Below are 65,726 nucleotides of genomic sequence, written 5' to 3' on the forward strand. Positions count from 1 at the left end.
AAATGTGATAACAGTATGAAGCCTATATATTTCCCTGACAGTGTAGTTCTTATTAACATTTCAAGGCTGCAAAAGGATCTTCCACAGGGACATTACACTAAAGTCATGACTCACCGTCATCTACACATAACCACCTTGGCCATCTTGGTCACTACTAAATATGTTGTGAGTGGTGGATGAAAGTATGGGGTCAATGGGGGTCATCGACTCGTCTATCCGACCTGATATTTACCAGGCTAAAAACCATTAGACAGATTACATCAAACTTCATTTAAAATGCATTTAAAAATGTAACACACAGTAACAGAAAACAGCAGTCCCAGATTTATGTAAACAATTTATTCTCAACAATGTACAGCAGTGATTACCATTCACATCCATCACATCTTCATACAAATATCATTACAAAATCACTACAGTACAATAGATTCTTCGCAAAATATCTGGTGGCCCCCAAACTTATTCTTATTATTTTACCTTAAAATTCAGCAGTTTATAAAAACAATTTAAACCATATTCACTATTTCAAAATGAAGAAGTTTCTCTCACATCATTCAGCGAAAAGGGTGAAGGCAGACTTGGAGAAATTCTAGTTAATTTTTTTCCTCATGGCTACATGAAAGTCACAGGCTATTGTTAGAGGGGTTCTTTAAAGGGGGGCTGAAATTCCTGATTTGGACAAATTTTTCGGTTTGGTAATTAAGAAATGCAGTGGCCATGACTGAAGCCAAACTAGTTGTCTTGGAGGGGGTGGTTTAATGTGGGTGTCTCGTGTGTGTTCGCACGTGGCAAGCGTTTGTACATTCACTCTGTCAAAACAGTACACAGTCATTCACCCTTCTAGATACCTTGAAACAGCCTAACCAGGTCTTGTGTCTTGAAGTCGCCTAGGCTAGCTAGCACTAGCCAACTTCTTTCGCCAATTAGCTTCAGCAGGCTAGTGTGTGACCGTGGCAAAGTTGGTTTAAATTACAATGTAAATGGGAAAATATTATAATGTTCCACATATTTTAGTTGTCTCATTAAATGCTTTCTATATTTGTATATGAATTTCTACAATGAATAGTTGTTTGAGGTTAAGTAATTGAAATGTGGAGCTATTGACCTTTTAAATATTTTCTGATTTACATTGTGTAATTTACTGATGTACCCTAACTAGCCTCATAGGGATATCGAATGTCAAACCAAATTGACCAAGGGCATTACGATTGGGTCAGTGCAGCTGCGCTGTGAATTGATGATTACTTGGGTGCTGCCTGCTGTGGACAGAATTGAAATAAACCAAACCCAACTGAAAACTTATGGTACCCTTCAATCCATGACACATTTTTTTCCATATCATCTCGCAAATCTCTGTTTTGGACGAGACTGACTTTTAGACCAAAATTATCCTATTTACACTTTGTAGTCAATTTTAATGAACACTAGAATAAATGTTTTGGTCTGATAGATGCCAAATAGGCAGTTTTTGAAACGAGAAGTTGCTTTTTAGGGGCAGTCGCTCTTTAAAAGTAGACATTCTACTGCAGTTGGTTGGTGCTGTATAAAGAGACTATGATTGACAAAATATTTCCCCCCCCCTCTTCTTCAAAATGAAAGACTTCAAACATGCAAACATAGCTGTAAGAAGCCATGAGCATATTTTCTTTTGGCTTAATGTGCAAGGTCTCTTTTTTTCCATTATTGAAAATTACCAGCCATTACGAATCCCCAGCAAAATCATCCAGTTATCAAGGCATCATGTACATATTACATTTTAACAATATCTAGACATTTCTCACAATCACTTTGCCACAGTTGCATTAATTATGTGCAAGTTAACTCTTCCTAATTTTATATTCTTATTCCTCCAAATTGTAGCTAAATTTGAATGCATGTGTATATCTAGTTACAATTATTATTTCACACTGACCCTGGGTGTGTGTACATCTCAGTGCCTTATTGGTGAGCTAGTACACATATCAAACAGTGAACTGTACACCCATAGACAGGTAAATCCTCTGTAGTTTAGGGTTAAAGCAGGAGAGGCTTACTAACCTCTTATCGGTAAAGGGAGATGGAAAAAGGCATACATTTGGAAAATAATAACGGTAAACACAGACCTCCTGAGGTTACTACAAACAAATATTCAAGTAGAGAAGCTACATTATAGCAGTGGCTATGTCGTTAAGACAGCACACAAACTGCGATTGTTTTATGTATTTTTTTCATACTTTCTTGGGGCGGTTTGCTGGACACAAATTAAGCTTAGCACTAGGTTTAAAATGTGTCTGGGAAACGGGCCCTATATATTTTGTTTTCATTTTTAATTCAGTGTGATAAATCGCAGTAGGACAGAACCTATCAAGCCATGCTTCTTCCAATTTTTGACATACCAAACTGCTGGAATGTGACAAAGACAATAATTTCAACTTCAGGACAACAGACGTGGCACAAAAACAACAACTACAGAAACAAGCGCCTCCATATATCCCATTATGTCTTATTTGTGCTACTTGATATTAGCCTGGTGAAGAAAAAAACAAAGGATCAATTCAGTTTGGAGCCAGGCTAACGTGACATACCCCATAATGTTGTTACAAGTGTTCAAATGTCTAATTAAGTACAGGTTAGCAATGTTCAAAACACACATTCACATTTTTTTCAATAATAAACACACAGTATAATAAAGATTCAAGGAGACTAAAATATATTGTATTTTAATGACTTATTCATCTAAGTTAAAGTTTGATGGTTTTGGAAAGGTTTTGTGGCAATACATGCGCATCTGCAGTATTTCATCTCCAGGCTTAGTTTACATCAATTATCTTTTAGAGAATTTCTGATATTGGGAATTGTATCATTAAAAACAAGTCTAATACACCCACACATAAATTGAAAGAAAAGGACTACACAATATTGAATACTCAGTGAAGTAATACATTTGAGGTGTTTAGTGGTATAAGTCTCCTGTAAACAAATACTATATCAGTATGCGATTGTGTGAGTCTACTACAGTTTAAATTATTAGTTTTCTGTCTGAACAAGTGCTTCTAATATGCCCTGCGAGGGGGACAAAATACTGCAACAATTACTCTGACCTGCAGAGTGAATCTGATTGGTTGGGCATAAAACTGTATTCCCCCCCACCATGGGATACATTCAGGCAATCAACGACCAAGACTTTTGCACTTTACGGAGTCAAAATAATAACAAGCCAAAACAAAAAGGAACAAAAAAATGTATTTTTTTCTTTAAGTTCTAACTTCACAGTATTTAACAAACAAACAAACAATATATTTGGATGTGGGCTATAGGTTAAGGGGAAAATGCTCCTGCATGTACGTATGAGAAAAGTTGAACTTTCAAAATAAAAGTCTGATATTGTATGTCAGCTAAATGCGGTAGTGAAGAAATAAGAATTTCCTTAACGTTTGATTTCAATTGAAATGCACCTCCCCCTGTCTAGTTTGGGATGTAAAAGGGCCACCAACATGCAAGGAATCAAGCATTCCATTACCCTGCATTCAAAACAGTCATTACAATCACCCTCAAAGATCATGCTTTTCACACAAAAAGCAAACTATAGACGATAACGAAAAAAACACAGTACATAAAAAAAAAATATACAGTGGGGAAAAAAAGTATTTAGTCAGCCACCAATTGTGCAAGTTCTCCCACTTAAAAAGATGAGGCCTGTAATTTTCATCATAGGTACACGTCAACTATGACAGACAAATTGAGATTTTTTTTCTCCAGAAAATCACATTGTAGGATTTTTAATGAATTTATTTGCAAATTATGGTGGAAAATAAGTATTTGGTCAATAACAAAAGTTTCTCAATACTTTGTTATATACCCTTTGTTGGCAATGACACAGGTCAAACGTTTTCTGTAAGTCTTCACAAGGTTTTCACACACTGTTGCTGGTATTTTGGCCCATTCCTCCATGCAGATCTCCTCTAGAGCAGTGATGTTTTGGGGCTGTCACTGGGCAACACGGACTTTCAACTCCCTCCAAAGATTTTCTATGGGGTTGAGATCTGGAGACTGGCTAGGCCACTCCAGGACCTTGAAATGCTTCTTACGAAGCCACTCCTTCGTTGCCCGGGCGGTGTGTTTGGGATCATTGTCATGCTGAAAGACCCAGCCACGTTTCATCTTCAATGCCCTTGCTGATGGAAGGAGGTTTTCACTCAAAATCTCACGATACATGGCCCCATTCATTATTTCCTTTACACGGATCAGTCGTCCTGGTCCCTTTGCAGAAAAACAGCCCCAAAGCATGATGTTTCCACCCCCATGCTTCACAGTAGGTATGGTGTTCTTTGGATGCAACTCAGCATTCTTTGTCCTCCAAACACGACGAGTTGAGTTTTTACCAAAAAGTTATATTTTGGTTTCATCTGACATTCTCCCAATCCTCTTCTGGATCATCCAAATGCACTCTAGCAAACTTCAGACAGGCCTGGACATGTACTGGCTTAAGCAGGGGGACACGTCTGGCACTGCAGGATTTGAGTCCCTGGCGGCGTACTGTGTTACTGATGGTAGGCTTTGTTACTTTGGTCCCAGCTCTCTGCAGGTCATTCACTAGGTCCCCCTGTGTGGTTCTGGGATTTTTGCTCACCGTTCTTGTGATCATTTTGACCCCACAGGGTGAGATCTTGCGTGGAGCCCCAGATCGAGGGAGATTATCAGTGGTCTTGTATGTCTTCCATTTCCTAATAATTGCTCCCACAGTTGATTTCTTCAAACCAAGCTGCTTACCTATTGCAGATTCAGTCTTCCCAGCCTGGTGCAGGTCTACAATTTTGTTTCTGGTGTCCTTTGACAGCTCTTTGGTCTTGGCCATAGTGGAGTTTGGAGTGTGACTGTTTGAGGTTGTGGACAGGGGTCTTTTATACTGATAACAAGTTCAAACAGGTGCCATTAATACAGGTAACGAGTGGAGGACAGAGGAGCCTCTTAAAGAAGAAGTTACAGGTCTGTGAGAGCCAGAAATCTTGCTTGTTTGTAGGTGACCAAATACTTATTTTCCACCATAATTTGCTAATAAATTAATGAAAAATCCTACAATGTGATTTTCTGGATTTTTTTTTCTCAATTTGTCTGTCATAGTTGACGTGTACCTATGATGAAAATTACAGGCCTCTCTCATATTTTTAAGTGGGTGAACTTGCACAATTGGTGGCTGACTAAATACTTTTTTCCCCCACTGTATTTGAAACGATTGCTTGCTGTTGAGTTTTGGATTGACAACCAACCAAGGTCACAGACAGACACACTATCAAGACAGGAGGACTTGTGTTACAGTCCTAATAATAATACTTCAGGAACAAAAAGGGTGAACACTTTCAGCTAAAGCCCTGTATGCCGTTTCTCTACCCCCTCCCTCCCTCCCTCCGTCTGACACTGTTAAACAATATAGTCTTACGTTTCACAATCGAGTCCAAGTACTGTTTTCACAAATGTGAGAAAGACAGAATTTGAGATTTGAAACAATATGGGGTCAGGTAAGCTGATATTATGGCAGCTAGTAAAACATCCATGCACACAGAAAACACGTCACTTCCACAGCACAGAACAGAGACAGCCTGAGAGAGTTTACCTCAGAGTTTTAACATGTAGCAGTGTTCAAGGTCTCTTTTCAGAATCAGAACCAAAACCCTGCTACAGTATATGGATTCAACTAGATGAGAATATCAAGATGGTTTCCAGACTTGTATGTTTATATATTGTATGTATGTAAACCCAGTTCATGCTAGACACTGACTGGAAAGCCTCTGGTAAACATAGGGGTGGACAAACTACATGGTAAAAGGACAAACTACATGGTTGTTTAAGAATCCTTATCACAAGGCTATGCAAGAAATACCACAACTATCCGATGATGCAACACACAGATCACTCTACTGATGTACACCCTCCCTACCCTCTTCCCACTTTGATGCAAGCGTTCTACTTTGTTTTCCCCCATTTTTAAGACAAGTCACTATCAACCACAACAAATACAAATCATATGCACTCTGTCTGTGACGTGTTTGAATGAATGGTTTATTCAACACAGCTTCTGACCTGCCATAAAAATACTGTTTATTACTCTATTACTTTAAAATATGCCACTACCAATTTTTCTTTCATTAACTCAACGCAATTACTTTGATTGATGACTACAAGAAAAGACAGGCTATTGTTATTCAAAGATATGCGAAGGCAGTGTCCCCCCCAAGAAATTGCTGGTTAGATTCTTCTTATAAATATGAATTTCCTTTACTCTATTACCCTCTGTAGCGGTTGCTTGGCTAGCAGCTGTCCTGGCAGTTGAGGACAGCTGCTATGTTGTTTTCTTCCAGACTTGTAATGTCATTTCCATGCAATTTTCTTATTTTATAACCACCCCCACATAAATTCTATGGTTGGTATAATTCCATCTAGTTCTACACTCCCTCACTCCCCCTACACTTATCTCTGAGTTGCACTTTCCGGTTGATACGTATAGATTTAAAAGCTCTTCTTAACTGAAAGCTGATCCTCAATCTGTACTACCCCCGCGGTAAGTATAAACCCATGATTTTACCACAACTAAACGACAGAAGCATTTATGAAGTTTTGCATTGGTTTTTTTCCTGTGTTTTGTTTCAAATGTCCACTCAGTAGCAGCGTCACTGGAGAGCTCGGATGAAAATAAAAAAAATAAAAGAGACAACAATGGCTACGCTGACGTCGTCTTTTCCTTTCTGATTGAGATGTTGAAATGATTAAATAAATGTTTCCTCCCTTGATTAAGTTGGCCCACCGGTTCCCCTGTGTCCCCCTCGCCTGTTGCTTGGGGGGCGTTGACTGCCTCTGCTGGCTAACACCTCCCTCCCACCCCGCCCGTCAAGAAGGTTGAGGAGGGTCCCGGTCCGCACCCCCCTCCCTCCCCAGCTGGCAGACCCTACCCCCAGAAAACGGTAACATGTTCCCTGGGTATAAGAGGTTCCCCGTCTGTCGTCTCCCATAGTGAATGACCTGGTAAGACAGAGCGAGGGAGACCAATGTTATTAAGTAAGCAAGATTAGGAATAAACTTGAGTTAATAATGCTCAAATAAGGTGGCTGAAAAACTGAGACACTAAAGTGCTTTAGATAGAATATCTCTGTTCTATAATTAGATTTGACCATGAATGTGCAACTTACCCCCTTGAACAGGCCTGTTCCTATGGAAAGCGTTACACCCCGTAGAAGGCTGCCAGCCGTTCCTTCAGAGGCAGTGGGAACTGGTCTGAGAAACGCCTCCAGTTCTCCTCGCCCACCTGGTTCTTGAACCCATGGAGGATCTGAAAATATCAAACACACTATTAGAACGTACGCACAAAGCTACGCATGCACACATTGTGGATCAGGATATTTGCTCCTTCCCCGCACACAGATAGTCTTGTAGACTCTAGGCCCTACATGGCACACAGTTATGCTCAGTTTTTACCTTGCCGAACATGTCTCGCAGATCATCCTTTGGATTTACCCATGAGGCCACTGCATCACAGAAAAATATAAAATCCTGGAGGAAATGAGAGTAAAGGTCTGGCTTGAGACAACAGTTTCCCTGCTAACATCACTCACTCATGGGACCATTTAACCAGTAATGCAGTTCCTGTTCTTTTCTTATTCCTCAACTGATGGGACCATGAGAAGATAAGTGCAGTTCCTATGTTAACCTCTAGAGGACAGCGTTGCCTGGGGCCTCACCTGTACCACTCCTCCGGGGTTGACACTGATCATAGTGCAGATGCCTCGGAAAGCCGAGTCTTTCTCCTCATTGTCTCTTATGTTCCTTAGAGAGGTGCACCTGCCAACAGGAACAGCCACGTTTTACACCAGGCCAGAGGGGCTGCCTTAAAGCACTGCATAGCATTACAATTCAATTCCCTTACAGCACTCTGAAGTTACCATTGACCGTATTCAATAATGTAATTGAACTTCCATAGGTATACAGTGGGGGAAAAAAGTATTTAGTCAGCCACCAATTGTGCATGTTCTCCCACTTAAAAAGATGAGAGAGGCCTGTAATTTTCATCACGTCAACTATGACAGACAAATTGAGACATTTTTTCTCCAGAAAATCACATTGTAGGATTTTTTATGAATTTATTTGCAAATTATGGTGGAAAATAAGTATTTGGTCACCTACAAACAAGTCACATACCTGTAACTTCTTCTTTAAGAGGCTCCTCTGTACTCCACTCACCTGTATTAATGGCACCTGTTTGAACTTGTTATCAGTATAAAAGACCCCTGTCCACAACCTCAAACAGTCACACTCCAAACTCCACTATGGCCAAGACCAAAGAGCTGTCAAATGACACCAGAAACAACATTGTAGACCTGCACCAGGCTGGGAAGACAATCTGCAATAGGTAAGCAGCTTGGTTTGAAGAAATCAACTGTGGGAGCAATTATTAGGAAATGGAAGACATACAAGACCACTGATAATCTCCCTCGATCTGGGGCTCCACGCAAGATCTCACCCCGTGGGGTCAAAATGATCACAAGAACGGTGAGCAAAAATCCCAGAACCACACGGGGGGACCTAGTGAATGACCTGCAGAGAGCTGGGACCAAAGTAACAAAGCCTACCATCATTAACACAGTACGCCGCCAGGGACTCTAATCCTGCAAATGCCCAGACGTGTCCCCCTGCTTAAGCCAGCACATGTCCAGGCCCGTCTGAAGTTTGCTAGAGTGCATTTGGATGATCCAGAAGAGGATTGGGAGAATGTCATATGGTCAGATGAAACCAAAATAGAACTTTTTGGTAAAAACTCAACTCGTCGTGTTTGGAGGACAAAGAATGCTGAGTTGCATCCAAAGAACACCATACCTACTGTGACGCATGGGGGTGGAAACATCATGCTTTGGGGCTGTTTTTCTGCAAAGGGACCAGGACGACTGATCCGTGTAAAGGAAAGAATGAATGGGGCCATGTATCGTGAGATTTTGAGTGAAAACCTCCTTCCATCAGCAAGGGCATTGAAGATGAAACGTGGCTGGGTCTTTCAGCATGACAATGATCCCAAACACACCGCCCGGGGAACGAAGGAGTGGCTTCGTAAGAAGCATTTCAAAGTCCTGGAGTGGCCTAGCCAGTCTCCAGATCTCAACCCCATAGAAAATCTTTGGAGGGAGTTGAAAGTCAGTGTTGCCCAGTGACAGCCCCAAAACATCACTGCTCTAGAGGAGATCTGCATGGAGGAATGGGCCAAAATACCAGCAACAGTGTGTGAAAACCTTGTGAAGACTTACAGAAAACGTTTGACCTGTGTCATTGCCAACAAAGGGTATATAACAAAGTATTGAGAAACTTTTGTTATTGACCAAATACTTCTTTTCCACCATAATTAGCAAATAAATTCATTAAAAATCCTATAATGTGATTTTCTGGATTTTTTCCCCCTCATTTTGTCTGTCATAGTTGACGTGTACCTATGATGAAAATTACAGGCCTCTCATCTTTTTAAGTGGGAGAACTTGCACAATTGGTGGCTGACTAAATACTTTTTTCCCCCACTGTATCATATTACTATTACCTGCTAACACAATTCAAAATCATAAATTCCACTGTGGCTAATTAGAATAACTTCCAAAATATAAAAATACTACATCTATTGCCTCAAGAGGTTTGTTGATCATATGGCAACTAAAAAAAATTAATATAACCTATAGTATATTAAAAGACAACTTGCCATTTTTACTTCATACATGTGAATTCAATCTACAACCATTTATTTTAGACCTTTAGAAGATTTGATTTTATCTGAACGACTTTTACTAAAGACTACTTCGTAAGGTACAAAACATTATTGTGGGGAGAAAATGATTTCACTCAGATAATCTAAAACAGTATCAGACTGGTGCATGCACATCAAACAAACCTGTCCTTCTGAAACTTTGTGTTAAGGCACTTAACTATTCACTTACACGTAAGTCACTAAAACTGTTTTACCACTCTTAAAGTAACTTAACTTTGGCCCATATGGCATTCCAGTTAACCTTTAATATAGCACTTTATCAATGCCAAATCCTTTTAAAAGACTAACTTTGTTCTTAAAAGGAAGTTTTAAGGAATTCTGGGATAGGCACATGCAGCTGGATGACTAGTGGACTAGTGGACGAGGGGGGGGGGGGGGGGGGGGGGGGGGGGGGGGTTGGGGGTTCTCTGGGAATGCTTTGGGAATTTTAGGAAAGCCTTTTGTTTTCCCTTTCTCTTTCTGAACCAGCAGGCATGTGACAATCTAATCCCATGCACTAATTAGTAGTTAGCGACAATTAACAATGACAAACTGTAAAATAAATAAACCAATAATGTATAAAATACATAAAGGTAATACTGAAGAAAAATACATCACAGACAGAGGACCTAAAAGAGGACAGGATTAGTCACATGGTTGGCAATGATTACAGACTGATTCAGGAGAAACAGAAAATACTTATTTCAGAAAGAAAGAGGGAGGAAGAGAGAAAGACAGAGACAGGGGAGGAAAGAGAGAGACAGGACAGGAAGAGACAGACATGGAGAAAGAGAGGAAAGAGAAGAGGAATATGAATTAAATAAAATATTGAATAATACACACCAGGGTCTTATAAACTGCTGTAGCATGGGTGCCACCTCTTGAGGACAAACGTAACCAAGACGACCAATTGTTATTGCTAAGGTAACGCAATCACGGTTATACACCACCAAACGCCAACCAAGACATGAGCAATGAGGAGAAAAAATAAAGAAAAAACAAACTCAGAAACATAAAATCAACAGAATCCATGTATGATAATAAACAGAAGAATTCACTAGGTGTTGATTATTACTGCCCCGTTAACTACTGGGGAGGAATGTAGGATAGTATGACACTAAAAACAAACAACTCGTTTAAGGGAGAACACTTTGACAACACAATATCAATCAAACAGCAACATGCCTGCTCGGACATCAGAAATATGAATGTTGAAATGGCCTCTGTTCTCTTACGACAAACTCCTCCCTGCAAAATGTTAAATGACTGTTCTTCATCTAAATTTAAAAAGTGTAAAATGTGAAGTCATTAGTTAGCCAACTGCCAGTATGGAATGTTTACAAGGTTCTTATTCTTCTCAAAGTTGGCAGCTGGGAATTGAGCTTTCAGAGGTTTCTCCCTTAAACACACAAAAAGGTTAATCTTTCCATAAGAAACAGAAAAACTTTTCATTTTTTTGGTTTGTAAAGAAATGACCAACTACATGGGAGGAGACTAGTATCCAGTACAGCAGGTTCTTATGAAGAGGCAGAGAGGAGGAGGACCTAAGTTTAAGAGACACAAAACTATGCAACATTCTCATTAAGAAACAGGCATTTATGAACAGTCCAATGAGACATGCAGAAAGCAGATGATAGGCTCATTAGAAATAAAGTTCAGTGCAGGATAGGCTGATTGGCTGCAAATGAGGATGGAGGGGAGGGGTTATAGCTATACAGTGCCTTCAGAAAGTATTCATACCCCTTGACCTTTTTCACATTTCGTTGTGTTACAGCCTGAATTCAAAATGGATTAAATTGTTTGTTTATCTCACCGATCTACACACAATACCTCATAACGACAAAGTGAAAACATGTTTTTTGAAATGTTTGCAAATGTATTGAAAATGAAATACAGAAATATCTCATTTCCATAAATATTCACACCCCTGAGTCAATACTTCGTAGAAGCACCTTTGGAAGCGACTACAGCTGTGAGTCTTTCTGGGTAAGTCTCTAAGAGCTTTCCACACCTGGATTGTGCAACATTTGCCCATTATCCTTTTTTTAAAATGTTGTCAAGTTGGTTGTTGATCATTGCTAAACAAACTTTTGCAGGTCTTGCCATAGATTATTTAAGTCAAAACTGTAACTCGGCCACTCAGGGACATTCAGTCTTCTTGGTAAGCAACTCCAGTGTAGATCTGGCCTTGTGTTTTAGGTTCTTGTCCTGCTGAAAGGTGAATTCTCTCCCAGTGTCTAGTGGAAAGCAGACTGAATCAGATTTTCCTCTAGGATTTTGCCTGTGCTTAGCTCCATTCCATTTTTTTTTTTCTGAAAAACTCCCCAGTCCTTAACGATTACAAGCATACCCATAACATGATGCAGCAACAACTATGCTTGAAAATATGGAGAGTGGTATTAAGTAATGTGTTGTATTGGATTTGCACTTTGTATTCAGGACAAAAAGTTAATTGCTTTGCCACATTTTTAGCAGTATTACTTTAGCGCCTTGTTGTAAACAGGATGCATGTTTTGGAATATTTTTATTATTTTCACTGTCAATTAGGCTGGTATTGTGGAATAAATACAATGTTGTTGATCCAGTCTCCTATCACAGCCATTAAACTCTAACTGTTTTAAAGTCACTTTTGGCCTTCCTTCCTCTCCGGCAACTGATTTGGGAAGGACGCCTTCATCTTTGTAGTGACTTGGTTTATTGATACACCATCCAAAGTGTAATTAATAACTTCACCATGCTCAAACAAATATTCAATAAAAAAAATGATCTACTAGTATCTACTTTGCGAGGCACTGGAAAACCTCCTTGGTCTTTATGGTTGAATCTGTGTTTGAAATTCACTTCTCAACTGAGGGACCTTACAGATAATTGTATGTGTGGGGTACAGAGATGAGGTAGTCATTCAAAAATCATGTTAAACACTATTATTGCCCACAGAATAAGTCCATGCAACTTATTATGTGACTTGTTAAGCAAAAAACATAACTCTATGGGGTATTGCGTGTAGGCCAGTGACCAAAGAATCTTAATTTAATCAATTAAAAATTCAGGCTGTAACAACAAAATGTGGAAAAAGTCAAGGGGTGTGAATACTTTTTGAAGGCACTGTATATGGCCTCAAACCCCATCCACTTCAATAATGTTGATGTGCCTTTATACTGTATGCGTGTGTTTTAAAATTCTTTAAATGATCAAATTGGTGCGCTATAAAGATAATCAAAATGAATATATTTTCTGAATGTTTTGATAGGTTAGGTGAAAATTAAGATTAGGACAGTTCTTGTATAAAACAGCCCAATAGAAACCAAGAGGATTAGGTTTCGATTCATCATACTAAAATAGAATGGCAGTGGTCTGAGCTCAACAGCATATCGCTATGGCTCCATCAATCAATCACGTATCCCACATCAAACGTTTGCCATCCTTTAACTAAACATTCAACATATATTGGCAGATATGCATTCACATTTAAAAAACTAACTAAAAACAACAAATAAATAAACTGACAAACAGGAACAACATCTACAAATTCCCTAGTTTTCCTGGGGGGGTGGGGGTGTGTGGGGGGGGTAAGTTAAGCAGGTTACACTTCACCCTCATTTTGGCTCAGTTTGGGTTCTAGTCGACGGCCATTTTGGATCACCCAAACACAGTCTCCAATTCGACTAGAGCTTCTAAATAAGAGCAGAGTGTAACCGAAGGTTTGTTTGATAAGTATAGGTGCTATAACATTTCTCTCAACACCACAAAAAATGTTTAGGATGGGATTAGCTCTTTCCTCAATCATCAAAGATGACTAGTTATTATCATCATCATCATCTTCTGAGTGTTCAGTAAACATTCCGTTTGTCAAATTAACCGTAAGAAAAACTCTTGAAGCATTTAGCTATACACTCCTCTGTCTCAGTTAAGGCCTCACTGTCACCTACTGATGCTCCTCAACACTTCAACTTCACTTCAAGGGAAATAAAGCTAGAAAAACCTGACAAACGGTGCAACAGAATCAATCCATTTCAGTTAATAATGCCAAGACTGTACACTTACAGGGTTCGCTGGGTTTTGACATTTCCCCAGATTCTTACTCCATGAGGAACAAATATTTTATCAGTCTCTTTTTCCTCTCCTTTATTTCCCTCTTTCCACCTCAGCTACATTTAATATATTTCAGCAGGGATCCAACAGCCCATAAACACAGCCATACATCATTGGGTCCAAATAGTTGGGATGTTTGGTTGAAACCGGCGAAACCTGTAAGGCCCAGAGCTTGGGGAGGCTTTCAGATGAAGATTAATGGCCTCCACTCCAGTCAGAGTGTGCATCCCAATAACCTCTCCTTCCTCCAGAAGTGTGCACTCGTTCACTACTCCCCAGACATTTAAAAGCATTGGATTGGTGTTGGCATGGGCTACAAGGAGTTTTCATATACCAGTCATTTCCTTTCAAATCCATTAAGGGAAGTGAACGAGTGCACACTTCGGGAGAAAGGAGATATCATTGGGACGCACCCAGAGTAGCCCTGACTGACTGTGCTATGTAACATCTCCCTGTGGCTGTGTGGATGGCAGGCTCAGCACAGCCCGCAGCGCCACCTTGTGGTGATACCTGTGTTCTCCAGCAGGGTCTTTGGAGTGTTGGGCCTGTTGATGATCTCAACCAGCTGGTGCAGCACCATGGTCACGTAGGGCTGCATCTCAGCTCCTGGGGAGAGGGGAAGGGAGGTCAGAGAGGGAGGGTGTGTGTGCGCGCACATTCATGAGAATGTATCCAAGCTGGTGTGTGACCGCTTTGTGACAATTTCCAGACACTCACCCATTTGTATAGATATCTCTCCGATTGCCCATGTTGCATTGTTGCACACTGATATCAACTCTGGGTTCAGATTAGTGCCTAGTACAGGCATGAAATCAGCTGCACAGGAGAGAAAGAGAGATAGAAGCTTAAACCATCGGTAACTGATAATCTGACATTTAGACTACTATACACATCTTGTATATCAGGCGGTGTGTTACTGCCAGTCTGGTGTAAGAGAATAGAGTATCAGGCGGTGTGTTACTGCCAGTCTGGTGTAAGAGAATAGAGTATCAGGCGGTGTGTTACTGCCAGTCTGGTGTAAGAGAATAGAGTATCAGGCGGTGTGTTACTGCCAGTCTGGTGTAAGAGAATAGAGTATCAGGCGGTGTGTTACTGCCAGTCTGGTGTAAGAGAATAGAGTATCAGGCGGTGTGTTACTGCAAGTCTGGTGTAAAAGAATAGAGTATGTACCGATGCATGGCTTTACATGCTGGAAACAAGCCTTAGTCAGGTCACCCAGCAGAGCAAAGGAGCTCTGACGCACCTCCGGCATTTTGTCCTGAGAGAGATCGAGAGAGGGGGACAGAGAGCGAGAGAGGGAGAGCGGGACAGAGAGAGAGAGGGACAGAGAGCGGGACAGAGAGAGCGAGAGAGAGGAACAGAGAGCGCAAGAGAGGGACAGAGAGCGCAAGAGAGGGACAGAGAGCGCAAGAGAGGGACAGAGAGCGCAAGAGAGGGAGAGGGACAGAGAGCGAGAGAGAGAGAGGGACAGAGAGCGAGGGACAGAGCGAGAGAGAGAGAGGGACAGAGAGCGAGGGACAGAGCGAGGGACAGAGAGCGAGAGAGCGAGGGACAGAGAGCGAGGGACAGAGAGCGAGAGAGAGCGAGGGACAGAGAGCGAGAGAGTGAGCGAGGGAGAGAGAGCGAGGGACAGAGAGCGAGAGAGAGAGAGCGAGGGACAGAGAGCGAGCGAGGGACAGAGAGCGAGAGACAGAGAGCGAGAGGGACAGAGAGCGAGAGGGATAGAGATCGAGAGAGAGAGAGGGACAGAGATCGAGAGAGAGAGAGGGACAGAGATCGAGAGAGAGAGAGGGACAGAGATCGAGAGAGAGAGGGACAGAGAGCGAGAGAGAGAGGGACAGAGAGCGAGAGCGAGAGGGACAGAGAGAGCGAGAGGGACAGAGAGAGCGAGAGGGACAGAGAGAGCGAGAGGGACAGAGAGAGCGAGAGGGACAGAGAGAGCGAGAGGGACAGAGAGAGCGAGAGGGACAGAGAGAGCGAGAGAGAGAGGGACAGAGAGAGCGAGAGAGAGAGAGTGGGACAGAGAGAGCGAGAGAGAGAGAGAGGGGGACAGAGAGAGCGAGAGAGAGAGAGAGAGAGAGGGGGACAGAGAGAGCGAGAGAGAGAGAGGGGGACAGAGAGCGAGAGAGAGGAACAGAAGGAGCGAGAGATTAGTCATGACTCACGGACCTGAGAGATGAACTATGTCAGGGTTGGTTGATCTGTAACACTGAGGTCATTGGTTGGTTGATCTGTAACACTACGAGGTCACTGGTTGGTTGATCTGTAACACTGCGAGATCACTGGTTGGTTACCTGCATGCACTGGTACATGAGCGTGAGGATGTTGCTACGGGCGACCAGCTGCTCGATGTTGCCGCCCAACCCCTCGGCCAATCCGCTGAGCAGGTCCAGAGCCACAATCATAAAGTCCTTATCAGGAGCCTCGTACTGGTCTGGCTGGGACTGGTGGAGCTGGATGGAGAGATGGAGGTAGTGTGAGAGAGTGGGAGATGGTGATGGAAAGAGGAAGGGAGAGAGAGTGTGTGGATTAGATTTGGGCAAGGAGTTATTTGAAACAATTAGATCCCACATTCCGCAAGCATGAAATCCAACCGCGAGCAGATAATCTCCAAATGTTCTCAAACACACACACACAATCTGTGCCAATAGCCTTCTCTATGGTGTGTTCAGTGCCAACTCACGCAGCCAATTGGCACAAACAAGATTATGTTTACAGGCAAGAAAGCAAGCAAAGCGCTAAACAAACTCTCCCTCACGTAACAGTGTACCCCCCTCCCTCACGTAACAGTGTCCCCCTCACACCCCCCCGTGTCCCTCACGCAACAAGGGATGTGTGTGTCTTACCATTGCCTGAGCGAGGGTCTTCTGCACCAGGTTGACACAGCGCTGGTACACAGGCTCACAGTAGGGCAGGAAACCACTCTGGAGCGCTGTGGCTACTGACGACAGGCACTGAGATGGATGGAAGGAGAGAAAGAGATTGGGGGATTCAGAGAAGAGGGAAAGGGGATGTGACAAGAGAGAGGATAAAAGAGGAAGAAAGAATATGATACTTGATAACCTCAGTTACAGGTAGTAACTTTTTATGTTTACGCATGTGTTTTTGGTGAAGAGTGGAAAACTCCCCTGGAGGCTAGTGTATTAGTGTGATTAGAGTACAGTGAGGCTCACCTCTAGTAAAGGGAACATTATTAGTGGACAGTGAGGCTCACCTCTAGTAAAGGGAACATTATTAGAGACCGGTGAGGCTCACCTCTAGTAAAGGGAACAGATCCTTGTCTTCGTCCTTCAGCTGGTTCCACTTTGCTATCAGTGGAGGCATCAGCATCTGAATGTACTCCTAAACACATGCAGTAGTGCACACGTTAGTCATCACAACCAAACACACCTGAAAAGGGAAACAAAATGCAGATGTGGCTTTGCTCGAGTCATTGCTGTGACATCATTGGGAGACAGAGAGCGTACGTAGTGTGTGTGTGTGTGTGTGTGTGTGTGTGTGTGTGTGTGTGTGTGTGTGTACCGGCTTGTTGAGGTGGTGTCCCACGGAGTCAGCGAGCGTCCCTATAGCGTCGTACAGTATGAGCAGGTTCTTGTGTTGGTACTTGTTGAAGGCAAACACCAGCGTGTCCAGGATGTAGGCCAAGTAGGGAACCAACTCTGTACACGCCTCTTCTTCCAGAGTGGCAAAGGCACTGAGGGGGGAAGGAGAGAGAGAGAGTAGAAAGAGAGAGAAGAGAGAGAAAGGAGAGAGAGAAAGAGGAGAGAAAGAGAGGGGAGAGAGGTAGAGGGGAGAGAGGTAGAGGGGAGAGAGGTAGAGGGGAGAGAGGTAGAGGGGAGAGAGGTGAGGAAGGTAGAGGGGAGAGAGGTAGAGGGGAGAGAGGTAGAGGGGAGAGAGGTGAGGCAGGTAGAGGGGAGAGAGGTGAGGAAGGTAGAGGGGAGAGAGGTGAGGAAGGTAGAGGGGAGAGAGGTGAGGAAGGTAGAGGGGAGAGAGGTGAGGGAGGTAGAGGGGAGAGAGGTGAGGAAGGTAGAGGGGAGGAAGGTAGAGGGGAGAGAGGTAGAGGGGAGAGAGGTAGAGGGGAGAGAGGTAGAGGGGAGAGAGGTAGAGGGGAGAGAGGTAGAGGGGAGAGAGGTAGAGGGGAGAGAGGTAGAGGGGAGAGAGGTGAGGCAGGTAGAGGGGAGAGAGGTGAGGAAGGTAGAGGGGAGAGAGGTGAGGAAGGTAGAGGGGAGAGAGGTGAGGAAGGTAGAGGGGAGAGAGGTGAGGAAGGTAGAGGGGAGAGAGGTGAGGGAGGTAGAGGGGAGAGAGGTGAGGAAGGTAGAGGGGAGAGATGTGAGGGAGGTAGAGGGGAGAGAGGTAGAGGGGAGAGAGGTGAGGAAGATAGAGGGGAGAGAGGTGAGGGAGGTAGGTAGAGGGGAAAGAGAGAAAGGGGTGAGGGAGATACAGGTAGAGGGGAGAGCGAGAGAGGGGAGAGAGGGGGGAGGGGGATAAGGCAGGAGAGAAAGGGGTCAGAGAAGAGGAAAAGGTAGTTTAGAACGCCACTTTGCAGTCAAGCTGTTCAACAGTTGTTGTTCAAAAAATGTTGATAGGATCAACTGATCGTCACAATGATCATCATCTTTACTTCCACACCCAAGGACCGTCGTCACTAGCTTTAGAACCCAGATTATTACTGGCCATCTATTCATCATTTACAAATAAAATCAGACATCTGGTCAAACATAACCACAGCTACCAACAGCTGACCCCAACTGAACCACAGCCGACCCCTCCCCCCACTCACCTGCAAGCGGCCTCCTGCACCCTCTTGTTGGAGTCCAGGATGCGTTTGAGCAGCTCGGTCATCAGGGGCTTCAGGTAGGTGTCAGGAGGCTGGCTGACCGCCCAGTGGGCATAGCGACTCAGGGTCCAGCAGGTGATGGAGCGCACCAGGGCCTTCTCATCACTCAGACACTGCACCAGGTGGGGGATGAGCTCTGGCAGGTAGGGGATCATACCCTGCATACAACCTGGGAAAATGACATGCGGTTAGAATATTAGGTTCTACTGGCTTTAAGATTAGTGGTGAATATGGTGAAGAGTGAGATATTCTTGTGTAGTCCTTCGTTCAGGTTGCATGGTAGAATACCCTTAAAGATAGAGTTAAGCAACTGCCTGACCACACAAGTGGATAAACAGGACTCACCCCTGTACATTCTCTTTCACCACCGTATAGGCTTTCCTTTCCAAACTCATCTTTACTCTTCCACTTCCTCCCCCTCCCAGTCTCTGCTAGTCCTTACCCTCAGCGATGGCCCCCAGGACCAGTATGCCAGACTCCTTGATGACCCACTCTGGGTGGAAGAGCAGCTCTTTGAGGAGAGGCAGGATGGGGAGGAGCAGATCATCTCTGAACACGTTAGCCAACACGTCCAACGCTGCTGCTGAACACTTACCTGGAGACAGTGAGAGGGGACACGTTAATAAACAGAGGTACACAGACACGCAAACAAAAAGGTCAACCATATTTATAAATGTGAGGTATGGCTGGAAGAGACAGAGAGACAGACACAGACAGACAGAAAGACAGAGGCCGAGACACAGACAGACAGAGACAGAGAGAGAGAGAGAGAGAGACAGAGAGAGACAGAGAGAAAAAACAAAGTAAGCGAGACAAAGCAAGAAATGAAGGAAGAGAAAAACAGATAATCAGAGGTCCACTCACGGAGGTTCCAGTCAGAGATGGTGTCATCATCGTCCAGGTCATCATCATCATCATCGTCCTCGTCCTCGATGCCATCACGGTCGCCCTCGTGTTGCTGGGCAACAGTACGGGAGCGGTGGAACCTGGGCCTGATGTCCTGCTCGTTGTCAGGGATTGCCTCATCATCATCCTCCTCCACATCACCCTGACCACACACACACACAGTTAAAGACACACTCGTAAGGGTACACACACACACACACAAAAGGTATGCAATTCGAATTATTCATACTACTTTAAGACAATGAGCTTCCTTTAGGGCTGCAGCTAGGTAGCAGTCAGTTCACCTATCAGACTGTATCTTAACAGCAGACAGAGACACATACATATTTATGCATCTATAAATACGAATTCCATTGTAACCATAGCGACAGGCCAGTGATGGCGATACTCAAACCACCTCAGGACCTACACACACACCCAGGGTTGAGACACGGCCATGCACACACACACACAAAAATGTACTTGCCTGGCCTTCCAAAACCCTCCACCCTCCCTCTCCTGCTCCACCCCCCCTCCCTCTCCCCCTCCCAGGGTTGAGGTGTGATTTGTACAGTACATAATCACAGGCTCCAGTCCAGCAGCAGGCTAGCAGCCATAGATCCATTTCCTGGCTCACACTCAGAGCAGACTGACCTTGAGCAGAATGATGTCGATCTCGGAGTACTTCATCCCGTTGACGAGCACCGGAATCAGCCTGGAACAGACAGGGAACGAGGGACAGGGAACGAGGGACAGGGAACGAGGGACAGGGAACGAGGGACAGGGAACGAGGGACAGGGAACGAGGGACAGGGAACGAGGGACAGGGAACGAGGGACAGGGAACGAGGGACAGGGAACGAGGGACAGGGGAGAGGGAACATAGGGGGATGGGGGAAACAGGGGAGACGAGGCAGGGACAGGCCACATTAATATGTAAGCAGTGTCACAGATGAGCTCTAACAGCTATGGCTCTGATCAATGGCCAGGGTACCAGGATGAGGACAGTACACCCGGGGGTGAGGTCTAGAATGACTTAGCGTAGAGTGGGAGCAAATGTTGTAGCTAAGCTTTGACACAGAGGCTGGTGTTGTACTGTGTGTGTCACACAGTTGCTCCCCAGTGGCACAGTGGTCTAAGGCACTGCATCTCAGTGCTAGAGCCGTCACTACAGACCCTGGTTCGATTCCAGGCTGTACCACAATCCGGCCGTGATTGGGAGTCCCATAGGGCAGCGCACAATTGGCCCAGCGTCGTCCAGGTTTGGCCGGGGTAGGCAGTCATTGTAAATAAGAATTTGTTCTTAACTGACTTGCCTAGTGAAATAAAAGGTGAAATAAAATAAAAAAGCTTTTGTGCTGCTATGACCAGCTTTTCTTTCCTACATCCATCTCTGACATTCTTGTAACATTGTCTTTCAGTTACTTTGTGTGTGTATTACTCACTTGGAGAGGTGGTTACACAGCACGTCCTTACAGACAGGCTGTTCAGCCAGTGTCAGCCAGAACTCACAGGCCTCCAGAGCCACGTTCTCATCCTGGTCCTGAGTCCTCTGCAGCATGTACTGAGGAGGAGAGGACCATGGGAAAATTAGTACTATTAGCATTATATTTGTAGTTCACTACCTCAATCAATATTCAGGATTCATTTCAAGGCCAGGAGCTGGGCAGCCACAATCACATGACAGATTATGGATGAACCTGTCTGGCGAATAAAGGTTTTGGATGAACCTGTCTGGAGAATAAAGGTTTTGGATGAACCTGTCTGGAGAATAAAGCTTTTGGATGAACCTGTCTGGAGAATAAAGGTTTTGGATGAACCTGTCTGGAGAATAAAGGTTTTGGATGAACCTGTCTGGAGAATAAAGGTTTTGGATGAACCTGTCTGGAGAATAAAGCTTTTGGATGAACCTGTCTGGAGAATAAAGCTTTTGGATGAACCTGTCTGGAGAATAAAGGTTTTGGATGAACCTGTCTGGAGAATAAAGGTTTTGGATGAACCTGTCTGGAGAATAAAGGTTTTGGATGAACCTGTCTGGAGAATAAAGGTTTTGGATGAACCTGTCTGGAGAATAAAGCTTTTGGATGAACCTGTCTGGAGAATAAAGCTTTTGGATGAACCTGTCTGGAGAATAAAGGTTTTGGCCACAAGGTGGCATCTTGAGCTGATTTGATGAGACCAAGAGGAATCCATTTCACTGGTTCGTTTTCCTCCCTCCTTTACTCTCCGCTCCGCCTCCGCTCCGCCTCCCGCTCCCTCTCCGCCTCCCGCTCCCTCTCCGCCTCCCTCTCCGCCTCCCGCTCCCTCTCCGCCTCCCGCTCCCTCTCCGCCTCCCGCTCCGCCTCCCGCTCTGCCTTCCCCGCTCCCTACATCTAAATGTAATTCACTCCCCCTACACCTCTCTCCCTGCAGCTTAAACCGGGTGTACACTACACCATTTTTTGTTTAAGATCGTAGACAAAATACCCATGTCGTTGCTGTCACTGACGCTTGTTTAATGTGAGCGGGTCAGAGACGCAATCTAAGGGCTACCGATCCAGTCTTAGAGCAGTCACAGACGTCCCGATATTTTCAAGCATGTTTGATTTGATCAGCGCAAAATCTGCAATGCTCTTGTATTGTGAGCTGTGCAATGACAAGTTTTGAGAACGTGATCTGCAATGGCCAATGAGAGCTGGCCAGAGAAGAAGCCAGTGAGATGATGACGTTGTATCACATCAGCCAGAACGTGTAGACTCTGGAGCAGGAGCCATGACTACTATTAGTATGTGTTTGCCTTTAACCCGTGTAAATTCTAAATGTTGGCTAGATATTTCAACTCTGTATGACAAGCGTGAATGTCTAACTGAAAATGTTTATGAGGCTGCTTTGAGCCACAGCTCATTGTAGCTACGTTACATGTAATCACATTATCACATCATTGTTTTGGCGAGACAGCGTGGTATGGAAACGACCAAGTGAAGAATCTTGTAGTGTGAATCCAGTCTGTGCCATATCGTTAGCGTGCGCAACACTACTTTGGCAAGACAAAAAAACGACAGGAAAGACAGTTGTTTAATGTGAGAGGCTCAGCTATATTAGGATTTTTTAAGTCATGTAGTATACACCAGGTATTACCGAATCCAAACCCCAGTCCTAGCCCCAGCACCCCAGTCTCACCTCTATGATGTTCTGCATGTGTGGTAGGACACAGTCCATGTCCTAGCCCCAGTACCCCAGTCCCAGTCTCACCTCTACGATGTTCTGCATGTGTGGTAGGACACAGTCCATGTCCTAGCCCCAGTACCCCAGTCCCAGTCTCACCTCTACGATGTTCTGCATGTGTGGTAGGACACAATCCATGTCCTAGCCCCAGTACCCCAGTCCCAGTCTCACCTCTACGATGTTCTGCATGTGTGGTAGGACACAGTCCATGTCCTAGCCCCAGTACCCCAGTCCCAGTCTCACCTCTATGAGGTTGTGCATGTGTGGTAGGAGACGGTCCATGCGGACCTCCAGCAGCATGACCAGAGCTCTGCAAACGTTCTTCCTCACCTCCGGCTCCTCATCAGTCGCCAGGGCAAACAGGTTCTAAAGGGAGGGAGGAGGGTCAACCATCACACATGCACACATACTAGTCCCTACCTTCATTCCTTGGAGATGCATCCTGTGTTTTTTGACATTGCATTACTAATGAAGGAAAGGAGACAGGCTTTTTTGTAAGTAATTGAGATAGAGCCTGTCTTCATGAGTTCTGACCAGGACCCGTAACCATAGAGCCTCTCAGAATAGAACATTGGTGGTAAGTGCTGAGAATAGACATTTTCATCCTACTCAAGGGTAAAAATAAAAGCTATGCATGAAGCCTCTAGTGATAAGTCACACCTAGTCAACAGATATTTAGGACACCTCATGAGCTGTCCTATCCAGTTAAGAGTTACCAGCAGGTGTCTTGATAAGAGAAAAATGCAGTGAGTCAGTGGTTCCTGTGCCACATGCAATTGCTTTGGAGTTGTTAAAATTATGTTTTGATATTTCTATATAATAAACCCGTAAATAATCAAGACCTACATACAACAGTATCGCTTGTGCCTTTGACAATGATTTCATATATATATATATTTATTTTATTTAACTAGGCAAGTCAGTTAAGAACAAATTCTTATTTACAATGACAGCCTACACCGGCCAAACCCGGACGACGCTGGGCCAATTGTGCGCTGCCCTATGGGACTCCCAATCACGGCCGGTTGTGAAACAGGCCTATTTCACATTATATGCCTAAATACTTAATCCACTAGGCTAATAAATAAACATGTTTTTCTTTTAATTATTTAATTATCTATACTGAACAAAAATATAAACGCAACATGTAAAGTGTTGGTCCCATGTTTCATGAGCTGAAATAAAAGATCCCAGAAATTGCACATAAAGCTTATTTCTCTGAAATGTTGTGCACAAATTTGTTTACATCCCTGTTAGTGAGCATTTCTCCTTTGCCAAGATAATCCATCCATCTTCCAGGTGTGGCATATCAAGAAGCTGATTAAACAGCATGATCATTATACAGGTGCAACTTGTGCTGGGGACGCTGTTTATTATCTATGCATAGTCACTTTACCCCTACCTACAAATTACCTCTACTAACCTGTACCCGCGCACATAGACTCGGTACCGGTACCCCCTGTATATAGCCTCGTTATTGTTATTTTATTGTGTTACTTTTTATTAAATTTTGTACTTTAGTTTATTAAGTAAATATTTTCTTAACTCTATTTCTTGAACTGCATTGTTGGTTAAGGGCTTGTAAGTAAGCATTTCACGGTAAGGTCTACACCGGTTGTATTCGACGCATGTGACAAATAAAAATTTATTTGACATTAAAAGGCCTCTAAAATGTGCAGTTTTGTCACACAACACAATGCCACAGATGTCAAGTTTTGAGGGAGCGTGCAATTGGCAAGCTGACGGCAGGAATGTCCACCAGAGCTGTTGCCAGAGAATTTAATGTTCATTTTTCTACCATAAGCAGCCTCGAATGTCGTTTTAGAGGATTTGGCAGTACGTCCAACCTGCCTCACAACCGCAGACCACGTGTAACCACGCCAGCCCAGGACCTCCACATCCGACTTCTTCACCTGCGGGATCGTCTGAGACCAGCCACCTGGACAGCTGATGAAACTGAGGAGTATTTCTGTCTGTAATAAAGCCCTTTCGTGGGGAAAAATTAATTGACTGGCTGGGCCTGGCTCCCCAGTTGGTGGCCCTATGCCCGCCCCACCCATGACTGTGCCCCTGCCCATTCATGTGAAATCCATAGATTAGGAACCAATTAATTAATTTCAATTGACTGATTTCCTTATACAAACTGTAACTCAGTAAAATTGTTGGAATTGTTGCATGTTGCATTTATATTTTTGTTCAGTATATATATTATGTTATTTAAAGTTAACCCTTTGGAGCGCAATACCACGTTGTTAAAAAAATATGCTTAAATTGGGCATGCCTATAAGTTGGGCAATTGAAGGCATCTAGGGCTTATGTTAACTTTGACTGTGTTAGATGAAAATGATACACCTTTCAAATGTTGCATGCAACATTATCGGCAAGTGACTTGAGGCCTATTGCGCCAAAGCCATTTAGAGCTGTTAAACAGGAGTGACAAGCGTGTTGATATGACAGTAATATTGTCAAAATATTCTGCTTTTAATAACCATCAGAATTTGTTAAAAAAGTTTATGCATGCCAACATGACAATAATTAGGTGAAGTCAAAACAGGTTTTCTAGGACCTTTTCTGAGATGCTTTGTGGATCATAAAACCAGTGGGGAAGGCCTAAGGATTTATACATTAATTGTAAAACAAAACAAATAATTGTTACGATCTTCTGATTTAATCTCTTCAATGTGTTAAAAAGAGAAGAGTTAATACTGAAGAGAAAAAAAATATCCACTCAGGATTTTTCTTCGGTGGTCTCTGGGTAGAAAAATCTAGCTAGCTTAGCCAACCATTGTCTCTAGGCCATCAGAACCTGGACAGAAAGCCTCTGCCATTCAACTGTTTTACAGCAGAATTTTGGAGTGACAGTGGAATGAACCAATCACATTTTGACTTGCAATGGGTGGGACCTAGCAGGGGTGTGCCGACATGGCCATACTCGTATCCGTAAATTGACAGTTGAGTTATTTACACCACGTAAGCACCTCACTTTTCTGACTGAAAGATGTGTGCTGGCACATGAAAATATATATTTTTTCCAATCACGGATAATTACAAAAAATACTGAGATCATAATTGCCCATATCCGTTACGATACTTGTTTTGTCCGACTACTTGGCATACCTCTAGTGTCTAGGCCTTCTCAAAGGCCTAGACACGTCACTACTGAGAGCGCAAGAGCAAATAATCAGTGGTGCAAGCCTCGATCAGACCGACAGCATCATTGCATCAATGACGCATCAATTCTGAAGTCAAACTTTTTCCATTATGTAATCCAACATTGTTACTGGATGTGTGCAACAGAACTTCAACATTTACGTTTTGCTACCATTTCTGTCAATCTATGCATACAATTAGATGCATACGTTGGATAAATCCACTGCAACTGCCTCTGCAACACAATGCTGCACAGCGTTCCATTGGAATTGAATGTACCTCTGGTGTCCCAAAATGCAATGACACTGTCGGTCTGATCGAGGCGTAAAGCTAGTAACGTTAGCTAGCTTGTGTTGTATGTAGTACTGTGACAAAGGTGACGGCGGCTGGAGCAACTTCAAGGTGGATGTTGTTGTAATTTGTTAGCGTCACCCTTTTCAAGATTAACTTTCAAACGTCTTTCAAACTTTACAAATGATCATCACGGTGAGTGGCACTGTTTTTTGTTGCAACTCGCTTGCTGTTAGCTAGCTCTTTGAAAAATAATGACTGAAACATTGCTGCATTTTAAAACCTTAGATCACCCGTTAGTGTGATGAGTGTGATAAAATATATTTGTAATGAGAAGTAATAGCTGGTTTGTTAATATAGGACATGAAATGGTGGTGCTTTTGTATTGTTCTGATTTCATGGTGCCTACTGGAATGAATGGGCAGCTTATTCTTTAACATTATTTTATGCTGTGTGTGACTGCTGTCGCCTGTGTATGAGCCATGTCTGTGTGTTTGACCAAAACGGTCTCTCCTTCAGTGCACAGGTATTACGGTCGCTGTCCTTTCAACACCACAAGCCTGTCACCTTTGATGTGACACTGTTGTTGTCGCTATTGGTCAAAGTGTAATAGTGGTGTTGGCTACCATAGGTTGTGCAGATAGTGTTTTTTGTTTTGCTGGTCGCGTTATTTTATGCTCTGTGTCACATGTGGTGTCCGTGCCGGTTCAGTCTCTGTGTGTGCCGCAGCCCAAAGCGCGTGCGACCAGGCCTGTTTGTTTAATTAATAATGTCCTCAAAAAGCATTGCTTATCCTTCACTAGAACAGTCCGACTACAGAAGATATAATGTTGGGCACATTAAGTGATGCTATGTTTTCTGTTATTGTCTTCATTTTTGAGTTTGATACAACGTATTGGAAGATTTGTGGTGCCTCTGCATAAAGCGTCTCAAGAGTAAGAGTTCTGATCTAGGATCAGTTTGGCCTTTCAGATCACTTTCTGTACCAATTAGACTACTAAGCCTCTGGTCATCTACTGACCTAATGAGTTCTACTGAGCTTCTATTGAGCAACTCAGAGCCTGCTACAACTCTGGCCTTCTGCCCGTTATCACAAAGAACTCACCAGTGAAAATAGTTTATTTCTGCAGGGCGTTTTTAAAGCTAACACTTTATTTAGAATATGCAAATTGGATTTCATGTGACCTGTGCCTCTTCCACGCAGAGTGCCCCCTCTCTCACCCCCGCAGCTAAAGACATGAGAGGGACATTAAACAGTAGCCCTTTATCTCCTATCCGCTTGCTGTATTGTCATCGTCACTGTGTGGTTACTGGATGCAGCCGTCCTGATCCAGGGACCAGCTGGCTGGAAGTTAAGCTCATCAGTGGTTAACGTGACCTAGCCCTGATCCAAATCGGTGGAATTGGGGTTGGTGTAATAAACTGCAGCTCGGGTCTATCTCTTGGTAGTGCAGTGTTGTGCTGCGTAGAGGCTCAGCTCTGACCTACTGACACACTGTACTGAGAGCTGAGGCCATATACCTGCCTGCCTGCACTGACAGCGGAGGCTAGTTGGGTGGGCTGTGTGTGTGTGTGTGTGTGTGTGTGTATGACTTGATTGCAGGAGGCTCATGGCATGTGTCTGACTTTGTGGGCATATCAGATAGTCACAGGGCTGTCTGGGGATTATGGGAGGTCAGAGTATATAGGTCTGACTGCAGAGGTCACGGCGGGGTCAGACTTGCCTCGATGAAGTCGTCGATGTGCAGCATTAGGGCCTGGGTCCTACTGATGATGAACTGGTTGACGCAGGCGATGGCATGAGACCTGCAACACCACAAGACAGACTCCTTAGAGCCTCAACCTCACACCACCCAAACTCATGTGTTCCCCCTTATCAATGCTGCCTCTGTTCCTCCCCCCAGTCTCCAATCTGGGATCTCAGACACTGATAACGCCTAAGGATGGATATAGAGACAGAGACAGTTTCATCTATAAGCCTGAGGAAAGAGGGATCTGAGAGAACACTTTGGATCAAAGTGCCTGTAAATATAGCTAGATCTGAAAACAACACCTGGCTATGGGTTGTTTTGGAACCAATTAAAAGGAGGCGCAAGGTGTTGCCTCTTTCGCTCACTCCAGGTGGAGCCAAGGCTGTGAGCAGGGAGAGTGAGGGAGGCCCAGTACACTCATACTCTAGGTACTTTTGCTTACCACTGTGCTTCTGCTTGCTATTTGGGGTCTAGGCCGAGTTACTGTAAGGCACTTTGTGACAAATGCTGATGTAAACAAAATACATTATAAATACATTTGGTTTGATTTGAGTACCTTATCTTGGGGCTGCTGTGCTTGAAGAACTGCAGGAACTTTGGGATCATAACGTTGAGCGGACGGTCCAACACGTCACTGTCCAAGATCTCTGCTGAGTCCTCACAGATCTTCTGAAGAGCTCCAAACGCCCCCTGAGAGAGAGAGGGGGGAGAGAGACGGAGATGGGGGGGGGGGTTTACCAAATATGTTTCAGGGCCAGATAGTCGTCGTCGCCCCCCCCCCCAGTTGTTTTAATATATATTTATCAGCCAGCCTCAAGGACAGGAGACCATATGGACAGTAAAGATGTCATACTCCATCAACACTGAGTCAACCCATAAAAACAACAGGTATGAGAAGCCTTCATCACCACATACTGTATCTAACACAGCACAAGGAGAAACACAACCTGGCCAGGCTGACCACTTAGGAAATGAACAGCAGGACAAAATTGTGGATTTGATAGTGAAACATAAAACAGCTACAGTACAGGCCTATTCATGCGAGAGGCTGTCAGTGTGTGATGGAATTCTATACGACTACATTAAAGAAAGCGTCCTCCATAAAAGTCATTAGGGGTTCCGTAATACAGTGTGACATGCACACACACAAACACACAAAGCAAGTGTCTTCAAAGCTGAGAGGATAGAAGTATCATGTGTGTCACATATGATCATGTGTCTCATCAAGAGAACTGAAATCTAGTCCACTCTACAGGAGTGTCTCTTCCACTTGTAAGGTATGTATTATCACCACCCGACAAGGACTTTGCACCCACAACCAGCAAACATCACAGCTATGAATTATATACATAAATACTCACAAGCCCCTTGAAAAGCTCAATTTTCTAAACCTAAAGAGGACTTGACGTTGTAAGCCTGCATCATGTTCGAACCCAGCTGATTATGTGCAGTTAATATGTCTATATGGGTAAATGACGATGCAGCCTTGGAATGTATCTTCCCAGGGAAATACAGATTCTGAGTTGATGGCAGTAGCTGACACACATTCAATATGCCGCCACACGTACATCACACACAAACACACTCAAACTCGGAAAGGAATCTGATCGTATGCAAAGAGTGTGGCGACGGTGGTGCTGTCTGAAGGCCATTTCCAGGGCGGGCGCTGTTTCCTTCCAACCAGACAGCTTAGAGACCGAGAAGAAGGTGTGCTTAAAGAAAATACAAGGTTTCTGTCAGTATGAGAGAGCCGGTTGAGGCTTTCCTCTTTTGTTCTCTATTGCTTCTCCATTGTTCCTCAAGCAAGGAGGGAGGCCGACGACATCACAATCCCCATCAGACCAAAATATTTTTTAACCCTTTCGTGTGTGTACTTTACTGTATTTATACTTGGGATATTGCTTTTTAACAGTAAAATTATTATTGATTTATTATCGCTGGAGGACAAATTTAAATATATAGACTGGTGACTGGGACAGGAGTGTTTGTGTGTGAGTGAGTAGTCAAGGCACTGAATACCAATGAAGCTGGACAGTCCCTGTAAGAGCCTTGCTGTCGAAATGGGAGGTGCAAGAATGACAACTATGCAAAAGAATGCATGTCTGCTGAGAGGAGAGAAAAGGGGGTTAAATAAACAATTCCTTTTAATCTTCCTCTTCCATCCTTACTCTGTTTGAACACTATGTTCAGACATGTCACTGTAGGAGTTTACAGCAGTGTCTGAATGAGCAAGCATCAGCCAGAGCTGGACCCGGTCGGTAGACACACGCACAAGCACCTTCCAACTGCCCGGTCACCACTGTAAAAACTGCTCTCCAGCAAAACCTAAATAAAGCCATCAACCAACATTCTATAAGCGTTAGGCGACATCACACACACCTGCTCTGGTCTTTTTATAGAGCGAGGGGTGCAGAGGGAAAGAGAGAGGAGAGAAGGGGGGGGGGAGAAAGGGGTTACTGAAGAGAGAGAGCGAGAGAACAGTACAGAAACTCACACACAGTTAACTGCCAGAATAATGGAAACACTTGAGAAATTGAGGGTTATAAAAGTATTTTGAAAGCCGTTGTGGTTCCTGAGTTAATTAAGCAATAAACATCTTATCATGCATTAAAATTCTGGGCAGGCCATTATTTTGGCTACCATGGCTATGCCCCCATAGGACGACAATGCCCCCATCAACAGGATATGAGTGGCCACTGAATGGTTTTATGAGCATGAAAATGATGTAAACCATATACCATGGCCGTCTCAGTCACCAGATCTCAACCCAATTGAACATTTTTGGGAGATTCTGGAGCAGCGCCTGAGACGGCGTTTTCCACCACCATCACCAAAACATGGAATTTCTCATGGAAGAATGTTGTCGCATTCCTCCAATAGAGTTCCAGACACTTGTAGAATCTATGCCAATGTGCATTCTGGCTTGTGGTGGCCCAACGCCCTATTAAAGACACTTTATGTTGGCGTTTCCTTTATTTTGTCAGTTACCTGTACAACCACACACAGGCACACCGCAATAGCCACAAGCACACAGCGAGTCACATGCAGAGACACACACACACACACACAACTGTACCAATCAGCTAGAGGTAAAAAGTCCAACGGCTGTCTGCAACATGATCCGACTCAAATATGCTCTGAATCACTCAAATCAATTACTAACATTTGTGTTAATATTCTACATGAATACTATTCATAAAGAATGCAACTGCTCTTTCAGCAAGTTAAAAAGCAGAACTCCTTCCAACTCCAACGCAGAGAATAACTGAGCTAAATCTCTGCTTGTGAACCAGCTCTGTAATAGAGGAACACACTATGTGGCAATACTGAGAACCATTGCCCTGGCTGTCCTTTTGGATGTCTGCCAGGCCCAGGCGTACAAGTAAACTGTACCTCCCTTTGGTTTTACTTGGATTCCCTTTGATTTTTCAAGATTGTAGGCCATTGAAGATAGCAGGGGGACGTATTTAAGTGTTACACCATAAGTGGTCCATGCTTCCACGGTATGATTGTAGGATACATGTAAGAGTAAATGATCAATGGCATGCAGCTTGTGTCGCTCTATTCGAGATATTGACACACTCACACCAGCTCCGGTTCAAAGAGATGGTAAAGGAAGTGGAGAGACTCATCTGTCATTGAGTCATGATTAGGTCATTCTAAAGTACAAAGGTAGTTTGTTCTGTGTGTCAGATCAACACTACACACACACACACACACACACAAGTGAGTAACAAGGAAATGAGAGGATACCGTACGTCTAGGCTTTACTGTATGTGAATGCATGTAGGTGCGTGAGCTCCCCTACAGTGGGGAAAAAAAGTATTTAGTCAGCCACCAATTGTGCAAGTTCTCCCACTTAAAAAGATGAGAGAGGCCTGTAATTTTCGTACACGTCAACTATGACAGACAAAATGAGAAAAAAAAATCCAGAAAATCACATTGTAGGATTTTTAATGAATTTATTTGCAAATTATGGTGGAAAATAAGTATTTGGTCAATAACAAAAGTTTCTCAATACTTTGTTATATACCCTTTGTTGGCAATGACACAGGTCAAACGTTTTCTGTAAGTCTTCACAAGGTTTTCACACACTGTTGCTGGTATTTTGGCCCATTCCTCCATGCAGATCTCCTCTAGAGCAGTGATGTTTTGGGGCTGTCGCTGGGCAACACGGACTTTCAACTCCCTCCAAAGATTTTCTATGGGGTTGAGATCTGGAGACTGGCTAGGCCACTCCAGGACCTTGAAATGCTTCTTACGAAGCCACTCCTTCGTTGCCCGGGCGGTGTGTTTGGGATCATTGTCATGCTGAAAGACCCAGCCACATTTCATCTTCAATGCCCTTGCTGATGGAAGGAGGTTTTCACTCAAAATCTCACGATACATGGCCCCATTCATTCTTTCCTTAACACGGATCAGTCGTCCTGGTCCCTTTGCAGAAAAACAGCCCCAAAGCATGATGTTTCCACCCCCATGCTTCACAGTAGGTATGGTGTTCTTTGGATGCAACTCAGCATTCTTTGTCCTCCAAACACGACGAGTTGAGTTTTTACCAAAAAGTCCTATTTTGGTTTCATCTGACCAAATGACATTCTCCCAATCCTCTTCTGGATCATCCAAATGCACTCTAGCAAACTTCAGACGGACCTGGACATGTACTGGCTTAAGCAGGGGGACACGTCTGGCACTGCAGGATTTGAGTCCCAGGCGGCGTAGTGTGTTACTGATGGTAGGCTTTGTTACTTTGGTCCCAGCTCTCTGCAGGTCATTCACTAGGTCCCCCCGTGTGGTTCTGGGATTTTTGCTCACTGTTCTTGTGATCATTTTGACCCCACGGGGTGAGATCTTGCGTGGAGCCCCAGATCGAAGGAGATTATCAGTGGTCTTGTATGTCTTCCATTTCCTAATAATTGCTCCCACAGTTGATTTCTTCAAACCAAGCTACTTACCTATTGCAGATTCAGTCTTCCCAGCCTGGTGCAGGTCTACAATTTTGTTTCTGGTGTCCTTTGACAGCTCTTTGGTCTTGGCCATAGTGGAGTTTGGAGTGTGACTGTTTGAGGTTGTGGACAGGTGTCTTTTATACTGATAACAAGTTCAAACAGGTGCCATTAATACAGGTAACGAGTGGAGGACAGAGGAGCCTCTTAAAGAAGAAGTTACAGGTCTGTGAGAGCCAGAAATCTTGCTTGTTTGTAGGTGACCAAACACTTATTTTCCACCATAATTTGCAAATAAATTCATAAAAAATCCTACAATATAATTTTCTGGATTTTTTTTTCCTCAATTTGTCTGTCATAGTTGACGTGTACCTATGATGAAAATTACAGGCCTCTCTCATCTTTTTAAGTGGGAGAACTTGCACAATTGGTGACTGACTAAATACTTTTTTCCCCCACTGTATGTGTTTCCTTCAGAACACAGTGATTCCAAGCCACACATCTGTATACATCTGATACTGTCTAGAGCTGGGGGATATGGACCAAAATCCATATCGCCATACATTTTCCAATTTTCTGCTATAACGATGAACCAGCGGGTAAAACATTGTTTGGGGGGGGGGGGGGGGGGGGGGGGTGCTACAACTGTGCGCGATACGGACTAAAAGTAAAATATTTTATAGCAATCAAATAGACCCATAAACATAATATTTTAATGGACAATTACTTTACATTAGCGGCAGGGCTCTAGACAACGGAGACGGTACCCTATGATTAAAAAAGTTACCCATTTCATCTAACATATCCAGGGAATACATTATTTATTTTTTCATGTGCAACCTGTCAAAATAGGATTCAGAATTATCAGATTTCTATTTGGCTATTCAGAGAATTTGCCAACATCTTTGTGCATATTGGCCTGCCCTATAGGCCATTATTCACCACCTGAGGAAGTGGGAACTCAAAACACTTTTTCGATCCTAGAACATGGAAAAACAGTTTGGTTTGTCATGTTGCTAGCCTGCACTGGGAGTCTGTGCTGTATCATGTTAACTCCCCACTCACGGTGCACAGAAGTTAAGACACTTGAATAATGCGGCACGGCATGTAGACATTTTTAAACTGTTAATTACTGTTCGCAAAACAATGTCCATACAGGCTAGAACACTTAACAATGCAAGAAGATACCGGTAGCTTTCAGCTTTGTAGGCTAACATTCCTTGTCATCTTACAGCTGGAGCTAACAATTTCTGCTCTAGTACTTTGTTTGTGATAATACACTAATCATAACGCAAAATATGCTGTTTCAAAGCCGATTGCAACCAAAAACATTACTCATGCTCTTCATCACGTCTCTCCATCTGCCAAAGATTATCTATTGCCTCAGCGAACAGTCAGTGTGTGAATCACTGTGGTGTGAACAGGGCTGATGGGCCGCAACCCTCTTGCCTCGTGAATAACTTTATACTGGTTAAAAAGACAGCTTATTTTATAAAATTGTGCGCTACTTCTATGCAAATGTTGTTGATCAGTACAAGTCCCAAATGGAAGGTAAACAGATTGTCATGAAATCAGCCAAAACAAGCGCAGTAACTCAATGCATGCACACACTCTTATTGAATGTGCATTCACCTGTATTGTGAATAGGCCTAGGCTTGATACACCCAGTTTATAGAGATTTACCATTCAAATAGATGATTATCATTATGTGATTTCGTAGTTAGATTGTTTTTACCAAAGTCAAATTCATTGTATGATTTGTATAATTGATTCATTAATGCATACAGTGCCTTGCAAAAGTATTCATCCCCCTTGGCGTTTTTCCTATTTTGTTGCATTACACCCTGTAATTTAAATAGATTTTTATTTGGATTCCATGTAATGGACATACACAAAATAGTCCAAATTGGTGAAGTGAAATCAAAAAAACTTCGTTTCAAAACATTCTACAAAATAAATAACGGAAATGTGGTGCGTGCATATGTATTCACCCCCTTTGCTATGAAGCCCCTAAATAAGATCTGGTGCAACCAATTACCTTCAGAAGTCACATAATTAGTTAAATAAAGTCCACCTGTGTGCAATCTAAGGGTCACATGATCTCAGTATATATACACACCTATTCTGAAAGGCCCCAGAGTCTGCAACACCACTAAGCAAGAGGCACCACCAAGCAAGCGGCACCATGAAGACCAAGGAGCTCTACAAACAGGTCAGGGACAAAGTTGTGGAGAAGTACAGATCAGGGTTGGGTTATAAAAAAATATCAGAAACTTTGAACATCCCACGGAGCACCATTAAATCCATTATTAAAAAATTGAAGGAATATGGCACCACAACAAACCTGCCAAGTGAGGGCCGCCCACCAAAACTCACGGACCAGGCAAGGAGGGCATTAATCAGAGGCAACAAAGAGACCAAAGATAACCCTGAAGGAGCTGCAAAGCTCCACAGTGGAGATTGGAGTATCTGTCCATAGGACCACTTTAAGCCGTACACTCCACAGAGCTGGGCTTTACGGAAGAGTGGCCAGAAAAAAGCCATTGCTTAAATAAAAAAAGAAGCATACACGTTTGTTGTTCGCCAAAAGGCATGTGGGAGACTCCCCAAACATATGGAAGAATGTACAGGGAAATCCTTGAGGAAAACCTGTTTCAGTCTTCCAGAGATTTGAGACTGGGACAGAGGTTCCCCCTCCAGCAGGACAATGACCCTAAGCATACTGCTGAAGCAACACTCGAGTGGTTTAAGGGGAAACATTTAAATGTCTTGGAATGGCCTAGTCAAAGCCCAGACCTCAATCCAATTGAGAATCTGTGGTATGACTTAAAGATTGCTGTACACCAGCGGAACCCATCCAACTTGAACGAGCTGGAGCAGTTTTGCCTTGAAGAATGGGCAAAAATCCCAGTGGCTAGATGTGCCAAGCTTATAGAGACATACCCCAAGAGACTTGCAGCTGTAATTGCTGCAAAAGGTGGCTCTACAAAGTATTGACTTTGGGGGGGGTGAATAGTTATGCACACTCAAGTTCTGTTTTTTTGTCTTATTACTTGTTTGTTTCACAAGAAAAAATATTTGTCATCTTCAAAGTGGTAGGCATGTTGTGTAAATCAAATGATACAACCCCCCCCCCAAAATCTATTTTAATTCCAGGTTGTAAGGCAACAAAATAGGAAAAATGCCAAGGGGGGTGAATACTTTCGCAATCCACTGTACATGGCTGTCTCTGAAAAATGTTGATGTGATGTTTTTTAAATGTTATAATATTGAACTCAAGATGCCCAACAATTGAACAGAGCAGTAGCTGTGGTATAGTTTTGGTATGGAGTATAGTGATGGTATAAAGTACCGTGACACTAAACCCTTTGACACAGTGAGCCATCAGATCCTCACATTTACGTCATTTAGCAGACGCTCTTATCCAGAGCGACTTACAAATTGGTGCATTCACCCTATAGCCAGTGGGATAACCACTTTTTTTATTTTTTTTTATTTATTTTTTTTTTGGGGGGGGGGGGTAGAAGGATTACTTTATCCTATCCCAGGTATTCCTTAAAGAGGTGGGGTTTCAAATGTCTCCGGAAGGTGGTGAGTGACTCCGCTGTAGTTATTACCTGAAGTCACCTTCTGCAGTCAACTTGCATTCTGCAATTTACCGGTCACATTTTAAATGATGAAGCTTACCGTAATTCCCCAGAACAGTTGAGCCAGTTATGTGTTTGTTTGTAAATAGCAAAAACGGGAGAAAGCGAGCTGGTGAGTCTATAGCGTTCTATATCTATCGGCGAGTCTGTTGTGCGGCGCACCTGAGGTGATGAAGTTACACTTCTATGCAATTCACTACTAAATGTTTGCCATCAGATATCTTATAATGGCTTTCTGCCAGAAGTCAAAGAGCTCTGGATGAGTTCTGTACAGCTGCGATTTTTTCTCTGCGCTTCCTACTAGCAAAATCCTGGTATGAGAGAAGGACGGTATGACAATATGAAAATCTGGATACCGCCCAAGCCTAACAGTAATTGCTTTGTAAAAGTGTATTTTTCCCGCAATTGCATTTCAGGCAACGGTCATATGCTTGTGCTTTTCAGAATGCATCTCTCCCTCCTCTGTGCGCACAGTGGGGAGAGGGAGTGAGAGTGGCTCGCTCACACAGCAGCCGACAACGAAACAGGGACAGGCAGATACTTCTATAGCAGGAATCAACATAATGCATAGGCTATTACTGTTGACCAAATAATGGTTTTAGAACAATCTACAGGAACATTGTGTAGCAAAATCACGCAACATTATCATCCCAGCTCTACTGCTGTCCCGTGTGTATGTGCAGAAGAATTGTGTGCGTGTGTCACAATCAACTCATTTGTGGCGCAAGTGGTGTGGCTTTATATTTAGTGCTGCTGGCAAGCAGTCAGGGGCTACCCCAAAGAATTCTGGGATGGCTATTTTAGGAGCTGTTTCAAGGGGGCATTTACCCACAACGCAACTCTGCATGAGCAGCACGCAGCATCAGGATTGATGCAAAGTATGACACCCCCATAAAATGTATGATTTAAATAGGCTATCCTCTATGCGAACACACTATTCCTTCGTAACTGGATCATCAAATGCCTTTAGTGGAGATTTCTTACCCCCTCCACACACCAGCCACATGTACACCCTTTACCTGACTTGAATATCTATGAGCGCAACACACACACACGTTCAGCATGGCCACATGATGGATGTCCCTGGCGTGTTCTGTTCTGCAGAGAGAGGGCTATAACTCGGTTAGGACACACCCATACCACTTCTGGTTTTCATCCTCTCCTTGTAATAAGGGACTAACTCAGACCTTGGACATCAGGTGAGTGCAATTAACTACCAGGAAGAAACAACAACCAAAAGAGTTTTGTGGTGTAGAGACAGGGCTGTGAGAGGACTGGCTGACCAAGAGCAGAAAGAGTAAGACTTGGCCTTAAAACGTCCCTCAAACATGGCATCATGACACATCAACCGAATGTATTTAAGATCACAAATCTGACTGACTGATGAATTGATTAAGCACAGATGTGCTGTGTCAACAAGGTGAAGAGATCTCCTTAACATCATTGAGAGGAGTAGGAGGCAGTGTTATCCTCTTAAGGATCGGACCCTTTTTTTCAATTTTCGCCTAAAATGACATACCCAAATCTCACTGCCTGTAGCTCAGGACCTGAAGCAAGGATATGCATATTCTTGACATCACTTGAAAGGAAACACTTTGATGTTTGTGGAAATGTGAAATTACTTTCCACAAACTTTCTAACACATTAGATCTGGTAAAAGATAATACAAACAAATAGCACTTGTTGGCAGCTTCTCCTTCACTTTACCAAGTTGGAGAGTGATGGAGTGCTGCATCAGATGACCTGGCCTCCACAATCCCCCGACCTCAACCCAAGTGAGATGGTTTGGGATGAGTCTGACCACAGAGTGGAAAAGCTGCCAACAAGTGCTCAGCATATGTGGGAACTCCTTCAAGACTGTTGGAAAAGCATTCCAGGTGAAACAGATTGAGAGAATGCCAAGTGTGTGCAAAGCTGTCATCAAGGCAAAGAGTGGCTATTTGAAAAATCTCAAATATAAAACATATTTTTGGTTATTACATGATTCCATATGTGTTATTTCATTGTTTTGATGTCTTCACTATTATTCTAAAATGTAGAAAAAAGTAAAAAATAAAATCCCTGGAATGAGTAGGTGTGTCCAAAATTGACTGGTACTGTATATATATTACACACTGCTCAAAAAAATAAAGGGAACACTAAAATAACACATCCTAGATCTGAATGAATGAAATAATCTTATTAAATACTTTTTTCTTTACATAGTTGAATGTGCTGACAACAAAATCACACAAAAATGATCAATGGAAATCAAATTTATCAACCCATGGAGGTCTGGATTTGGAGTCGCCCTCAAAATTAAAGTGGAAAACCACACTACAGGCTGATCCAACGTTGATGTAATGTCCTTAAAACAAGTCAGAATAAGGCTCAGTAGTGTGTGTGGCCTCCACGTGCCTGTATGACCTCCCTACAACGCCTGGGCATGCTCCTGATGAGGTGGCGGATGGTCTCCTGAGGGATCTCCTCCCAGACCTGGACTAAAGCATCCGCCAACTCCTGGACAGTCTGTGGTGCAACGTGGCGTTGGTGGATGGAGCGAGACATGATGTCCCAGATGTATTCAATTGGATTCAGGTCTGGGGAACGGGCGGGCCAGTCCATAGCATCAATGCCTTCCTCTTGCAGGAACTGCTGACACACTCCAGCCACATGAGGTCTAGCATTGTCTTGCATTAGGAGGAACCCAGGGCCAACCGCACCAGCATCTGGTCTCACAAGGGGTCTGAGGATCTCATCTCGGTACCTAATGGCAGTCAGGCTACCTCTGGCGAGCACATGGAGGGCTGTGCGGCCCCCCAAAGAAATGCCACCCCACACCATGAATGACCCACCGCCAAACCGGTCATGCTGGAGGATGTTGCAGGCAGCAGAACGTTCTCCACGGCATCTCCAGACTCTGTCATGTCTGTCACATGTGCTCAGTGTGAACCTGCTTTCATCTGTGAAGAGCACAGGGCGCCAGTGGCTAATTTGCCAATCTTGGTGTTCTCTGGCAAATGCCAAACGTCCTGCACGGTGTTGGGCTGTAAGCACAACCCCCACCTGTGGACGTCAAGCCCTCATACCACCCTCATGGAGTCTGTTTCTGACCGTTTGAGCAGACACATGCACATTTGTGGCCTGCTGGAGGTCATTTTGCAGGGTTCTGGCAGTGCTCCTCCTGCTCCTCCTTGCACAAAGGCGGAGGTAGCAGTCCTGCTGCTGGGTTGTTGCCCTCCTACGGCCTCCTCCACGTCTCCTGATGTACTGGCCTGTCTCCTGGTAGCGCCTCCATGCTCTGGACACTACGCTGACAGACACAGCAAACCACCTTGCCACAGCTCGCATTGATGTGCCATCCTGGATGAGCTGCACTACCTGAGCCACTTGTGTGGGTTGTAGACTCCGTCTCATGCTACCACTAGAGTGAAAGCACCGCCAGCATTCAAAAGTGACCAAAACATCAGCCAGGAAGCATAGGAACTGAGAAGTGGTCTGTGGTCACCACCTGCAAAACCAGTCCTTTATTGGGGGTGTCTTGCTAATTGCCTATAATTTCCACCTGTTGTCTATTCCATTTGCACAACAGCATGTGAAATGTATTGTCAATCAGTGTTGCTTCCTAAGTGTACAGTTTGATTTCACAGAAGTGTGATTGACTTGGAGTTACATTGTGTTGTTTAAGTGTTCCCTTTATTTTTTTGAGCAGTGTATTTACAGTGAGGGAAAAAAGTATTTGATCCCCTGCTGATTGTGTACGTTTGCCCACTGACAAAGAAATGATCAGTATATAATTTTAATGGTAGGTTTATTTGAACAGTGAGAGACAGAAAAACAAATCCAGAAAAAAGCATGTCAAAAATGTTACAAATTGATTTGCATTTTAATGAGGGAAATAAGTATTTGACCCCCTCTCAGTCAGAAAGATTTCTGGCTCCCAGGTGTATTTTATACAGGTAACGATATGAGACTATGAGCACACTCTTAAAGGGAGTGCTCCTAATCTCAGCTTGTTACCTGTATAAAAGACACCTGTCCACAGAAGCAATCAAATCAATCAGATTCCAAACTCTCCACCATGGCCAAGACCAAAGAGCTCTCCAAGGATGTCATGGACAAGATTGTAGACCTACACAAGGCTGGAATGGGCTACAAGACCATCGCCAAGCAGCTTGGTGAGAAGGTGACAACAATTGGTGCGATTATTCGCAAATGGAAGAAACACAAAAGAACTGTCAATCTCCCTCGGCCTGGGGCTCCATGCAAGATCTCACCTCGTGGAGTTGCAATGATCATGAGAATGGTGAGGACTCAGCCCAGAACTACACGGGAGAATCTAGTCAATGATCTCAAGGAAGCTGGGACCATAGTCACCAAGAAAACAATTGGTAACACACTACGCCGTGAAGGACTGAAATCCTGCAGCGCCCGCAAGGTCCCCCTGCTCAAGAAAGCACATATACAGGCCCGTCTGAAGTTTGCCAATGAACATCTGAATGATTCAGAAGAGAACTGGGTGAAAGTGTTGTGGTCAGATGAGACCAAAATGGAGCTCTTTGGCATCAACTCAACTCGCCGTGTTTGGAGAAGGAGGAATGCTGCCTAAGACCCCAAGAACACCATCCCCACTGTCAATAATGGAGGTGGAAACATTATGCTTTGGGGGTGTTTTTCTGCTAAGGGGACAGGACAACTTCAGCGCATCAAAGGGACGATGGACGGGGCCATGTACCGTCAAATCTTGGGTGAGAACCTCCTTCCCTCAGCCAGGGCATTGAAACTGGGTCGTGGATGGCTTTTCCAGCATGACAATGACCCAAAACACACAGCCAAGGCAACAAAGGAGTGGCTCAAGAAGAAGCACTTTAAGGTCCTGGAGTGGCCTAGCCAGTCTCCAGACCTTAATCCCATAGAAAATATGTGGAGGGAGCTGAAGGTTCGAGTTGCCAAACGTCAGCCTCGAAACCTTAATGACTTGGAGAAGATCTGCAAAGAGGAGTGGGACAAAATCCCTTCTGAGATGTGCAAACCTGGTGGCCAACTACAAGAAACGTCTGACCTCTGATTGCCAACAAGGGTTTTGCCATGCCAAGTCATGTTTTGCAGTTTTACTTATTTCCCTCATTAAAATGCAAATCAAATTTATAACATTTTTGACATGCGTTTTTCTGGATTTTTGTGTTGTTATTCTGTCTCTCACGGTTCAAATAAACCTACCATTAAAATTATAGACTGATCATGTCTTTGTCAGTGGGCAGCAGGGGATCAAATACTTTTTCCCCTCACTGTATGTATGTGTATACAGTGGGGGAAAAAAGCATTTAGTCAGCCACCAATTGTGCAAGTTCTCCCACTTAAAAAGATGAGAGGCTGGTCATTTTCATCATAGGTACACGTCAACTATGACAGACAAATTGAGAAAAACAAATCCAGAAAATCACATTGTAGGATTTTTAATGAATTTATTTGCAAATTATGGTGGAAAATAAGTATTTGGTCAATAACAGAAGTTTCTCAATACTTTCACCTCGTGGTTTTCAGCTGTGCTAACATAATTGCAAAAGGGTTTTCTAATGATCAATTAGCCTTTTTAAAATGATAAACTTGGATTAGCAAACACAACGTGCCATTGGAACAAAGGACTGATGGTTGCTGATAATGGGCCTCTGTACGCCTATTTAGATATTCCATAACAAATCAGCCGTTTCAAGCTACAATAGCCATTTACAACATTAACAATGTCTACACTGTATTTATGATCAATTTGACGTTACTTTAAAATTTGACAGCGATTACAGCCTCAAGTATGACGCTACAAGCTTGGCACCCCTGTATTTGGGGAGTTTCTCCCATTCTTCTCTGCAGATCCTCTCAAGCTCTCTAAGGTTGGATGGGGAGTGTTGCTGCACAGCTATTTTCAGGTCTCTCCAGAGATGTTCGATCGGGTTCAAGTCCGGGCTCTGGCTGGGCCACTCAAGGACATTCAGAGAATTATCCCGATACCACTCCTGCGTTGTCTGGGCTGTGTGCTTAGGGTCGTTGCCCTGTTGGAAGGTGAACCTTTGCCCCAGACTGAGGTCCTGAGCGCTCTGGAGCAGGTTTTCATCAAGGATCTCTCTGTACTTTGCTCCGTTCATCTTTCCCTCGATCCTGACTAGTCTCCCAGTCCATACCACTGACAAATATCCCCACAGCATGATGCTGCCACCACCATGCTTCACTGTAGGGATGGTGCCAGGTTTCCTCCAGATGTGACGCTTGGCATTCAGGTCAAAGAGTTCAATCTTGTTTTCATGAGACCAGAGAATCTTGTTTCTCATGGTCTGAGAGTCCTTTAGGTGCCTTTTGGCAAACTCCAAGCGGGCTGTCATGTGCCTTTTACTGAGGAGTGGTTTCCGTCTGGCCACTCTACCATACAGGCCTAATTGGTGGAGTGCTGCAGAGATGGTTGTCCTTCTGGAAGTTTCTCCCATCTCCACAGAGGAACTCTGGAGATCTGTCAGAGTGACCATCAGGTTCTTGGTCACCTCCATGGCCCTTCTCCCCCTATTGCTCAGTTTGGCCGGGCGACCAGCTCTAGGAAGTGTCTTGGTGGTTCCAAACTTCTTCCATTTAAGAATGATGGAGGCCACTGTGTTCTTGGGGACCTTCAATGCTGCAGACATGTTTTGGTACCCTTCCCCAGATCTGTGCCTCGACACAATCTTGTCTTGGAGCTCTACGGACAATTCCTTTGACCTCATGGCTTGGTTTTTGCTCTGACATGCCCCGTCAACAGTGGGACCTTATATAGACAGGTGTGTGCCTTTCCAAATCATGTCCAATCAATTAAATTTACCACAGGTGGACTCCAATCAAGTTGTAGAAACATCTCAAGGATGATCAATGGAAACAGGATGCACCCGAGCTCAACTTCTAGTCGCATAGCAAAAGGTCTGAATACTTAAGTAAATAAGGTATGTTTTTTTTTGTCTTAAATCAAATTTGCTAACATTTCTAAAAACCTGTATTTGCTTTGTCATTATGGGGTATTGTGTATAAATTGATGAGGGAAAATATACATTTAAATCAATTTTAGAATAAGGCTGTAACGTAACACAATGTGGAAAAAGTCAAGGGGTCTAAATACTTTCCGAATGCACTGTATATAAAAAGAGAGAAGAGAAAAGTGGAGGGAGGAGAATATAGGCCAGTCACTTCATGTTGAATAAGCTGCAGTTTTGGGTTAGTTCCTATCCAGCTGTGAGTATTTGCCTTCAGCTGATCCGGTCAGCCGGACTCCATGCAAATGCTGCTTTATCCAACCTCGCCCTCCCCAGAGACATGCGCGCACGGACACACACACACAGGCATGTGCACGCACACATACCCAAGAGCGTGCACACAGTCACCCGCACACACACAGGCGTACATATGTATTGCTCATGTCTGGTATCAAATGTGAAAAAGGACAAGACAACCAGATCACTCATTCAAACACAGATCATCTCAGATTAATCCACAGACTACAACGACGACACGACTCTCCAACCAACCTCTGTCCTTAACCAACCTCACTAGTATAATTGTTAACCTCAGGTCCCAGATCTAGCAGTCCAGTCAGTACCTGTCCTAGTCTAGTGCTGACAGACCTGGCTACCAGTCCTGTCGTAGACCACATTTCACAGACAGACCAGACCCAGCAGCACAGCTAATTCCTGTGTTAACCTAGACCTCACCACATTTACATCATTTAGCAGACGCTCTTATCCAGAGCTACTTACAAATTGGTGCATTCACCTTATAGCCAGTGGGATAACCACTTTACAATATGTTTTTTTTTTTTTTTTGGGGGGGGGGGGGGGGGGGTTAAGGGTGGGGTAGAAGGATTACTTTATCCCGCAGGTGAAGAAGCCGAATGTGGAGGTCCTGGGCTGGCGTGGTTACACGTGGTCTGCGGTTGGGAGGCTGGTTGGACGTACTGCCAAATTCTCTAAAACGATGTTGAGGCGGCTTATGGTAAAGAATTGAACATTCAATTCCCTGGCAACAGTTCTGGTGGACATTCCAGCAGTCACCATGCCAATTGCACACTCCCTCAAAACTTGAGACATCTGTGGCATTGTGTTGTGTGAAAACTGCACATTTTAGAGTAGCCTTTTATTGTCCGCAGCACAAGGTGCACGTGTGTAATTATCATGCTGTTTAATCAGCTTCTTGATATACCACACCTGTCAGGTTGATGGATTATCTTGGCAAAGGAGAAATGCTCACTAACAAATTTGCGCACCAAATTTGAGCGAAATAAGCTTTTTGTGTGTATGGAAAATTTCTGGGATCTTTTATTTCAGCTCATGAAACATGGGACCAACATTTTACATGTTGCATTTATATTTTTGTTCAGTATAATAAAATAACTAAACAGCTGTTTTCAAATACAATCTAGACCTCTCTAATTTAACTTAGCCTAGGCATTAACATTTTAATTAGGCCTAATAAATAACAAAACATGGATGTCTAGCTCAGTTTGTAGAGCATGGCGCTTGCAACGCCAGGGTTGTGGGTTCGATTCCCACGGGGGGCCAGTATGAAAATGTATGCACTCACTAACTGTAAGTCGCTCTGGATAAGTGACAAAAATGTAAAATGTAACACCAGGGTCGGCCTGTCATGGCTAAACGGGTTCAGGGCCTAAAATGAACACCCACAACCTGTCAAATACATGTAGATTGGCAGGTAAAATGTATTTTTCACCAGCCACGTTGGCAGGTGGTCAAGTCTCCACAGTGTGAGCATTTCACTCACAATTATGATCACATTTATAGTAAAATAAATGCTGCAGTAGATGTTTTCAAAGTATTTCTGCCATTTTGTTTCATAGCTGGTAAATTAAAATCGCAAAAAGTCAAAGCACTATGAATCCTATTGCCTACCACACCTCGAGCTGCAATACTGCCTGGCCAGGGGATGTGCGCAGAGCACGTGAAGAGCGGAGTGAAAGACTCATTTTTAGAAGCGCTGCACACAGGCATAAAAGACGGTCTAATTTACTTGAAACAAAAGTCTACTGAAGTGAGACTTTGTCCTTGTGTTTCTTGGCTATTTAGATTGGAAAAACAACCTAGCTTGTGAACAATGTTTGAGTTTCAACTGCTGGAGAAGAGAAGACAACGCTGCTACTAGTTAGACTCAATCTCACAGGCACAAACATGACTCCAGTCGTGTTACCACAGTAACCTCCCACCCTTAAAGGGGTAGGTGAACATTTGTCTCATCTGTGATATTTTGGTTAAAAGACTCAGGTCACAAAAAATGAAATGAAATTAAAACAATATACCACATGACTTCTTACGAGTAATGTTTTTATTTTTTATTATTTTGGTTGGTTAACAAACAAAAAAAAATCAGTGGCTGGTAGATTTTTAAATATACCTGCCACAGTGGCTGGTGGACCAAAAAGTACATTTTAGGCACTGGAAGGGATACAGCTTTTTTCAAATTAATGAAAATTTGACTGACAAATCTGAACTTACGCAGCAGGTTAGGATAATTAAGTTGTTAGGAAAAGGGTTAGCTCAAATTCCCCAAAATGCAACTATTGACGTTAATTTAACAAAAACTGGATCTCTTCTAGCCATGACCGGACTGGGCCGGCCCGCCCCACTCCACATTCCCGCTGCGATTCAGCACCACAGCAGTGGAAAGAGGACACTCTAGGTGGCCACAAAAAGAAGAAATTATAAACCTGATGTTGGACAATCAAATTCGATATGTAAATAAAATAAATTAGTTAAGGCTGGTTCCTTGCTAAAAAGCTTATTTTAAACGAGGCCCGCGCCATGCATTTATGAAGCTCAAATTATCTCACTCTTTTTACAGTACTACTGGATGGCGTTAATAAATGTTATGTTTATTGTAATTTGAACTATCATGAGGTTGTGACTCGTGTCATATACCTTGTCTTTTTGATAACTCTGTTTCCTACTATAGGCAGTTGGCTGCGTAGTGATGGCAACATTGTAACGCTCCAATGTGAATAGTTGGCAACGATGTTCAGTTTCCAAGTGCTACTGAATAATCGCAACTGAAATGCACCAATTGCACATGATACACATCATAACTGTACCAATCCATTCCAAATCTTTATACACGACACAGGCGAAGGCATACACTACATGACCAAAAGTATATTTGACACCTGCTCGTCGAACATCTCATTCCAAAATTATGGGCATTAATATGAAGTTGGTCCCTCTTTTGCTGCTATAACAGCCTCCACTCTTCTGGGAAGGCTTTCCATTAGATGTTGGAACATTGCTGCGGGGACTTGCTTCCATTCAGCCACAAGAGCATTAGTGAGGTCGGGCACTGATGTTGAGCTATTAGGCCTGGCACGCAGTCGGCATTCCAATTCATCCCAAAGGTGTTCGATGGGGTTGAGGTCAGGTCTCGGTGCAGGCCAGTCAAGTTCTTCCATACCGATCTCGACAAACCATTTCTGTACGGACCTTGCTTTGCACGGGGCATTGTCATGCTGAAACAGGAAAGGGCCTTACCCAAACTGTTGCCACAAAGTTGGTAGCACAGAATCATCTAGAATGTCATTGTACGCTATAGCGTCAAGATTTCCCTTCACTGGAACTAAGGGGCCTAGCCCGAACCATGAAAAACAGCCCCAGACCCTTATTCCTCCTCCACCAAACTTTACAGTTGGCACTATGCATTGGGGCAGGTAGCGTTCTCCTGGCATCAGCCAAACACAGATTAGTCCGTCGGACTGCCAGATGGTTAAGCGTGATTCATCACTCCAGAGAAGGCGTTTCCACTGCTCCAGAGTCCAATGGCGGCGAGGTTTACACCACTCCAGCAAACGCTTGGCATTGCACATGGTGATCTTAGGCTTGTGTGCGGCTGCTCGGCCATGGAAACCCATTTCATGAAGCTCCCGACGAACAGTTCTTGTGCTGACGTTGCGTCCAGAGGCAGTTTGGTCCTCGGTTGTGAGTGTTGAAACCGAGGACAGACGAATTTGACGCGCTATGCGCTTCAGCACTCGGTGGCACCGTTCTGTGAGCTTGTGTGGCCTACCACTGTGGCTGAGATGTTTTTGCTCCTAGACGTTTCCACTTCACAATAACAGCCCTTACAGTTGACCGGGCAGCTATAGCAGCACAGAAATTTGACAAACTGACTTGTTGGAAAGGTGGCATCCTATGACGGTGCCACGTTGAAAGTCACTGAGCTCTTCAGTAAGGCCATTCTACTGCCAATGTTTGTCAATGGAGATTGCATGGCTGTGTACTCGATTTTATACACCTGTCAGCCGCGGGTGTGGCTTGATCCAAAATGGCGTAGCAGTGCGGTCGTGTATTCTGTAGTGTGCTATCCCATGTGTAACTCTGTGTTGTTGTTTTTAAATCGCACTGCTTTGCTTTATCTTGGCCAGGTCGCAATTTTTTTTTTTTTTTTTTTACCGTATCCAGTCGTTTGAAAGGGTGTCCACATACTTATGTATATATAGTGTATGTTGATCTTGCCTTGGGCGGCAGCAGAACTGCTAGGACCGGGACTGACGAACAATAATTTACTTGGACCTTGGCCTGCTCAAAGCCTTGGAGCAGCTTACGATGCGCTTCAGCCTCATTACTTTGTCCTGAAGAAGGCGCGATCTTGAGGCCGTCTTTACTTGGAGAAAGAATCCCCTCTCGGCAGGTACACTGGAAAATGGAATAATAAACACAATCTTCGCCAATTTTGCCCAGTCAGGATACACTAATGAAGACCTCGTGTCTTTTGCATTAGTAAAAATAGAAACACACACCCAACACTAATTTCCAAGCAAGCTTGAGGATTTATTAGCCTATGAAGTAGCCTATATTTGCCTTTGAAGTTGGAGCACATCGACTGGTATTTCCATCAATGAATAAAAAGCATTATTTTGCTATGGATTTTTTCTTTCTCCCAGACAATTTGCCCGACAACAATTTTATTTAAAATCGGCTTTTCATTTATTTTTTGGGGCCAAAAGCCGGCATTTACCGGCTAACGGAGACCCTGGTATAGATGTATAGCTGTATACGGTATAGATGTACAGTTGTATAGACTATACAGTGCATTCGGAAAAGTATTCAGACCCCTTGACTTTTTCCATATTGGGTTACGGTACAGCCTTATTCTAAAATAGATTTAAAAAATAATAATCCTCAGCAATCTAAACAATACCCCATAATGACAAAGCAAAAACAGAAATACCTTTTTTACATAAGTATTCAGACCCTTTGTTATGAGACTCGAAATTGAACTCCGGTGCATCCTGTTTCATTTGATCATCCTTGACATGTTTCTACAACTTCATTGGAGAGCGCTCAGGACCTCAGACTGGGGCGAAGGTTCACCTTCCAACATGACAATGACCCTAAGCACACAGCCAAGACAACGCAGGAGTGGCTTCGGGACAAGTCTCTGAATGTTCTTCAGTGGCCCAGCGAGAGCCCAGACTTGAACCCAATCTAACATCTCTGGAAAGACCTGAAAATAGCTGTGCAGCGACGCTCCCCATGCAACCTGACAGAGCTTGAGAGGATCTTCAGAGAAGAATGGGAGAAACTCCCCAAATACAGGTGCTAAGCTTGTAGCGTCATAACCAAGAAGAGTCGAGGCTGTAATCGCTGCCAACGGTGCTTCAACTAAGTACTGAGTAAAAGGTCTGAATACTTATGTAAACGTTTCTAAAAACCTGTTTTTGCTTTGTCATTATGGGGTATTGTGTGTAGATTGATGAGAAGGAAAAAAACAATTTAATCCATTTTAGAATAAGGCTGTAACGTAACAAAATGTGGAAAAAGTCAAGGGGTCTGAATACTTTCCGAATGCACTGTAGCTTAATAGATGTATAGCTGTATAGAGTATAGATGTATCGATGTATAGCTGTATCGATGTATAGCTGTATAGAGCAGGGTTTCCCAAACTTGGTCCTGGGGCTCCCCTGTGTGCACATTTTGGTTTTTGCCATAGTACTACACAGCTGATTCAAATAACCAACTCATCATCAAGCTTTGATTATTTGTATCAGCTGTGTAGTTCCAGGGCAAACACCAAAACGTGCACGCGGGGGAGGGGGGGGGGGGGGGGCAGGGCCGAGTTTGGGAAACCCTGGTATGGAGTATAGCTGTATAGAGTATAGCTGTATAGAGCAGGGGTACTCAACACCTGGTGTCCGATGTCTAAATCAGTCCCTGATTAGAGGGAAACAATTAAAAAATGCAGTGGAACTGGCTTCGCGGTCCAGAGTTGAGTTTGAGGGGTATAGAGTATAGCTGTACAGAGTATAGATGTATAGCTGAGCTCAGACGCAGCATCTCCTGTCCTATTCTTGTCTAATTCCTCACCTCACAGGTGTTGTAGTCCTCAGAGTCCAGCAGAAGGCAGAGTTTGGGCAGCAGCTCGGGCCAGTTCTGCAGCTCCCCTTTGGAGGCGATGGTGGTGATGAGGATACCTAGCACAGGAGAGCGAGAGATGAGACAGGTCTCCTGGAAGCAATTCTACAAGCAATCAAATCTTCCTTATAACAATCTCCATGCTTGGCTTGGAAGCCATGACTCTGAGGCTTTCCAATTAACCCCATTGCTTCATCGTCATCAGGATTGGCAGAGCCAATATCCTGCACTGAGTCAGTTTATAAAAGGTGATTCACACACACTCCTGTTTGTACGTTTCTGTCAGATGTTTGGTAACTGTGGCAACAGAGCCCTGGCACCGTCTGCTGCCTGCCTGCTGGCTCTGATAAGGAGGACACCATGCAAACCCCATTGGCTATTTCAACAGGCCAGCTGGCCAATCAAAAGCTTCAGAAAAAAAAAATGCAGCCAGACACCAGCGAGAATTACTAACAAGGTTTCAGGTCAATTACACAGGTGGAGAAGAATAACCTGAATATGTCATGCTAGGGTACAGTTTAAAATCAACCCCACGCTAAAGCCTGATGGACAGCCATAAAACTAGTCCACTGTAGCAGCTTGCCTTTTGGTACAAGATGACTGACACGCAATAAATGCAATTAAAACGCAATGCAATTAATTTCCTGTTAAACTAACCTGATCAACAGGTGGGCAAGCCATACAAACATGATATCTTCATATTATTAAGTGCTTGTGAAAAAGGGATTTGCTTATGCATCATTGAAGGAGCAAACAGTGTAGAATTTAAACAACCAAGACTGTCTTGATCTGGTCTGATCTAGTCTGGTCTGCCTCTTGACCTAGCCTGGTCCCAGATCTGTTTGTGCTGTGTTGCACACTCCTATTGTCATGCCAAACATATACAAGTAGGATAAAGCACAAACAGATCTGGAACCAGGCTACACCTGACCCTGTATGGCTTATTCAACCTTTATTTAACCAGATATACAGTGCACTCGGCTTACAGTGAATGTGGTTATAGGGATCAAATTATCCAGCGCGGATGTGATCACTACTAGAGGAGTGCACTGTAATTCAATGAAGACAACATACTCTGTCACAAATGCAGGATATTTCACTTACCCGCGGTGGCCCGGATGAGAGGCGAGGAGTCTCCGATGTTCTGCAGACACTCGCTCTTAATGAAATCAGACACTCCATTGGGGAAGTTCTGGTAGTGGGCCTTCACATTGTTCTTTAGGATCAGACCACTCAGAGAGCGGGTCGCCTCATCTGGAGAGAGAGAGTGGGGTGGATACAATGAGAAATGGGCGGTAGATTTTAGAGCTCAATTCCATTTCAATTAAGTCAATGACTACTCTATGAGCTGAATTGCATAACTGAATTAGGCCTAAACATCCAATGAAGATTTTTCCCAATTCACACCAAATTCCAATTTGTCTCCAAAATTGAGTTAATATAATTACCTACCGCAACTTGGCCTAACTTCTAAATGCTTTTGATTAGCGTCTAAATAGAGGGGAGCTTGAATATAGAGGGCCCGCGGGACCTGCGGGTCCCGACAATGATCATTGCGGCGCAGTCAGCATTTTTCATGCTGCGGGCGGGAGGTCAGACAGACGACTTTGGTTTGAAAATATTTTTGTTGTCCTGCAGACTTCCTGCTCTGTATGCGTTAGCCTACATATTGTATTAAAAGCACATTTTTCACATTATTCACACTCAGAATTCATTGCTTCAACTTCAGTAGCCTACCTCTCCTCTCCTAGTTGGGCGTGCGAGTTCAAGCGTGCCTATGTGTCGTCTCTTTGAAATAGAGTAGGCTGCCTACATGGGCAGAGAATCACGTGGCGGGAAACTTTAACATTGAATTAACTTGAATATGATTAGACTGTAGTTTACTAGTGTCTGCAAATACATATTGATAATGGAAAGAAGTGGAGGGTGCTCAACCAACGTCAGTCGAGGTGCAATCAAAAAATTTAATGATTATCATTGAAAAGGAAACGTCTCAACACGCGCATAGGTTAGGCTACTATGGTGAGCGAGCGTTATTCCTTTTCATTTTCAATAAGTATTGATTACCCATTTATTTGTCTCTGCCTGCAAATTGTCCTCCTAAAAGGCAGGCTATATCCTATATGCAAAACGCAGCAAGTGTCACTGTTATCATTCTTGCTGCTTTAAGTTCAGTAGCCATCCCAAGATCAGGTGCGCGTGTTGTCTCAATTAAATAGAGTAGGCTATAGCCTATGCATGGGCAGAGAGGCACGGGGAAGTTATCTTTCCAAGGAAATGTACTTCCTAAATATGATTAGGCTATAGTTTACTACATTGTCCCATATTTCTCAGTCTGAAAATTTTCCCACTACTAAAAAGGTAGGCTATAAAAATAGCTCAAGAGAAAGGGAAAGTTTCTCCAACTCTGCTCTCCTCAAATAACATCTAGCATATTGGCTGATATAGCCAGTAACACATATAGCCTAATATAAAATGGGCCACGTGAGAATCTCTGGTAATTTAACCTATTTCTTAAGTTATATTTGCGCATTTCATATTGCCTATAGGGCACAAAATTGCTGGGAGCATGGCTGGGTCACATACGCCTAAAATAAACAATGCAGGACTGCGGTAGAACAGGTGGGAATCGGACAGAAAGTGCAGGCAAGGTGCAGTATGAAAAGCTGCAGGTGCAGGATGAAGAAATCAGTCCTGCGCAGACTACTTGAATACACTATTAAGTACATTAAAAGATAAACAGGTTAAACTACTAAACTGAGAAGGGTGTTGCTGTATAGCCATGTGTTATATTGTAACACTACTAGAAAACCAAAACAAACAAACAACAAACTCCCATACCCTTAACGCTACACAGCTGTTTAAATAACCAACTCATCTCATTAGACCACTGCGTCTCCCGAGTGGCGCAGTGGTCTAAGGCACTGCATCGCAGTGCTAGCTGTGCCACTAGAGATCCTGGTTCGTATCCAGGCTCTGTCGTAGCCGGCCGCGACCGGGAGACCCATGGGGCGGCGCGCAATTGGCCCAGCGTCGTCCAGGGTAAGGGAGGGAATGGCCGGCAGGGATGTAGCTCAGTTGATAGAGCATGGCGTTTGCAACACCAGGGTTGTGGGTTCGATTCCCACAGGGGGTAGGAAAAAATATATAATGTATGCATTCACTAACTGTAAGTCGCTCTGGATAAGAGCGTCTGCTAAATGACGTAAATGTAAATCATCAAGCTTTGATTATTTGAATCAGCTGTGTAGTGCCGGGGGGGTCCAGGACAGAGTTTGGGAAACCCTGCTCTTTTTGGTGTAGCACAACAACTAGGACTACAATCAACGTCATGGCCTCAGCGTCATTAAGTACGGTTACATGCACACAATAATGTGATTATTGTGGATAGTCAGATTAATACAATAGTTTGAATAAAACATTTATATGCTTTGCAAGAAGAACAATTTCCTTAATAATCCTGTTTACATGCACACATCTGAAATCAGGCTACCTGATGGCACTCTGATACATGCAGAAAATCGCCAATCAAAATAAACGTTCTACCACAGCAACCACGTTATTTCTGGGAAGCATATTTGATTTTGAGCTCGGACATATAACGTTTGTATGTGAAAACTACTTCTCAGACGCATACATTCAGTTTTTCCAAACTCACTTCACTCGTGCTAAAGGAGGGAGGCTCGTTCGGCTGGTGCTAGCACATGCGCAGATCAAATACGTCACTGGGACGCAGATTAAGGTGTTTACATGTCCTAATAATTAGAAAGCTTGCTCAGAAAAACAGGTGTTTTAATCGGCGTATGCTTACTTCGATTTTGACCTTACGCCGATTAAGATAAGCAGAGTAAAATGTTTACATGACTATTGCATAATATGCCTAGTGTCATAAATCTGTATAATATCGAATTATTAAATCAAATCACATTTTATGTGCCACATGCGCCGAATACAACAGATGTAGACATTACCGTGAAATGCTTACTTACAGCCCTTAACCAACAATGCTTCTTTTTTTTATAAAAAACTAAAATAAAACAAAAAAGTGTTGAGAAAAAAAGAGCAGAAGTAAAATAAAATAACAGTATGGAGGCTATATACAGGGGGGTACCAGTGCAGAGTCAATGTGCAGGGGGCACTGGCTAGTTGAGGTAATATGTACATGTGGGTAGAGTTAAAGTGACTATGCATAAAACATTTACAGAGTAGCAGCAGCGTAAAAAGATGGGGTGGGGGGGGGGGGGGGGGGGGCAGTGCAAATAGTCCGGGTAGCCATAATTAGCTGTTCAGGAGTCTTATGGCTTGGGGGTAGAAGCTGTTGAGAAGCCTTTTGGACCTAGACTTGGCGCTCCGGTACCGCTTGCCGTGCGGTAGCAGAGAGAACAGTCTATGACTAGGGTGGCTGGAGTCTTTGACAATTTTGAGGGCCTTCCTCAGACACCGCCTGGTATAGAGGTCCTGGATGGCAGGAAGCTTGGCCCCAGTGATGTACTGGGCCGTACGTACTACCCTCTGTAGTGCCTTGCGGTCGGAGGCTGAGCAGTTGCCATACCAGGCGGTGATGCAACCAGTCAGGATGCTCTCGATGGTGCAGCTATATAACTTTTTGAGGATCTGAGGACCCATTCCAAATCTTTTCAGTCTCCTGAGGGGGAATAGGCTTTGCCGTGCCCTCTTCACGACTGTCTTGGTGTGTTTGGACCATGATAGTTCGTTGGTGATGTGGACACCAAGGAACTTGAAGCTCTCAACCTGTTGTGCATTTAAACGTACTCAGTGTTTCCGTTTGATCAAAGGTCAAATCAGCATAATGATTGTGTTAGGTAGTGAGGGATAGTTTCCCTCCGTTTCCTTCAGTCTAATCAATGGGCATCAGTGGTATCTTACGGTCTGATCATTCTCCTTCGTGGGCATGGCTGTCTGATCCAATGTCTCCCTCCGTTCTAATTGAAATTACACTCAAATTTGATTTCCGCTGCTCCTCTCTTGACCCAGAGCAGTGTAACAAATGCCATCCTAAAAGGAAATGGCACATCAGCCCAAACCATTGGGTCATTTACTTGTAGTGTACAGTAACAGGCTGTCAGGCAGGTCAGGAGTTGAGTGGCACCCTGCCAGGCATAAGACTTTAAAATTAGAGTGACCCATATTCTAGTGGTGCGGTGTGGTCCCACATCAGTGAAAAGATATTGGCCGTGGGGTTCTTCGTCAGGGTTCTCCACTCCTAGAACAGACAGCCACGTTGTCAGCCTGTGTGTGTAACCTCGCCCCTAGGCTCACTTGCTACCAGAGAGAGATGGCTAGTGGACGTGATTAGCCTGTCTGTGACGGCCAGTGGCCATACTGTAACATGCAGTAGTGTTGTGTGCTACAGGGCTTTGGCGTAAATATGACATGGAGAATGAGGGTGGAAGGGTAAATATCCTACCTTCTGATTTCAACTTCGTCAGCACGAATATCAAGTAGTTGTTGAAGTCTGGGTATTGGTTGAGCTGTTCCAGTCTCTGTAGAGGATATTGGTTAAGGTGCAATTCTACATTGGTTGCACAACCATAGGAGTAGATATGCTGTGTGCTGTATTCACAAGAACAAACGGTTTGTAAAGGTTGACGTTGACCAGCCATTAGTGGTAAACGGCCTGCAAACACTTGACACATGAAGATGGCACAGTGATGCCGAAATGTTGGTGGTTTACCCAATAAATTACTGGTAGCTCGTATATAGAGTGTGCGACTCTATTTTTATAGCATACAGTTTACTCGCCCTTAGTCAGCACATCCACCACTTTTATGAAATGTTTTTTTTAGAGAGAGACCATCAATTGATACCATGATTAACTGATTATCAGAAATCAGTCACAGTTAACATAGGATGCCCAACAGGCAGATGCTGTGCAGTTTGAGCCCGTATATCCAAATAGAAGCACTTGGCATTTCAACAACATTGACTAGCGGTGCTAAGCCTTGACTAGACAGAAGGAACTCTAATCTGTATGACATACATGGACAATATTGCATCACTCAAACACTACACAAGGTAGGTCGCCTATAAAAATACGTTATAACACAACATCAACAACGAACAAGGTCTTGAAAGCACACACCAACAATCATGATTTGATTGCTCCTTGATACTGTAACACCTGTATTGTACGATGATGACAATATTACAATGTAACAATGAGGATCGGATTCATTATCCCATCACAAGCGCGTGTGGCTGGCTACAAAGTCACGTTGCTACACTCCGGTTCAACAAAAGTTTCCAACAAAACGACAACGTTGTTTTGAGCTTTCTTTTTACCATCACATTGTATGACAGGGGAGAGAATCGAAATCAGACTGAGGGCGATAGGGGGCTGGGGTGACTCGTTCTAAACATAGGGCTTGCAGTTTCTTTGTTGCATTTAAGCCCCAAGGGTCAGCAACAACCCCAGCTAGCTAGTTACACCATACCAGATAACACGACATTATTTCAACAACACTACTGGGAAATCAAAGGATTTTAGATTATATGAAACTGTCACAGGGAAAACATTTGTTGAAATGATTTATGGATTAGGTAGAGATTGTGGTATCATGCAACAGCTGTCACTTATGACATTTCCATCATACTGTGGCTAATTCAATAGAAAATGTACTTCGGTCATATTTGTGAGTCAAATTGTGACATTGTACAGTAGCTAGCTTGCTAACTATATTGTAGCGCGAGCCCTGCCCGCGTGTAATGTTAGCCAAGCTAATCGCACACGCTACCACAGAAACACCTCAAATCCACCACTTCCACGGTTAGCCGAGATTGAAGGATACTTGCTGGACAGATCTTTGAGTGGACGTATCGGGAGACTGGGACTCTTTCAAAAGCTGTAGAATTTGCTGAAGTCCTTGCTCATCTGGTTTCCACTCGCACTCCATCTTGGTTTGCTGCAATGAGATGAAACGGATAATGCAATTGTCAACACACACCGTAAATTAACGTTGTCCTCTTCCCAGTTGAAGAGACGCCATTACATTAGCTAAGCGGTGTAAATGTTACATGGCATATATTATTGTTTCACCTACCCGATATATCGTAGTCTTTCTTCCTCAAACGCTACAGTGTTGAATTTATAACGTTAGACTTGGGCCTGTCAGCGCAGAGACATTCCGTTTTTTTACAACAAGCTACTCATACGGATTCATGGCGCATTTACAAGACCCAACTGTGCTGTGACGTCTGCAAGGTCCTAGTGCTCGTCAATTTCATTCCACTTAACCAGGTAAGCCAGTTGAGAACAAGTTCTCATTTACAACTGCGACCTGGCCAAGATAAAGCAAAGCAGTGCGATAAAAACAACAACAACACAGAGTTACATATGGAATAAACAAAACGTACAGTCAATAACACAATAGAAAATCTATATACTGTGTGTGCAAATGTAGTAAGTTATGGAGGTAAGGCAATAAATAGGCCATAGTGCAAAATAATTACAATTATAATTTAGTATTAACACTGGAGTGATAGATGTGCAGAAGATGATGTGCAAATAGAGATACTGGGGTGCAAATGAGCAAAATAAATAACAATGTAAATAACAATATGGGGGTGAGGTAGTTGGGTGGGCTAATTACAGATGGGCTGTGTACAGGTGCAGTGATCGGTAAGCTGCTCTGACAACTGATGCTTAAAGATAGTGAGGGAGATAAGTGTCTCCAGCTTCAGAGATTTTTGCAGTTCGTTCCAGTCATTTGCAGCAGAGAACTGGAAGGAATGGCGACAAAGGAGGTGTTGGCTTTGGGGATGACCAGTGAGATATACCTGCTGGAACGCATACTACGGGTGGGTAATGCTATGGTGACCAATGAGCTAAGATAAGGCGGGGATTTGCCTAGAAAGGATTTATAGATGACCTGGAGCCAGTGGGTTTGGCGACGAATATGTAGTGAGGGCCAGCCAACAAGAGCGTACAGGTCACAATGGTGGGTAGTATATGGGGCTTTGGTGACAAAATGGATGGCACTGTGATAAACTACATCCAATTTGCTGAGTAGAGTGTTGGAAGCTATTTTGTAAATGACATCGCTGAAGTCAAGGATCGGTAGGATAGTCAGTTTTACGAGGGCATGTTTAGCAGCATGAGTGAAGGAGGCTTTGTTGCGAAATAGGAAGCCGATTCTAGATTTAACTTTGGATTGAAGATGCTTAATGTGAGTCTGGAAGGAGAGTTTACAGTCTAACCAGACACCTAGGTATTTGTAGTTGTCCACATATTCTAAGTCAGAGCCGCCGAGAGTAGTGATTCTAGTCGGGCAGGCGGGTGCAAGCAGCGTTTCGATTGAAGAGCATGCATTTAGTTTTACTAGCGTTTAAGAGCAGTTGGAAGCCACGGAAGGAGTGTTGTATGGCATTGAAGCTTGTTAGGAGGTTTGTTAACACAGTGTCCAATGAAGGGCCAGATGTATACAAAATGGTGTCGTCTGTGTAGAGGTGGATCTGAGAGTCACCAGCAGCAAGAGCAACAACATTGATATACACAGAGAATAGAGTCAGCCCGAGAATTGAACCCTGTGGCACCCCCATAGAGACTGCCAGAGGTCCAGACAACAGGCCCTCCGATTTGACACATTGAACTCTATCTGAGAAGTAGTTGGTGAACCAGGCGAGGCAGTCATTTGAGAAACCAAGGCTATTTAGTCTGCCAATAAGAATGCGGTGATTGACAGTCAAAAGCCTTGGCCAGGTCGATAAAGACGGCTGCACAGTACTGTCTTTTATCGATCGCGGTTATTATATCGTTTAGGACCTTGAGCGTGGCTGAGGTACACCCATGACCAGCTCGGAAACCAGATTGCATTGCGGAGAAGGTACGGTGGGATTCTAAATGGTCGGTGATCTGTTTGTTAACTTGGCTTTCAAATACTTTCTTCTTCTTCTTCTTCTTCTTCTTCTTCTTCTTCTTCTTCTTCTTCTTCTTCTTCTTCTCCTGTGTTCGCACACATTTAATATGCTTGTCGCCACCTACTGTACAACAGAAAAATACAAATCCATTGCAGAAAAGCGGTAAAACTACATCACAAAAATACACGATATATGTACAAAAGTATGTGGACACCCCTTCAAATTAGTGGATTCAGCTATTTCAGACATACCCGTTGCTGACAGTTGTATAAAATCGACCACACAGCCATGCGATATCCATAGACAAACATTGGCAGTAGAATGGCCCATACTGAAGTGCTCAGTGATTTTCAACGTGGCACCGTCATAGGATGCCACCTTTCCAACAAGTCAGTTCATCAAATTTCTGCCCTGCTAGAGCTGCCCCGGCCAACTGTAAGTGCTGTTATTGTGAAGTGGAAACGTTTAGGAGCAACAACGGCTCAGCCACGAAGTGGTAGGCTACACAAGCTCACAGAACGGAACCGCAGCGTGCTGAAGCGCGTAGAAATCGTCTGTCCTCGGTTTCAACACTCACTACAGAGTTCCAAACTGCCTCTGGAAACAACGTCAGCACAAGAACTGTTCGTCGGGAGCTTCATGAAATGGGTTTCCATGGCCGAGTAGCCGCACACAAGCCTAAGATCACCATGCGCAATGCCAAGCGTCGGCTGGAGTGGTGTAAAGCTTGCCGCCATTGGACTCTGGAGCAGTGGAAATGCCTTCTCTGGAGTGATGAATCACGCTTCACCATCTGGCAGTTCGACAGACGAATGTGGGTTTGGCGGTTGCCAGGAGAACGCTACCTGCCCCAATGCATAGTGCCAACTGTAAAGTTTGGTGGAGGAGGAATAAGGGTCTGGGGCTGTTTTGTCATGGTTCGGGCTAGGCCCCTTAGTTCCAGTGAAGGGAAATCTTAACGCTACAGCATACAATGACATTCTAGATGATTCTGTGCTTCCAACTTTGTGGCAACAGTTTGGGGAAGGCCCTTTCCTGTTTCAGCATGACAATTCCCAGGTACACAAAGCGAGGTCCATACATAAATGGTTTGTCGAGATTGGTGTGGAAGAACTTGACTGGCCTGCACAGGGCCCTGTCCTCAACCCCATTGAACACCTTTGGGATGAATTGGAACGCCGACTGCGAGCCAGGCCTAATTGCCCAACATCAGTGCCCGACCTCACTAATGCTCTTCTGGCTGAATGGAAGTAAGTCTCCGCAGCAATGTTCCAACAGTGGAAAGCCTTCCCAGAAGAGAAGAGGCTGTTAAAGCAGCAAAGGGGGGACCAACTCCATATTAATCCCATTGCATTTGGAATGAGATATTCGATGAGCAGGTATCCACATACTTTTAGTCATGTAGTACACGTTACATCAAACCCATCCCACTCCTTCAGTCACAGTCCAATCCAAATCACATCCCTACACAGGCTCAGGGGCCTGGGAGGGGAGAAATCTTCAGACAGAATTTCCTGCAATGCCTTGGCCATGAGGTCCTATAGATCCACATACCTTTTAGGTGCATTCACAATAATGTCCAGTTTCTCCAACTTCTTGTTAGTTTGGCCAGTACAGTTTATCACCTGCACAATAAAAGCAATAAAATCTACCTTCTTCACAATCAGAGTTTTAGGATCTCTCAGCTGGTGAACTACATTCTCAGCAGACTTTGGGGCATCCACTACCATATCTTCTTCATCTCGATTCGCTCCTTCAGCTATTTGCACTGCCTCAACATAGTAGACCTGCTTGACAGCCCTGATCCTTGCTACTGCGACCTTCTTCACCCTTACAGGGCATTCGAGGAAATCAGGAACACTATTCGCTCCACAATTGCAACATCGTACATCCTCCGACTCTTCAACAACATATTTCTTCAGCCTGCAAAGACTTGACACATAGCCAAAATTCTGGCATTGCAGTGGTTTTTGCACAAATGCTCTACCGAGGTAAAGGCAGATTGAGGTTGGATATTCAACGGATATTCGCCTGTAGTTTTCCTTACGTCCACCAACAGCAGTTAGGGACCGTCAACATAGTGACAAATCTAATTTGTCAAATTTCAATAGCTCTTTAACCACTACTCCTAAAACTTTCAAAACTGGTTCTAGCTAACCCGATGGCAGAGACACATATTGCACACATTAAATTAAAATCTTTATTTTAATTTTTGAAATTCAATAGCACCTTGGTCATGTGACCCACACACCTCAAACAAGGTTCACTGACAAGCCTTATATATTGCACATCCTTTTTTGTGTCAATTTTCATCTCACACAATTTTACATACAATTTGTCAATCTTTCAAATTTAAATAGCTCCTTGGTCATGTGACCTACAACCCTCAAACTATTTCCAGAATATCCACTGACTAGCCTTATATATTGCACACCCTTTTGTTTGTCCATTTTCATCTCATGCAATTTTACGTGAATTTTTCAAACTTTATAATTTTAATAGCTCCTTGGTCATGTGACCTACTGACCTCAAACAAACTTCAGAATGTCCACGGACTAGCCTTATATATTGCACACTCTTGTTTGTGTACTGTAATCTCACGCGGTGTTACGTAAATTGTTAATAGTTTTGAATTTCAATAGTTCCTTGGTCATGTCAATTACACACCTAAGAAATGTGCAGTGGATATATACCCATATTGCATAACTAGTTATGTATCTTCTATATTGCTGTAGATTAATATTAGGGGGTTCAGTCCAGTGTTGTGTTGTGTTGACCCTTTTCTTTAATGTTTATCTATAATAATTGGTAGTTCTGAGTACTTATTTTCTTTTTTCTTAAGTCTTTATTTTGCACAGTATTTAACAGCGGTACACAATAGGAGAGAGAAAGAGAATATCTCCTTTCATCGTTAATATCAATCAACCATAAAGGAAAAGGGCAAAGTACGAGAGTCATGTTATTAATTGTCTAAAGCAGGGATGGAGAGTGAACTGCACGGCCAGTAAGGTCGGCTGCAGTGGGTTTTCTGGTCAATACATATACTGAATATGTAACCACAATAATGGTGGCCAGATAATCAATGAATTAAAATGTTATATTGACAAATTAAACAGAAATTGTAGACCTTTAATCGTTTCCAACATGTCAACAGACACTTTACTTCAAATAAGTACAAAACATTTCACAGTGTTAACTTTCTCTTTATCCCTGGTTGATGTAAATTTCAGAGCCTCTTCAGTGTGGATGGGGTATAGCATACATTTTCAACAACAAAGACAGCACTTCCAATTTGTGTTCTTCACTCTGTTGAACTATTTTGTATTCATCCCTAGGCACAGCACATGGAACCACCTTTGGCATGCAAAACATTCAATCTAAAACAGAACAAAGCGTAAAGTGTTATAAATAATAGCAAATATCAATGCAGTATGACAAATTAGCCATCCATTATGTTATATCATATATTGTCTTACATGCCGTCACTGTTGTCAAAAGATTATAAACATGTTAAATAAAGTTACTAACCCAGTCTTTGGGCCACATCCAGGTTCTTTATCAATGGCACACATGAAGCAGTTGTTGGCTTTGTTGAACTCTGAAATTATAGGCATGAACTGAACATATGGTTGTCCCTCACAACTACATACAAATAAAGAATTGACATTTACTTTGAATTAAATGTCATTACATACCAGACATTTTTAGTATATCCTCAGCCATTTCTTTTCGCAGTTGCTCCATGTGTTTTTGTGAAGGTTCTATATCCATTTGGGAGGGGATGTTGGGGAAGTTCTGTGCAACTTCCTTGGCAATCTACACCAAACAATAAAATAGAGTTTTTGACCTAATTGTCACATAACAGCTAACCATTCCTTATTGAAAATATAACTATCAAACCTGCATTACAAAGACCCCACAGCTGAAGGTGTCCTGCTGCATGGTGGGAGTTATCTCCCCTCCTTTCCACTTTATATCCACCCAGTCGTCTTTTCCATGGCGGGATCTTCTCATTTGGAAGTATTCTCTTTTTTTATGTAAACATAATGGAATTCTGATTAGTTATAGGCAAATGAATACACAAGCCAAAACTGTATGCTGTTTTCCTTATCAGCATAATTTAGTAGAGGTAATTTCATGTATGCCCCATTCTACACACAGCCTAAATTATAGGCACTAAACCATTTACAGGAGAATAATAAAAGTAGCATATAGGATCCAACCCTATCACAGAGTGAATAAATGTAGAGCGTTTGTGGACTTTAAGAAAAAAATATTAAGTGACAGTTTCATCAGAACGTGCTTAAAGAAAGTCATATCACAAAGATCACAGATGACAGTGCCCACCAAGTCTATGACAATAGAGAATTAATTGTAAGCACCAATTTAAAGTGTGTTTTGTCAAAATAAGATCTTAAAATGTCAGTTGTTGAACATAATACTTCTATTTGCCATAGCAATTTATGAAATATGCAGTGGATGAATATTTAATGTACCAACACTACATGTAGGATGGACATAAGACATTCCCACATACAGTATAGACATACAAAGAGGCACTTTTCAGCTACGTTTTTACCACTTAGAATCCAGAACGGATATGACAATGGGGCCAGCACAGGACCTAATAAACCCTTACAACAATCTACTTTTTGATCTTCTTGACTTCTTATCTGGTAAACTGTTACTGTGTGTCAAGAAAGGAGCCCCAATTAGGGGTTAGTGTACTCCAGTAAAAAAGGGCTGGTTTAGATTAGAAACTATTGCCCCGGGTCCCTGTTCATAGGGTCTAGTCAGTGGTAGAATTGAGTTGGCACTTTATTGGCCCAAACACACACAGACTCACAAGGTTGAGGTTACTCATGGACAGTAATTAGTGAAACATGTTTTTTTCTTCCCGCATTTACGCATATTGTCTTCTAACTGTCCAAGAATAGGATCCAAAGTGTTAGGAAATATTTGTTCCCATAAATACAAAGGAGGATGTCTCGCATACCTCTAGTACTTTAGTCAGACTGCCAGACTGTGTAAAAACTTTATGATGGGGCCGGCAAAGGAGTTCCGATTGGCCAAGCACCACGGAGACCAATCAGGAGAGAATACATTCAGGTCAAGGGTACCAATTGAAAGTCAAGGGGTGTGTCTACCCTTTGGATTACTCTCTTCTTACAGAGAACCCCTGTGGTTCAAGTCAATAGCTACCCTCCCTCTTTCAGTCTGCTCTGCGCATGTCTGAAAGTGACAGAGCCAGCAGCCAAGAGAGTTTTTCACAGTATGTCATAAAATTATGACACTTATGAATGTATGTAAAATGCTAATATGTATTAGATCCAGTACAATGGAATAACTAACACCTGAATTTTAATGCAGCGTGTTCCGATTCGTCCTTCTCTTTCTGTCCAGCAGGGTCAATCAAAAACACTTGGCCTGATGATTCATGCAGATACTGGGGAAGCAATATAGAAATGTATTGATCCCTTAAATTATTTTACTATTACATCACACATATCACAACCCTAATACCTCTTACCAAAAATGTACCTAACTCAATTTTGGAAAAAGGATTTTACTCACAATGAACTTCCAGTGGTTCTGGTCCACATTCAAGAAACTCATGACAGCATTGTAGTTACCGAAGTTCACCTGAAATAAATATTTTCACATGCTTGCCACTAAGCCAAAACATTTTTATCAATAGATAATCCTTTAAAACTCCACTAACAGATTTGATTAGTACCTTGGGCAGACTTTGCTTGCACACTAAACTTCTTTCTCCATTTAGAATGACTTGGGCTGAGTAATGATTTAGGATGTAAATCTTTGTCCCGTGACCGCAGCTTTTTGTGGTTGCTTGAAAGTACCATTCGATCGTCTGTATAAGGAGAGAAAGTAAAACCACCAATGCTTTGAATGTGAAGAACATTATACAAATAATTAAGCATAAACTAAAATATATAGACATTTCAGAGAATATTGGTTAGTTAGAAGGATTGTTTATCGATATTTAAAACAAATGTAATTACATTTGCCTTTGTTTTTATTTTTCTAATATATTCTGGCTACATGCAACTTAATGGATCATTGTCACATATGCCTTGTTCAGGAGATTACGTATCATACATAAGGTGTTATGTAGTCAAAAAAGTGTGTTATTGCTGACAATACTGTGTTTACGTGATGACACATCTTCACCATTTACTTTAAAGTGACATAATAAGGGCCATAAATATTTAAGTGTATGTCATCAGAAACATTCAACTCCAATTCCAGTTAACTACATATTGATATTACATGTCCTTAGACTTGGTTAGGTGCACATCTAATGTACTTCTATGTTCATCCTTCATACTGTATGAAATGTATTTTTCCACGATATGTTTAGAATTGTGATAGAAAAAATCCTTATTGTCATGTTATGAATAGTATTTATTACCTCACCCACAAGCCATTTGTGGGGTTGCAGAATTTTAAACTCTGAATGATGGAGAAGGAAAGAGGACGTTTTGTCTGTAGACCTCACAACAGCAACCACCACCTCACAATTATTTCTTCGCCACAGAGCTGTGACCTGCAATACGCAAACGAAACACATTTAGAAGAGTTATTGTCCGCTTAAACATGAACTGAAAACAATCTATCACAATCCTTTAACATTTGGAAAAAAAACATACCTGGCCTGCAGCCTCGTTGTCTTGGAGTGATGTTGCCTCATCCCTGCTTTCATCTTTCTTGTGGTGTGCCTTCCCTGCTGGTTTCTTTTTACCCTTCTTCTTTGGCTCAGGTAATTGTCTGTGAGGGTGGAAATACTTTAATCTGGACTTGTCAGGTGAGTCTTTTCTTTGTCTCTTGGCCCACTGCTCCTCTTCCTGGTCCAACGACTTCTTGCGGTCGGGGGATTTAGTGAAC

The 65,726-nt window shown here is 43.3% G+C and overlaps 1 protein-coding gene across 1 annotated transcript; it reads right to left on the reverse strand.

Annotated features, from left to right (window-relative positions):
• Positions 1-6,025: 6,025 nt before the first annotated feature.
• Positions 6,026-57,103, reverse strand: LOC311128458 (transportin-1-like). Its single transcript, XM_084160611.1, has 25 exons — positions 57,005-57,103; positions 56,753-56,866; positions 55,372-55,447; positions 51,048-51,197; positions 49,896-50,002; positions 28,513-28,646; positions 27,930-28,011; positions 23,008-23,130; positions 21,006-21,124; positions 20,217-20,277; positions 19,542-19,725; positions 19,120-19,272; positions 18,621-18,846; positions 17,363-17,534; positions 17,096-17,182; positions 16,687-16,794; positions 16,135-16,293; positions 15,011-15,098; positions 14,558-14,656; positions 14,351-14,446; positions 10,592-10,667; positions 7,710-7,809; positions 7,447-7,521; positions 7,161-7,300; positions 6,026-6,993 (listed from the first exon to the last, which is right to left on the reverse strand). Exons 2-24 carry the CDS (start codon positions 56,855-56,857, stop codon positions 7,193-7,195), a joined length of 2,688 nt encoding a protein of 895 aa, XP_084016737.1. The 5' UTR covers positions 56,858-56,866; positions 57,005-57,103; the 3' UTR covers positions 6,026-6,993; positions 7,161-7,192.
• Between the last annotated feature and the right edge of the window lie 8,623 nt (positions 57,104-65,726).

The sequence above is a fragment of the Coregonus lavaretus genome (assembly GCF_964263955.1).
Source record: "Coregonus lavaretus genome assembly, chromosome: 4".
NCBI lineage: Eukaryota > Metazoa > Chordata > Actinopteri > Salmoniformes > Salmonidae > Coregonus > Coregonus lavaretus.

Excerpts from the sequence above, each read along its gene's own strand:
- LOC311128458 (XM_084160611.1), bottom strand. The coding sequence starts at position 56,857 with ATGGAGTGCGAGTGGAAACCAGATGAGCAAGGACTTCAGCAAATTCTA. Across the intron at positions 55,448-56,752 it reads CTCAAAGATCTGTCCAGCAA|AGACTGGAACAGCTCAACCA; the intron begins GTATCCTTCAAT and ends TATCCTCTACAG. Across the intron at positions 7,810-10,591 it reads CAGCAGTTTATAAGACCCTG|GTGCACCTCTCTAAGGAACA; the intron begins GTGTGTATTATT and ends TCCTGTTGGCAG.